Source organism: Taudactylus pleione, unplaced genomic scaffold, assembly GCF_031769625.1.
Source record: "Taudactylus pleione unplaced genomic scaffold, aTauple2 ptg000425l, whole genome shotgun sequence".
Classification (NCBI taxonomy): Eukaryota; Metazoa; Chordata; class Amphibia; order Anura; family Myobatrachidae; genus Taudactylus; species Taudactylus pleione.
This window is the reverse complement of record NW_028284827.1, coordinates 2,708,534-2,780,622: the sequence shown is the minus strand read 5'-3', so window position 1 is coordinate 2,780,622 and position 72,089 is coordinate 2,708,534.

The following is a 72,089-nucleotide window of genomic DNA, read 5'->3' as shown; positions in this document are numbered from 1 at the left end:
AGTTAAGGTACAGACCCATGATATGCCTGGTTTTATCTGTTATCTCAGCAACTCCTGTAGACATTTTACTCTGCTTTCGTTGGTTCTGCCCGACACTAGAACAGTCTGGTCTGCTCCTTAGCGCTTCCAATACCCAGTCTACAAGCAGATTATGTCAATAAATAAGGATTGGAGAAACTGAGATAAGAGATGAAGATATGTTCCTGTATTCAGACTGTCTCTCTAGTCATCTCTAATCATTACCCAATGGTACTGGAAACCCCTCAGGCCTCACACTCAGAAAAGCCAAGAGATCACTGGCATAGTTGCCGGGACTTTGCCACTGAGCAAGGAGATATCCGACTAGAAAGGAGCATGAGAACAGGAAGTAGTAAAAACTTACTTAGGTCTACATAGGTCATTAGGCAATGTCTCATCAGCTCTCTGTAGGTCTAGCCAAGGCTAGCCTATTGATAATAATTAAAATATACCTCTTATGAGTTAACATCTTCTTTGTTTCTCTCAGTTTCAGTATGTTGCTTGAGGTCCATTGTAATTTCAGTCCGGAATCCATTCTATTCTTCTTGTGTCACTTGGCTTCTTAGCAGTTTTATCTGTGGAAAAAACAGAAAGAGCTGATGAGACATTGCAAGTTAAGGTACAGACCCATGTTATGCCTGTTTTTATCTGTTATCTCAGCAACTCCTGTAGACATTTTACTCTGCTTTCGCTGGTTCTGCCCGACACTAGAACAGTCTGGTCTGCTCCTTAGCGCTTCCAATACCCAGTCTACAAGCAGATTATGTCAATAAATAAGGATTGGAGAAACTGAGATAAGAGATGAAGATATGTTTCTGTATTCAGACTGTCTCTCTAGTCATCTCTAATCATTACCCAATGGTACTGGAAACCCCTCAGGCCTCACACTCAGAAAAGCCAAGAGATCACTGGCATAGTTGCCGGGACTTTGCCACTGAGCAAGGAGATATCCGACTAGAAAGGAGCATGAGAACAGGAAGTAGTAAAAACTTACTTAGGTCTACATAGGTCATTAGGCAATGTCTCATCAGCTCTCTGTAGGTCTAGCCAAGGCTAGCCTATTGATAATAATTAAAATATACCTCTTATGAGTTAACATCTTATTTGTTTCTCTCAGTTTCAGTATGTTGCTTGAGGTCCATTGTAATTTCAGTCCGGAATCCATTCTATTCTTCTTGTGTCATTTGGCTTCTTAGCAGTTTTATCTGTGGAGAAAACAGAAAGAGCTGATGAGACATTGCAAGTTAAGGTACAGACCCATGTTATGCCTGTTTTTATCTGTTATCTCAGCAACTCCTGTAGACATTTTACTCTGCTTTCGCTGGTTCTGCCCGACACTAGAACAGTCTGGTCTGCTCCTTAGCGCTTCCAATACCCAGTCTACAAGCAGATTATGTCAATAAATAAGGATTGGAGAAACTGAGATAAGAGATGAAGATATGTTCCTGTATTCAGACTGTCTCTCTAGTCATCTCTAATCATTACCCAATGGTACTGGAAACCCCTCAGGCCTCACACTCAGAAAAGCCAAGAGATCACTGGCATAGTTGCCGGGACTTTGCCACTGAGCAAGGAGATATCCGACTAGAAAGGAGCATGAGAACAGGAAGTAGTAAAAACTTACTTAGGTCTACATAGGTCATTAGGCAATGTCTCATCAGCTCTCTGTAGGTCTAGCCAAGGCTAGCCTATTGATAATAATTAAAATATACCTCTTATGAGTTAACATCTTCTTTGTTTCTCTCAGTTTCAGTATGTTGCTTGAGGTCCATTGTAATTTCAGTCCGGAATCCATTCTATTCTTCTTGTGTCACTTGGCTTCTTAGCAGTTTTATCTGTGGAAAAAACAGAAAGAGCTGATGAGACATTGCAAGTTAAGGTACAGACCCATGTTATGCCTGTTTTTATCTGTTATCTCAGCAACTCCTGTAGACATTTTACTCTGCTTTCGCTGGTTCTGCCCGACACTAGAACAGTCTGGTCTGCTCCTTAGCGCTTCCAATACCCAGTCTACAAGCAGATTATGTCAATAAATAAGGATTGGAGAAACTGAGATAAGAGATGAAGATATGTTCCTGTATTCAGACTGTCTCTCTAGTCATCTCTAATCATTACCCAATGGTACTGGAAACCCCTCAGGCCTCACACTCAGAAAAGCCAAGAGATCACTGGCATAGTTGCCGGGACTTTGCCACTGAGCAAGGAGATATCCGACTAGAAAGGAGCATGAGAACAGGAAGTAGTAAAAACTTACTTAGGTCTACATAGGTCATTAGGCAATGTCTCATCAGCTCTCTGTAGGTCTAGCCAAGGCTAGCCTATTGATAATAATTAAAATATACCTCTTATGAGTTAACATCTTCTTTGTTTCTCTCAGTTTCAGTATGTTGCTTGAGGTCCATTGTAATTTCAGTCCGGAATCCATTCTATTCTTCTTGTGTCACTTGGCTTCTTAGCAGTTTTATCTGTGGAAAAAACAGAAAGAGCTGATGAGACATTGCAAGTTAAGGTACAGACCCATGTTATGCCTGGTTTTATCTGTTATCTCAGCAACTCCTGTAGACATTTTACTCTGCTTTCGCTGGTTCTGCCCGACACTAGAACAGTCTGGTCTGCTCCTTAGCGCTTCCAATACCCAGTCTACAAGCAGATTATGTCAATAAATAAGGATTGGAGAAACTGAGATAAGAGATGAAGATATGTTCCTGTATTCAGACTGTCTCTCTAGTCATCTCTAATCATTACCCAATGGTACTGGAAACCCCTCAGGCCTCACACTCAGAAAAGCCAAGAGATCACTGGCATAGTTGCCGGGACTTTGCCACTGAGCAAGGAGATATCCGACTAGAAAGGAGCATGAGAACAGGAAGTAGTAAAAACTTACTTAGGTCTACATAGGTCATTAGGCAATGTCTCATCAGCTCTCTGTAGGTCTAGCCAAGGCTAGCCTATTGATAATAATTAAAATATACCTCTTATGAGTTAACATCTTATTTGTTTCTCTCAGTTTCAATATGTTGCTTGAGGTCCATTGTAATTTCAGTCCGGAATCCATTCTATTCTTCTTGTGTCACTTGGCTTCTTAGCAGTTTTATCTGTGGAGAAAACAGAAAGAGCTGATGAGACATTGCAAGTTAAGGTACAGACCCATGTTATGCCTGGTTTTATCTGTTATCTCAGCAACTCCTGTAGACATTTTACTCTGCTTTCGCTGGTTCTGCCCGACACTAGAACAGTCTGGTCTGCTCCTTAGCGCTTCCAATACCCAGTCTACAAGCAGATTATGTCAATAAATAAGGATTGGAGAAACTGAGATAAGAGATGAAGATATGTTCCTGTATTCAGACTGTCTCTCTAGTCATCTCTAATCATTACCCAATGGTACTGGAAACCCCTCAGGCCTCACACTCAGAAAAGCCAAGAGATCACTGGCATAGTTGCCGGGACTTTGCCACTGAGCAAGGAGATATCCGACTAGAAAGGAGCATGAGAACAGGAAGTAGTAAAAACTTACTTAGGTCTACATAGGTCATTAGGCAATGTCTCATCAGCTCTCTGTAGGTCTAGCCAAGGCTAGCCTATTGATAATAATTAAAATATACCTCTTATGAGTTAACATCTTCTTTGTTTCTCTCAGTTTCAGTATGTTGCTTGAGGTCCATTGTAATTTCAGTCCGGAATCCATTCTATTCTTCTTGTGTCACTTGGCTTCTTAGCAGTTTTATCTGTGGAGAAAACAGAAAGAGCTGATGAGACATTGCAAGTTAAGGTACAGACCCATGTTATGCCTGTTTTTATCTGTTATCTCAGCAACTCCTGTAGACATTTTACTCTGCTTTCGCTGGTTCTGCCCGACACTAGAACAGTCTGGTCTGCTCCTTAGCGCTTCCAATACCCAGTCTACAAGCAGATTATGTCAATAAATAAGGATTGGAGAAACTGAGATAAGAGATGAAGATATGTTCCTGTATTCAGACTGTCTCTCTAGTCATCTCTAATCATTACCCAATGGTACTGGAAACCCCTCAGGCCTCACACTCAGAAAAGCCAAGAGATCACTGGCATAGTTGCCGGGACTTTGCCACTGAGCAAGGAGATATCCGACTAGAAAGGAGCATGAGAACAGGAAGTAGTAAAAACTTACTTAGGTCTACATAGGTCATTAGGCAATGTCTCATCAGCTCTCTGTAGGTCTAGCCAAGGCTAGCCTATTGATAATAATTAAAATATACCTCTTATGAGTTAACATCTTCTTTGTTTCTCTCAGTTTCAGTATGTTGCTTGAGGTCCATTGTAATTTCAGTCCAGGATCCATTCTATTCTTCTTGTGTCATTTGGCTTCTTAGCAGTTTTATCTGTGGAGAAAACAGAAAGAGCTGATGAGACATTGCAAGTTAAGGTACAGACCCATGTTATGCCTGTTTTTATCTGTTATCTCAGCAACTCCTGTAGACATTTTACTCTGCTTTCGCTGGTTCTGCCCGACACTAGAACAGTCTGGTCTGCTCCTTAGCGCTTCCAATACCCAGTCTACAAGCAGATTATGTCAATAAATAAGGATTGGAGAAACTGAGATAAGAGATGAAGATATGTTCCTGTATTCAGACTGTCTCTCTAGTCATCTCTAATCATTACCCAATGGTACTGGAAACCCCTCAGGCCTCACACTCAGAAAAGCCAAGAGATCACTGGCATAGTTGCCGGGACTTTGCCACTGAGCAAGGAGATATCCGACTAGAAAGGAGCATGAGAACAGGAAGTAGTAAAAACTTACTTAGGTCTACATAGGTCATTAGGCAATGTCTCATCAGCTCTCTGTAGGTCTAGCCAAGGCTAGCCTATTGATAATAATTAAAATATACCTCTTATGAGTTAACATCTTATTTGTTTCTCTCAGTTTCAGTATGTTGCTTGAGGTCCATTGTAATTTCAGTCCGGAATCCATTCTATTCTTCTTGTGTCACTTGGCTTCTTAGCAGTTTTATCTGTGGAGAAAACAGAAAGAGCTGATGAGACATTGCAAGTTAAGGTACAGACCCATGTTATGCCTGTTTTTATCTGTTATCTCAGCAACTCCTGTAGACATTTTACTCTGCTTTCGCTGGTTCTGCCCGACACTAGAACAGTCTGGTCTGCTCCTTAGCGCTTCCAATACCCAGTCTACAAGCAGATTATGTCAATAAATAAGGATTGGAGAAACTGAGATAAGAGATGAAGATATGTTCCTGTATTCAGACTGTCTCTCTAGTCATCTCTAATCATTACCCAATGGTACTGGAAACCCCTCAGGCCTCACACTCAGAAAAGCCAAGAGATCACTGGCATAGTTGCCGGGACTTTGCCACTGAGCAAGGAGATATCCGACTAGAAAGGAGCATGAGAACAGGAAGTAGTAAAAACTTACTTAGGTCTACATAGGTCATTAGGCAATGTCTCATCAGCTCTCTGTAGGTCTAGCCATGGCTAGCCTATTGATAATAATTAAAATATACCTCTTATGAGTTAACATCTTCTTTGTTTCTCTCAGTTTCAATATGTTGCTTGAGGTCCATTGTAATTTCAGTCCGGAATCAATTCTATTCTTCTTGTGTCACTTGGCTTCTTAGCAGTTTTATCTGTGGAGAAAACAGAAAGAGCTGATGAGACATTGCAAGTTAAGGTACAGACCCATGATATGCCTGGTTTTATCTGTTATCTCAGCAACTCCTGTAGACATTTTACTCTGCTTTCGTTGGTTCTGCCCGACACTAGAACAGTCTGGTCTGCTCCTTAGCGCTTCCAATACCCAGTCTACAAGCAGATTATGTCAATAAATAAGGATTGGAGAAACTGAGATAAGAGATGAAGATATGTTCCTGTATTCAGACTGTCTCTCTAGTCATCTCTAATCATTACCCAATGGTACTGGAAACCCCTCAGGCCTCACACTCAGAAAAGCCAAGAGATCACTGGCATAGTTGCCGGGACTTTGCCACTGAGCAAGGAGATATCCGACTAGAAAGGAGCATGAGAACAGGAAGTAGTAAAAACTTACTTAGGTCTACATAGGTCATTAGGCAATGTCTCATCAGCTCTCTGTAGGTCTAGCCAAGGCTAGCCTATTGATAATAATTAAAATATACCTCTTATGAGTTAACATCTTCTTTGTTTCTCTCAGTTTCAGTATGTTGCTTGAGGTCCATTGTAATTTCAGTCCGGAATCCATTCTATTCTTCTTGTGTCACTTGGCTTCTTAGCAGTTTTATCTGTGGAGAAAACAGAAAGAGCTGATGAGACATTGCAAGTTAAGGTACAGACCCATGATATGCCTGGTTTTATCTGTTATCTCAGCAACTCCTGTAGACATTTTACTCTGCTTTCGCTGGTTCTGCCCGACACTAGAACAGTCTGGTCTGCTCCTTAGCGCTTCCAATACCCAGTCTACAAGCAGATTATGTCAATAAATAAGGATTGGAGAAACTGAGATAAGAGATGAAGATATGTTCCTGTATTCAGACTGTCTCTCTAGTCATCTCTAATCATTACCCAATGGTACTGGAAACCCCTCAGGCCTCACACTCAGAAAAGCCAAGAGATCACTGGCATAGTTGCCGGGACTTTGCCACTGAGCAAGGAGATATCCGACTAGAAAGGAGCATGAGAACAGGAAGTAGTAAAAACTTACTTAGGTCTACATAGGTCATTAGGCAATGTCTCATCAGCTCTCTGTAGGTCTAGCCAAGGCTAGCCTATTGATAATAATTAAAATATACCTCTTATGAGTTAACATCTTCTTTGTTTCTCTCAGTTTCAGTATGTTGCTTGAGGTCCATTGTAATTTCAGTCCGGAATCCATTCTATTCTTCTTGTGTCATTTGGCTTCTTAGCAGTTTTATCTGTGGAGAAAACAGAAAGAGCTGATGAGACATTGCAAGTTAAGGTACAGACCCATGTTATGCCTGTTTTTATCTGTTATCTCAGCAACTCCTGTAGACATTTTACTCTGCTTTCGCTGGTTCTGCCCGACACTAGAACAGTCTGGTCTGCTCCTTAGCGCTTCCAATACCCAGTCTACAAGCAGATTATGTCAATAAATAAGGATTGGAGAAACTGAGATAAGAGATGAAGATATGTTCCTGTATTCAGACTGTCTCTCTAGTCATCTCTAATCATTACCCAATGGTACTGGAAACCCCTCAGGCCTCACACTCAGAAAAGCCAAGAGATCACTGGCATAGTTGCCGGGACTTTGCCACTGAGCAAGGAGATATCCGACTAGAAAGGAGCATGAGAACAGGAAGTAGTAAAAACTTACTTAGGTCTACATAGGTCATTAGGCAATGTCTCATCAGCTCTCTGTAGGTCTAGCCAAGGCTAGCCTATTGATAATAATTAAAATATACCTCTTATGAGTTAACATCTTCTTTGTTTCTCTCAGTTTCAGTATGTTGCTTGAGGTCCATTGTAATTTCAGTCCGGAATCCATTCTATTCTTCTTGTGTCACTTGGCTTCTTAGCAGTTTTATCTGTGGAAAAAACAGAAAGAGCTGATGAGACATTGCAAGTTAAGGTACAGACCCATGTTATGCCTGTTTTTATCTGTTATCTCAGCAACTCCTGTAGACATTTTACTCTGCTTTCGCTGGTTCTGCCCGACACTAGAACAGTCTGGTCTGCTCCTTAGCGCTTCCAATACCCAGTCTACAAGCAGATTATGTCAATAAATAAGGATTGGAGAAACTGAGATAAGAGATGAAGATATGTTCCTGTATTCAGACTGTCTCTCTAGTCATCTCTAATCATTACCCAATGGTACTGGAAACCCCTCAGGCCTCACACTCAGAAAAGCCAAGAGATCACTGGCATAGTTGCCGGGACTTTGCCACTGAGCAAGGAGATATCCGACTAGAAAGGAGCATGAGAACAGGAAGTAGTAAAAACTTACTTAGGTCTACATAGGTCATTAGGCAATGTCTCATCAGCTCTCTGTAGGTCTAGCCAAGGCTAGCCTATTGATAATAATTAAAATATACCTCTTATGAGTTAACATCTTCTTTGTTTCTCTCAGTTTCAGTATGTTGCTTGAGGTCCATTGTAATTTCAGTCCGGAATCCATTCTATTCTTCTTGTGTCATTTGGCTTCTTAGCAGTTTTATCTGTGGAGAAAACAGAAAGAGCTGATGAGACATTGCAAGTTAAGGTACAGACCCATGTTATGCCTGTTTTTATCTGTTATCTCAGCAACTCCTGTAGACATTTTACTCTGCTTTCGCTGGTTCTGCCCGACACTAGAACAGTCTGGTCTGCTCCTTAGCGCTTCCAATACCCAGTCTACAAGCAGATTATGTCAATAAATAAGGATTGGAGAAACTGAGATAAGAGATGAAGATATGTTCCTGTATTCAGACTGTCTCTCTAGTCATCTCTAATCATTACCCAATGGTACTGGAAACCCCTCAGGCCTCACACTCAGAAAAGCCAAGAGATCACTGGCATAGTTGCCGGGACTTTGCCACTGAGCAAGGAGATATCCGACTAGAAAGGAGCATGAGAACAGGAAGTAGTAAAAACTTACTTAGGTCTACATAGGTCATTAGGCAATGTCTCATCAGCTCTCTGTAGGTCTAGCCAAGGCTAGCCTATTGATATTAATTAAAATATACCTCTTATGAGTTAACATCTTATTTGTTTCTCTCAGTTTCAGTATGTTGCTTGAGGTCCATTGTAATTTCAGTCCGGAATCCATTCTATTCTTCTTGTGTCACTTGGCTTCTTAGCAGTTTTATCTGTGGAGAAAACAGAAAGAGCTGATGAGACATTGCAAGTTAAGGTACAGACCCATGTTATGCCTGTTTTTATCTGTTATCTCAGCAACTCCTGTAGACATTTTACTCTGCTTTCGCTGGTTCTGCCCGACACTAGAACAGTCTGGTCTGCTCCTTAGCGCTTCCAATACCCAGTCTACAAGCAGATTATGTCAATAAATAAGGATTGGAGAAACTGAGATAAGAGATGAAGATATGTTCCTGTATTCAGACTGTCTCTCTAGTCATCTCTAATCATTACCCAATGGTACTGGAAACCCCTCAGGCCTCACACTCAGAAAAGCCAAGAGATCACTGGCATAGTTGCCGGGACTTTGCCACTGAGCAAGGAGATATCCGACTAGAAAGGAGCATGAGAACAGGAAGTAGTAAAAACTTACTTAGGTCTACATAGGTCATTAGGCAATGTCTCATCAGCTCTCTGTAGGTCTAGCCATGGCTAGCCTATTGATAATAATTAAAATATACCTCTTATGAGTTAACATCTTCTTTGTTTCTCTCAGTTTCAATATGTTGCTTGAGGTCCATTGTAATTTCAGTCCGGAATCCATTCTATTCTTCTTGTGTCACTTGGCTTCTTAGCAGTTTTATCTGTGGAGAAAACAGAAAGAGCTGATGAGACATTGCAAGTTAAGGTACAGACCCATGATATGCCTGGTTTTATCTGTTATCTCAGCAACTCCTGTAGACATTTTACTCTGCTTTCGTTGGTTCTGCCCGACACTAGAACAGTCTGGTCTGCTCCTTAGCGCTTCCAATACCCAGTCTACAAGCAGATTATGTCAATAAATAAGGATTGGAGAAACTGAGATAAGAGATGAAGATATGTTCCTGTATTCAGACTGTCTCTCTAGTCATCTCTAATCATTACCCAATGGTACTGGAAACCCCTCAGGCCTCACACTCAGAAAAGCCAAGAGATCACTGGCATAGTTGCCGGGACTTTGCCACTGAGCAAGGAGATATCCGACTAGAAAGGAGCATGAGAACAGGAAGTAGTAAAAACTTACTTAGGTCTACATAGGTCATTAGGCAATGTCTCATCAGCTCTCTGTAGGTCTAGCCAAGGCTAGCCTATTGATAATAATTAAAATATACCTCTTATGAGTTAACATCTTCTTTGTTTCTCTCAGTTTCAGTATGTTGCTTGAGGTCCATTGTAATTTCAGTCCGGAATCCATTCTATTCTTCTTGTGTCATTTGGCTTCTTAGCAGTTTTATCTGTGGAGAAAACAGAAAGAGCTGATGAGACATTGCAAGTTAAGGTACAGACCCATGTTATGCCTGTTTTTATCTGTTATCTCAGCAACTCCTGTAGACATTTTACTCTGCTTTCGCTGGTTCTGCCCGACACTAGAACAGTCTGGTCTGCTCCTTAGCGCTTCCAATACCCAGTCTACAAGCAGATTATGTCAATAAATAAGGATTGGAGAAACTGAGATAAGAGATGAAGATATGTTCCTGTATTCAGACTGTCTCTCTAGTCATCTCTAATCATTACCCAATGGTACTGGAAACCCCTCAGGCCTCACACTCAGAAAAGCCAAGAGATCACTGGCATAGTTGCCGGGACTTTGCCACTGAGCAAGGAGATATCTGACTAGAAAGGAGCATGAGAACAGGAAGTAGTAAAAACTTACTTAGGTCTACATAGGTCATTAGGCAATGTCTCATCAGCTCTCTGTAGGTCTAGCCAAGGCTAGCCTATTGATAATAATTAAAATATACTCTTATGAGTTAACATCTTCTTTGTTTCTCTCAGTTTCAGTATGTTGCTTGAGGTCCATTGTAATTTCAGTCCGGAATCCATTCTATTCTTCTTGTGTCATTTGGCTTCTTAGCAGTTTTATCTGTGGAGAAAACAGAAAGAGCTGATGAGACATTGCAAGTTAAGGTACAGACCCATGTTATGCCTGTTTTTATCTGTTATCTCAGCAACTCCTGTAGACAATTTACTCTGCTTTCGCTGGTTCTGCCCGACACTAGAACAGTCTGGTCTGCTCCTTAGCGCTTCCAATACCCAGTCTACAAGCAGATTATGTCAATAAATAAGGATTGGAGAAACTGAGATAAGAGATGAAGATATGTTCCTGTATTCAGACTGTCTCTCTAGTCATCTCTAATCATTACCCAATGGTACTGGAAACCCCTCAGGCCTCACACTCAGAAAAGCCAAGAGATCACTGGCATAGTTGCCGGGACTTTGCCACTGAGCAAGGAGATATCCGACTAGAAAGGAGCATGAGAAGAGGAAGTAGTAAAAACTTACTTAGGTCTACATAGGTCATTAGGCAATGTCTCATCAGCTCTCTGTAGGTCTAGCCAAGGCTAGCCTATTGATAATAATTAAAATATACCTCTTATGAGTTAACATCTTATTTGTTTCTCTCAGTTTCAGTATGTTGCTTGAGGTCCATTGTAATTTCAGTCCGGAATCCATTCTATTCTTCTTGTGTCACTTGGCTTCTTAGCAGTTTTATCTGTGGAGAAAACAGAAAGAGCTGATGAGACATTGCAAGTTAAGGTACAGACCCATGATATGCCTGGTTTTATCTGTTATCTCAGCAACTCCTGTAGACATTTTACTCTGCTTTCGTTGGTTCTGCCCGACACTAGAACAGTCTGGTCTGCTCCTTAGCGCTTCCAATACCCAGTCTACAAGCAGATTATGTCAATAAATAAGGATTGGAGAAACTGAGATAAGAGATGAAGATATGTTCCTGTATTCAGACTGTCTCTCTAGTCATCTCTAATCATTACCCAATGGTACTGGAAACCCCTCAGGCCTCACACTCAGAAAAGCCAAGAGATCACTGGCATAGTTGCCGGGACTTTGCCACTGAGCAAGGAGATATCCGACTAGAAAGGAGCATGAGAACAGGAAGTAGTAAAAACTTACTTAGGTCTACATAGGTCATTAGGCAATGTCTCATCAGCTCTCTGTAGGTCTAGCCAAGGCTAGCCTATTGATAATAATTAAAATATACCTCTTATGAGTTAACATCTTCTTTGTTTCTCTCAGTTTCAGTATGTTGCTTGAGGTCCATTGTAATTTCAGTCCGGAATCCATTCTATTCTTCTTGTGTCACTTGGCTTCTTAGCAGTTTTATCTGTGGAGAAAACAGAAAGAGCTGATGAGACATTGCAAGTTAAGGTACAGACCCATGATATGCCTGGTTTTATCTGTTATCTCACCAACTCCTGTAGACATTTTACTCTGCTTTCGTTGGTTCTGCCCGACACTAGAACAGTCTGGTCTGCTCCTTAGCGCTTCCAATACCCAGTCTACAAGCAGATTATGTCAATAAATAAGGATTGGAGAAACTGAGATAAGAGATGAAGATATGTTCCTGTATTCAGACTGTCTCTCTAGTCATCTCTAATCATTACCCAATGGTACTGGAAACCCCTCAGGCCTCACACTCAGAAAAGCCAAGAGATCACTGGCATAGTTGCCGGGACTTTGCCACTGAGCAAGGAGATATCCGACTAGAAAGGAGCATGAGAACAGGAAGTAGTAAAAACTTACTTAGGTCTACATAGGTCATTAGGCAATGTCTCATCAGCTCTCTGTAGGTCTAGCCAAGGCTAGCCTATTGATAATAATTAAAATATACCTCTTATGAGTTAACATCTTCTTTGTTTCTCTCAGTTTCAGTATGTTGCTTGAGGTCCATTGTAATTTCAGTCCGGAATCCATTCTATTCTTCTTGTGTCATTTGGCTTCTTAGCAGTTTTATCTGTGGAGAAAACAGAAAGAGCTGATGAGACATTGCAAGTTAAGGTACAGACCCATGTTATGCCTGGTTTTATCTGTTATCTCAGCAACTCCTGTAGACATTTTACTCTGCTTTCGCTGGTTCTGCCCGACACTAGAACAGTCTGGTCTGCTCCTTAGCGCTTCCAATACCCAGTCTACAAGCAGATTATGTCAATAAATAAGGATTGGAGAAACTGAGATAAGAGATGAAGATATGTTCCTGTATTCAGACTGTCTCTCTAGTCATCTCTAATCATTACCCAATGGTACTGGAAACCCCTCAGGCCTCACACTCAGAAAAGCCAAGAGATCACTGGCATAGTTGCCGGGACTTTGCCACTGAGCAAGGAGATATCTGACTAGAAAGGAGCATGAGAACAGGAAGTAGTAAAAACTTACTTAGGTCTACATAGGTCATTAGGCAATGTCTCATCAGCTCTCTGTAGGTCTAGCCAAGGCTAGCCTATTGATAATAATTAAAATATACCTCTTATGAGTTAACATCTTCTTTGTTTCTCTCAGTTTCAGTATGTTGCTTGAGGTCCATTGTAATTTCAGTCCGGAATCCATTCTATTCTTCTTGAGTCATTTGGCTTCTTAGCAGTTTTATCTGTGGAGAAAACAGAAAGAGCTGATGAGACATTGCAAGCTAAGGTACAGACCCATGTTATTCCTGTTTTTATCTGTTATCTCAGCAACTCCTGTAGACAATTTACTCTGCTTTCGCTGGTTCTGCCCGACACTAGAACAGTCTGGTCTGCTCCTTAGCGCTTCCAATACCCAGTCTACAAGCAGATTATGTCAATAAATAAGGATTGGAGAAACTGAGATAAGAGATGAAGATATGTTCCTGTATTCAGACTGTCTCTCTAGTCATCTCTAATCATTACCCAATGGTACTGGAAACCCCTCAGGCCTCACACTCAGAAAAGCCAAGAGATCACTGGCATAGTTGCCGGGACTTTGCCACTGAGCAAGGAGATATCCGACTAGAAAGGAGCATGAGAACAGGAAGTAGTAAAAACTTACTTAGGTCTACATAGGTCATTAGGCAATGTCTCATCATCTCTCTGTAGGTCTAGCCAAGGCTAGCCTATTGATAATAATTAAAATATACCTCTTATGAATTAACATCTTCTTTGTTTCTCTCAGTTTCAATATGTTGCTTGAGGTCCATTGTAATTTCAGTCCGGAATCCATTCTATTCTTCTTGTGTCACTTGGCTTCTTAGCAGTTTTATCTGTGGAGAAAACAGAAAGAGCTGATGAGACATTGCAAGTTAAGGTACAGACCCATGTTATGCCTGTTTTTATCTGTTATCTCAGCAACTCCTGTAGACATTTTACTCTGCTTTCGCTGGTTCTGCCCGACACTAGAACAGTCTGGTCTGCTCCTTAGCGCTTCCAATACCCAGTCTACAAGCAGATTATGTCAATAAATAAGGATTGGAGAAACTGAGATAAGAGATGAAGATATGTTCCTGTATTCAGACTGTCTCTCTAGTCATCTCTAATCATTACCCAATGGTACTGGAAACCCCTCAGGCCTCACACTCAGAAAAGCCAAGAGATCACTGGCATAGTTGCCGGGACTTTGCCACTGAGCAAGGAGATATCCGACTAGAAAGGAGCATGAGAACAGGAAGTAGTAAAAACTTACTTAGGTCTACATAGGTCATTAGGCAATGTCTCATCAGCTCTCTGTAGGTCTAGCCAAGACTAGCCTATTGATAATAATTAAAATATACCTCTTATGAGTTAACATCTTCTTTGTTTATCTCAGTTTCAGTATGTTGCTTGAGGTCCATTGTAATTTCAGTCCGGAATCCATTCTATTCTTCTTGTGTCACTTGGCTTCTTAGCAGTTTTATCTGTGGAGAAAACAGAAAGAGCTGATGAGACATTGCAAGTTAAGGTACAGACCCATGTTATGCCTGTTTTTATCTGTTATCTCAGCAACTCCTGTAGACATTTTACTCTGCTTTCGCTGGTTCTGCCCGACACTAGAACAGTCTGGTCTGCTCCTTAGCGCTTCCAATACCCAGTCTACAAGCAGATTATGTCAATAAATAAGGATTGGAGAAACTGAGATAAGAGATGAAGATATGTTCCTGTATTCAGACTGTCTCTCTAGTCATCTCTAATCATTACCCAATGGTACTGGAAACCCCTCAGGCCTCACACTCAGAAAAGCCAAGAGATCACTGGCATAGTTGCCGGGACTTTGCCACTGAGCAAGGAGATATCCGACTAGAAAGGAGCATGAGAACAGGAAGTAGTAAAAACTTACTTAGGTCTACATAGGTCATTAGGCAATGTCTCATCAGCTCTCTGTAGGTCTAGCCAAGGCTAGCCTATTGATAATAATTAAAATATACCTCTTATGAGTTAACATCTTCTTTGTTTCTCTCAGTTTCAATATGTTGCTTGAGGTCCATTGTAATTTCAGTCCGGAATCCATTCTATTCTTCTTGTGTCACTTGGCTTCTTAGCAGTTTTATCTGTGGAGAAAACAGAAAGAGCTGATGAGACATTGCAAGTTAAGGTACAGACCCATGATATGCCTGGTTTTATCTGTTATCTCAGCAACTCCTGTAGACATTTTACTCTGCTTTCGCTGGTTCTGCCCGACACTAGAACAGTCTGGTCTGCTCCTTAGCGCTTCCAATACCCAGTCTACAAGCAGATTATGTCAATAAATAAGGATTGGAGAAACTGAGATAAGAGATGAAGATATGTTCCTGTATTCAGACTGTCTCTCTAGTCATCTCTAATCATTACCCAATGGTACTGGAAACCCCTCAGGCCTCACACTCAGAAAAGCCAAGAGATCACTGGCATAGTTGCCGGGACTTTGCCACTGAGCAAGGAGATATCCGACTAGAAAGGAGCATGAGAACAGGAAGTAGTAAAAACTTACTTAGGTCTACATAGGTCATTAGGCAATGTCTCATCAGCTCTCTGTAGGTCTAGCCAAGGCTAGCCTATTGATAATAATTAAAATATACCTCTTATGAGTTAACATCTTCTTTGTTTCTCTCAGTTTCAGTATGTTGCTTGAGGTCCATTGTAATTTCAGTCCGGAATCCATTCTATTCTTCTTGTGTCATTTGGCTTCTTAGCAGTTTTATCTGTGGAAAAAACAGAAAGAGCTGATGAGACATTGCAAGTTAAGGTACAGACCCATGTTATGCCTGTTTTTGTCTGTTATCTCAGCAACTCCTGTAGACATTTTAATCTGCTTTCGCTGGTTCTGCCCGACACTAGAACAGTCTGGTCTGCTCCTTAGCGCTTCCAATACCCAGTCTACAAGCAGATTATGTCAATAAATAAGGATTGGAGAAACTGAGATAAGAGATGAAGATATGTTCCTGTATTCAAACTGTCTCTCTAGTCATCTCTAATCATTACCCAATGATACTGGAAACCCCTCAGGCCTCACACTCAGAAAAGCCAAGAGATCACTGGCATAGTTGCCGGGACTTTGCCACTGAGCAAGGAGATATCCGACTAGAAAGGAGCATGAGAACAGGAAGTAGTAAAAACTTACTTAGGTCTACATAGGTCATTAGGCAATGTCTCATCAGCTCTCTGTAGGTCTAGCCAAGGCTAGCCTATTGATAATAATTAAAATATACCTCTTATGAGTTAACATCTTCTTTGTTTCTCTCAGTTTCAGTATGTTGCTTGAGGTCCATTGTAATTTCAGTCCGGAATCCATTCTATTCTTCTTGTGTCATTTGGCTTCTTAGCAGTTTTATCTGTGGAGAAAACAGAAAGAGCTGATGAGACATTGCAAGTTAAGGTACAGACCCATGTTATGCCTGGTTTTATCTGTTATCTCAGCAACTCCTGTAGACATTTTACTCTGCTTTCGCTGGTTCTGCCCGACACTAGAACAGTCTGGTCTGCTCCTTAGCGCTTCCAATACCCAGTCTACAAGCAGATTATGTCAATAAATAAGGATTGGAGAAACTGAGATAAGAGATGAAGATATGTTCCTGTATTCAGACTGTCTCTCTAGTCATCTCTAATCATTACCCAATGGTACTGGAAACCCCTCAGGCCTCACACTCAGAAAAGCCAAGAGATCACTGGCATAGTTGCCGGGACTTTGCCACTGAGCAAGGAGATATCCGACTAGAAAGGAGCATGAGAACAGGAAGTAGTAAAAACTTACTTAGGTCTACATAGGTCATTAGGCAATGTCTCATCAGCTCTCTGTAGGTCTAGCCAAGGCTAGCCTATTGATAATAATTAAAATATACCTCTTATGAGTTAACATTTTATTTGTTTCTCTCAGTTTCAGTATGTTGCTTGAGGTCCATTGTAATTTCAGTCCGGAATCCATTCTATTCTTCTTGTGTCACTTGGCTTCTTAGCAGTTTTATCTGTGGAGAAAACAGAAAGAGCTGATGAGACATTGCAAGTTAAGGTACAGACCCATGTTATGCCTGGTTTTATCTGTTATCTCAGCAACTCCTGTAGACATTTTACTCTGCTTTCGCTGGTTCTGCCCGACACTAGAACAGTCTGGTCTGCTCCTTAGCGCTTCCAATACCCAGTCTACAAGCAGATTATGTCAATAAATAAGGATTGGAGAAACTGAGATAAGAGATGAAGATATGTTCCTGTATTCAGACTGTCTCTCTAGTCATCTCTAATCATTACCCAATGGTACTGGAAACCCCTCAGGCCTCACACTCAGAAAAGCCAAGAGATCACTGGCATAGTTGCCGGGACTTTGCCACTGAGCAAGGAGATATCCGACTAGAAAGGAGCATGAGAACAGGAAGTAGTAAAAACTTACTTAGGTCTACATAGGTCATTAGGCAATGTCTCATCAGCTCTCTGTAGGTCTAGCCAAGGCTAGCCTATTGATAATAATTAAAATATACCTCTTATGAGTTAACATCTTCTTTGTTTCTCTCAGTTTCAGTATGTTGCTTGAGGTCCATTGTAATTTCAGTCCGGAATCCATTCTATTCTTCTTGTGTCACTTGGCTTCTTAGCAGTTTTATCTGTGGAGAAAACAGAAAGAGCTGATGAGACATTGCAAGTTAAGGTACAGACCCATGATATGCCTGGTTTTATCTGTTATCTCACCAACTCCTGTAGACATTTTACTCTGCTTTCGTTGGTTCTGCCCGACACTAGAACAGTCTGGTCTGCTCCTTAGCGCTTCCAATACCCAGTCTACAAGCAGATTATGTCAATAAATAAGGATTGTAGAAACTGAGATAAGAGATGAAGATATGTTCCTGTATTCAGACTGTCTCTCTAGTCATCTCTAATCATTACCCAATGGTACTGGAAACCCCTCAGGCCTCACACTCAGAAAAGCCAAGAGATCACTGGCATAGTTGCCGGGACTTTGCCACTGAGCAAGGAGATATCCGACTAGAAAGGAGCATGAGAACAGGAAGTAGTAAAAACTTACTTAGGTCTACATAGGTCATTAGGCAATGTCTCATCAGCTCTCTGTAGGTCTAGCCAAGGCTAGCCTATTGATAATAATTAAAATATACCTCTTATGAGTTAACATCTTCTTTGTTTCTCTCAGTTTCAGTATGTTGCTTGAGGTCCATTGTAATTTCAGTCCGGAATCCATTCTATTCTTCTTGTGTCATTTGGCTTCTTAGCAGTTTTATCTGTGGAGAAAACAGAAAGAGCTGATGAGACATTGCAAGTTAAGGTACAGACCCATGTTATGCCTGGTTTTATCTGTTATCTCAGCAACTCCTGTAGACATTTTACTCTGCTTTCGCTGGTTCTGCCCGACACTAGAACAGTCTGGTCTGCTCCTTAGCGCTTCCAATACCCAGTCTACAAGCAGATTATGTCAATAAATAAGGATTGGAGAAACTGAGATAAGAGATGAAGATATGTTCCTGTATTCAGACTGTCTCTCTAGTCATCTCTAATCATTACCCAATGGTACTGGAAACCCCTCAGGCCTCACACTCAGAAAAGCCAAGAGATCACTGGCATAGTTGCCGGGACTTTGCCACTGAGCAAGGAGATATCTGACTAGAAAGGAGCATGAGAACAGGAAGTAGTAAAAACTTACTTAGGTCTACATAGGTCATTAGGCAATGTCTCATCAGCTCTCTGTAGGTCTAGCCAAGGCTAGCCTATTGATAATAATTAAAATATACCTCTTATGAGTTAACATCTTCTTTGTTTCTCTCAGTTTCAGTATGTTGCTTGAGGTCCATTGTAATTTCAGTCCGGAATCCATTCTATTCTTCTTGAGTCATTTGGCTTCTTAGCAGTTTTATCTGTGGAGAAAACAGAAAGAGCTGATGAGACATTGCAAGCTAAGGTACAGACCCATGTTATTCCTGTTTTTATCTGTTATCTCAGCAACTCCTGTAGACAATTTACTCTGCTTTCGCTGGTTCTGCCCGACACTAGAACAGTCTGGTCTGCTCCTTAGCGCTTCCAATACCCAGTCTACAAGCAGATTATGTCAATAAATAAGGATTGGAGAAACTGAGATAAGAGATGAAGATATGTTCCTGTATTCAGACTGTCTCTCTAGTCATCTCTAATCATTACCCAATGGTACTGGAAACCCCTCAGGCCTCACACTCAGAAAAGCCAAGAGATCACTGGCATAGTTGCCGGGACTTTGCCACTGAGCAAGGAGATATCCGACTAGAAAGGAGCATGAGAACAGGAAGTAGTAAAAACTTACTTAGGTCTACATAGGTCATTAGGCAATGTCTCATCATCTCTCTGTAGGTCTAGCCAAGGCTAGCCTATTGATAATAATTAAAATATACCTCTTATGAATTAACATCTTCTTTGTTTCTCTCAGTTTCAATATGTTGCTTGAGGTCCATTGTAATTTCAGTCCGGAATCCATTCTATTCTTCTTGTGTCACTTGGCTTCTTAGCAGTTTTATCTGTGGAGAAAACAGAAAGAGCTGATGAGACATTGCAAGTTAAGGTACAGACCCATGTTATGCCTGTTTTTATCTGTTATCTCAGCAACTCCTGTAGACATTTTACTCTGCTTTCGCTGGTTCTGCCCGACACTAGAACAGTCTGGTCTGCTCCTTAGCGCTTCCAATACCCAGTCTACAAGCAGATTATGTCAATAAATAAGGATTGGAGAAACTGAGATAAGAGATGAAGATATGTTCCTGTATTCAGACTGTCTCTCTAGTCATCTCTAATCATTACCCAATGGTACTGGAAACCCCTCAGGCCTCACACTCAGAAAAGCCAAGAGATCACTGGCATAGTTGCCGGGACTTTGCCACTGAGCAAGGAGATATCCGACTAGAAAGGAGCATGAGAACAGGAAGTAGTAAAAACTTACTTAGGTCTACATAGGTCATTAGGCAATGTCTCATCAGCTCTCTGTAGGTCTAGCCAAGACTAGCCTATTGATAATAATTAAAATATACCTCTTATGAGTTAACATCTTCTTTGTTTATCTCAGTTTCAGTATGTTGCTTGAGGTCCATTGTAATTTCAGTCCGGAATCCATTCTATTCTTCTTGTGTCACTTGGCTTCTTAGCAGTTTTATCTGTGGAGAAAACAGAAAGAGCTGATGAGACATTGCAAGTTAAGGTACAGACCCATGTTATGCCTGTTTTTATCTGTTATCTCAGCAACTCCTGTAGACATTTTACTCTGCTTTCGCTGGTTCTGCCCGACACTAGAACAGTCTGGTCTGCTCCTTAGCGCTTCCAATACCCAGTCTACAAGCAGATTATGTCAATAAATAAGGATTGGAGAAACTGAGATAAGAGATGAAGATATGTTCCTGTATTCAGACTGTCTCTCTAGTCATCTCTAATCATTACCCAATGGTACTGGAAACCCCTCAGGCCTCACACTCAGAAAAGCCAAGAGATCACTGGCATAGTTGCCGGGACTTTGCCACTGAGCAAGGAGATATCCGACTAGAAAGGAGCATGAGAACAGGAAGTAGTAAAAACTTACTTAGGTCTACATAGGTCATTAGGCAATGTCTCATCAGCTCTCTGTAGGTCTAGCCAAGGCTAGCCTATTGATAATAATTAAAATATACCTCTTATGAGTTAACATCTTCTTTGTTTCTCTCAGTTTCAATATGTTGCTTGAGGTCCATTGTAATTTCAGTCCGGAATCCATTCTATTCTTCTTGTGTCACTTGGCTTCTTAGCAGTTTTATCTGTGGAGAAAACAGAAAGAGCTGATGAGACATTGCAAGTTAAGGTACAGACCCATGATATGCCTGGTTTTATCTGTTATCTCAGCAACTCCTGTAGACATTTTACTCTGCTTTCGCTGGTTCTGCCCGACACTAGAACAGTCTGGTCTGCTCCTTAGCGCTTCCAATACCCAGTCTACAAGCAGATTATGTCAATAAATAAGGATTGGAGAAACTGAGATAAGAGATGAAGATATGTTCCTGTATTCAGACTGTCTCTCTAGTCATCTCTAATCATTACCCAATGGTACTGGAAACCCCTCAGGCCTCACACTCAGAAAAGCCAAGAGATCACTGGCATAGTTGCCGGGACTTTGCCACTGAGCAAGGAGATATCCGACTAGAAAGGAGCATGAGAACAGGAAGTAGTAAAAACTTACTTAGGTCTACATAGGTCATTAGGCAATGTCTCATCAGCTCTCTGTAGGTCTAGCCAAGGCTAGCCTATTGATAATAATTAAAATATACCTCTTATGAGTTAACATCTTCTTTGTTTCTCTCAGTTTCAGTATGTTGCTTGAGGTCCATTGTAATTTCAGTCCGGAATCCATTCTATTCTTCTTGTGTCACTTGGCTTCTTAGCAGTTTTATCTGTGGAAAAAACAGAAAGAGCTGATGAGACATTGCAAGTTAAGGTACAGACCCATGTTATGCCTGTTTTTGTCTGTTATCTCAGCAACTCCTGTAGACATTTTAATCTGCTTTCGCTGGTTCTGCCCGACACTAGAACAGTCTGGTCTGCTCCTTAGCGCTTCCAATACCCAGTCTACAAGCAGATTATGTCAATAAATAAGGATTGGAGAAACTGAGATAAGAGATGAAGATATGTTCCTGTATTCAGACTGTCTCTCTAGTCATCTCTAATCATTACCCAATGATACTGGAAACCCCTCAGGCCTCACACTCAGAAAAGCCAAGAGATCACTGGCATAGTTGCCGGGACTTTGCCACTGAGCAAGGAGATATCCGACTAGAAAGGAGCATGAGAACAGGAAGTAGTAAAAACTTACTTAGGTCTACATAGGTCATTAGACAATGTCTCATCAGCTCTCTGTAGGTCTAGCCAAGGCTAGCCTATTGATAATAATTAAAATATACCTCTTATGAGTTAACATCTTCTTTGTTTCTCTCAGTTTCAGTATGTTGCTTGAGGTCCATTGTAATTTCAGTCCGGAATCCATTCTATTCTTCTTGTGTCATTTGGCTTCTTAGCAGTTTTATCTGTGGAGAAAACAGAAAGAGCTGATGAGACATTGCAAGTTAAGGTACAGACCCATGTTATGCCTGTTTTTATCTGTTATCTCAGCAACTCCTGTAGACAATTTACTCTGCTTTCGCTGGTTCTGCCCGACACTAGAACAGTCTGGTCTGCTCCTTAGCGCTTCCAATACCCAGTCTACAAGCAGATTATGTCAATAAATAAGGATTGGAGAAACTGAGATAAGAGATGAAGATATGTTCCTGTATTCAGACTGTCTCTCTAGTCATCTCTAATCATTACCCAATGGTACTGGAAACCCCTCAGGCCTCACACTCAGAAAAGCCAAGAGATCACTGGCATAGTTGCCGGGACTTTGCCACTGAGCAAGGAGATATCCGACTAGAAAGGAGCATGAGAACAGGAAGTAGTAAAAACTTACTTAGGTCTACATAGGTCATTAGGCAATGTCTCATCATCTCTCTGTAGGTCTAGCCAAGGCTAGCCTATTGATAATAATTAAAATATACCTCTTATGAATTAACATCTTCTTTGTTTCTCTCAGTTTCAATATGTTGCTTGAGGTCCATTGTAATTTCAGTCCGGAATCCATTCTATTCTTCTTGTGTCACTTGGCTTCTTAGCAGTTTTATCTGTGGAGAAAACAGAAAGAGCTGATGAGACATTGCAAGTTAAGGTACAGACCCATGTTATGCCTGTTTTTATCTGTTATCTCAGCAACTCCTGTAGACATTTTACTCTGCTTTCGCTGGTTCTGCCCGACACTAGAACAGTCTGGTCTGCTCCTTAGCGCTTCCAATACCCAGTCTACAAGCAGATTATGTCAATAAATAAGGATTGGAGAAACTGAGATAAGAGATGAAGATATGTTCCTGTATTCAGACTGTCTCTCTAGTCATCTCTAATCATTACCCAATGGTACTGGAAACCCCTCAGGCCTCACACTCAGAAAAGCCAAGAGATCACTGGCATAGTTGCCGGGACTTTGCCACTGAGCAAGGAGATATCCGACTAGAAAGGAGCATGAGAACAGGAAGTAGTAAAAACTTACTTAGGTCTACATAGGTCATTAGGCAATGTCTCATCAGCTCTCTGTAGGTCTAGCCAAGACTAGCCTATTGATAATAATTAAAATATACCTCTTATGAGTTAACATCTTCTTTGTTTATCTCAGTTTCAGTATGTTGCTTGAGGTCCATTGTAATTTCAGTCCGGAATCCATTCTATTCTTCTTGTGTCACTTGGCTTCTTAGCAGTTTTATCTGTGGAGAAAACAGAAAGAGCTGATGAGACATTGCAAGTTAAGGTACAGACCCATGTTATGCCTGTTTTTATCTGTTATCTCAGCAACTCCTGTAGACATTTTACTCTGCTTTCGCTGGTTCTGCCCGACACTAGAACAGTCTGGTCTGCTCCTTAGCGCTTCCAATACCCAGTCTACAAGCAGATTATGTCAATAAATAAGGATTGGAGAAACTGAGATAAGAGATGAAGATATGTTCCTGTATTCAGACTGTCTCTCTAGTCATCTCTAATCATTACCCAATGGTACTGGAAACCCCTCAGGCCTCACACTCAGAAAAGCCAAGAGATCACTGGCATAGTTGCCGGGACTTTGCCACTGAGCAAGGAGATATCCGACTAGAAAGGAGCATGAGAACAGGAAGTAGTAAAAACTTACTTAGGTCTACATAGGTCATTAGGCAATGTCTCATCAGCTCTCTGTAGGTCTAGCCAAGGCTAGCCTATTGATAATAATTAAAATATACCTCTTATGAGTTAACATCTTCTTTGTTTCTCTCAGTTTCAATATGTTGCTTGAGGTCCATTGTAATTTCAGTCCGGAATCCATTCTATTCTTCTTGTGTCACTTGGCTTCTTAGCAGTTTTATCTGTGGAGAAAACAGAAAGAGCTGATGAGACATTGCAAGTTAAGGTACAGACCCATGATATGCCTGGTTTTATCTGTTATCTCAGCAACTCCTGTAGACATTTTACTCTGCTTTCGCTGGTTCTGCCCGACACTAGAACAGTCTGGTCTGCTCCTTAGCGCTTCCAATACCCAGTCTACAAGCAGATTATGTCAATAAATAAGGATTGGAGAAACTGAGATAAGAGATGAAGATATGTTCCTGTATTCAGACTGTCTCTCTAGTCATCTCTAATCATTACCCAATGGTACTGGAAACCCCTCAGGCCTCACACTCAGAAAAGCCAAGAGATCACTGGCATAGTTGCCGGGACTTTGCCACTGAGCAAGGAGATATCCGACTAGAAAGGAGCATGAGAACAGGAAGTAGTAAAAACTTACTTAGGTCTACATAGGTCATTAGGCAATGTCTCATCAGCTCTCTGTAGGTCTAGCCAAGGCTAGCCTATTGATAATAATTAAAATATACCTCTTATGAGTTAACATCTTCTTTGTTTCTCTCAGTTTCAGTATGTTGCTTGAGGTCCATTGTAATTTCAGTCCGGAATCCATTCTATTCTTCTTGTGTCACTTGGCTTCTTAGCAGTTTTATCTGTGGAAAAAACAGAAAGAGCTGATGAGACATTGCAAGTTAAGGTACAGACCCATGTTATGCCTGTTTTTGTCTGTTATCTCAGCAACTCCTGTAGACATTTTAATCTGCTTTCGCTGGTTCTGCCCGACACTAGAACAGTCTGGTCTGCTCCTTAGCGCTTCCAATACCCAGTCTACAAGCAGATTATGTCAATAAATAAGGATTGGAGAAACTGAGATAAGAGATGAAGATATGTTCCTGTATTCAGACTGTCTCTCTAGTCATCTCTAATCATTACCCAATGATACTGGAAACCCCTCAGGCCTCACACTCAGAAAAGCCAAGAGATCACTGGCATAGTTGCCGGGACTTTGCCACTGAGCAAGGAGATATCCGACTAGAAAGGAGCATGAGAACAGGAAGTAGTAAAAACTTACTTAGGTCTACATAGGTCATTAGGCAATGTCTCATCAGCTCTCTGTAGGTCTAGCCAAGGCTAGCCTATTGATAATAATTAAAATATACCTCTTATGAGTTAACATCTTCTTTGTTTCTCTCAGTTTCAGTATGTTGCTTGAGGTCCATTGTAATTTCAGTCCGGAATCCATTCTATTCTTCTTGTGTCATTTGGCTTCTTAGCAGTTTTATCTGTGGAGAAAACAGAAAGAGCTGATGAGACATTGCAAGTTAAGGTACAGACCCATGTTATGCCTGTTTTTATCTGTTATCTCAGCAACTCCTGTAGACATTTTACTCTGCTTTCGCTGGTTCTGCCCGACACTAGAACAGTCTGGTCTGCTCCTTAGCGCTTCCAATACCCAGTCTACAAGCAGATTATGTCAATAAATAAGGATTGGAGAAACTGAGATAAGAGATGAAGATATGTTCCTGTATTCAGACTGTCTCTCTAGTCATCTCTAATCATTACCCAATGGTACTGGAAACCCCTCAGGCCTCACACTCAGAAAAGCCAAGAGATCACTGGCATAGTTGCCGGGACTTTGCCACTGAGCAAGGAGATATCCGACTAGAAAGGAGCATGAGAACAGGAAGTAGTAAAAACTTACTTAGGTCTACATAGGTCATTAGGCAATGTCTCATCAGCTCTCTGTAGGTCTAGCCAAGGCTAGCCTATTGATAATAATTAAAATATACCTCTTATGAGTTAACATCTTATTTGTTTCTCTCAGTTTCAGTATGTTGCTTGAGGTCCATTGTAATTTCAGTCCGGAATCCATTCTATTCTTCTTGTGTCACTTGGCTTCTTAGCAGTTTTATCTGTGGAGAAAACAGAAAGAGCTGATGAGACATTGCAAGTTAAGGTACAGACCCATGTTATGCCTGGTTTTATCTGTTATCTCAGCAACTCCTGTAGACATTTTACTCTGCTTTCGCTGGTTCTGCCCGACACTAGAACAGTCTGGTCTGCTCCTTAGCGCTTCCAATACCCAGTCTACAAGCAGATTATGTCAATAAATAAGGATTGGAGAAACTGAGATAAGAGATGAAGATATGTTCCTGTATTCAGACTGTCTCTCTAGTCATCTCTAATCATTACCCAATGGTACTGGAAACCCCTCAGGCCTCACACTCAGAAAAGCCAAGAGATCACTGGCATAGTTGCCGGGACTTTGCCACTGAGCAAGGAGATATCCGACTAGAAAGGAGCATGAGAACAGGAAGTAGTAAAAACTTACTTAGGTCTACATAGGTCATTAGGCAATGTCTCATCAGCTCTCTGTAGGTCTAGCCAAGGCTAGCCTATTGATAATAATTAAAATATACCTCTTATGAGTTAACATCTTCTTTGTTTCTCTCAGTTTCAGTATGTTGCTTGAGGTCCATTGTAATTTCAGTCCGGAATCCATTCTATTCTTCTTGTGTCATTTGGCTTCTTAGCAGTTTTATCTGTGGAGAAAACAGAAAGAGCTGATGAGACATTGCAAGTTAAGGTACAGACCCATGTTATGCCTGTTTTTATCTGTTATCTCAGCAACTCCTGTAGACATTTTACTCTGCTTTCGCTGGTTCTGCCCGACACTAGAACAGTCTGGTCTGCTCCTTAGCGCTTCCAATACCCAGTCTACAAGCAGATTATGTCAATAAATAAGGATTGGAGAAACTGAGATAAGAGATGAAGATATGTTCCTGTATTCAGACTGTCTCTCTAGTCATCTCTAATCATTACCCAATGGTACTGGAAACCCCTCAGGCCTCACACTCAGAAAAGCCAAGAGATCACTGGCATAGTTGCCGGGACTTTGCCACTGAGCAAGGAGATATCCGACTAGAAAGGAGCATGAGAACAGGAAGTAGTAAAAACTTACTTAGGTCTACATAGGTCATTAGGCAATGTCTCATCAGCTCTCTGTAGGTCTAGCCAAGGCTAGCCTATTGATAATAATTAAAATATACCTCTTATGAGTTAACATCTTCTTTGTTTCTCTCAGTTTCAATATGTTGCTTGAGGTCCATTGTAATTTCAGTCCGGAATCCATTCTATTCTTCTTGTGTCATTTGGCTTCTTAGCAGTTTTATCTGTGGAGAAAACAGAAAGAGCTGATGAGACATTGCAAGTTAAGGTACAGACCCATGTTATGCCTGTTTTTATCTGTTATCTCAGCAACTCCTGTAGACATTTTACTCTGCTTTCGCTGGTTCTGCCCGACACTAGAACAGTCTGGTCTGCTCCTTAGCGCTTCCAATACCCAGTCTACAAGCAGATTATGTCAATAAATAAGGATTGGAGAAACTGAGATAAGAGATGAAGATATGTTCCTGTATTCAGACTGTCTCTCTAGTCATCTCTAATCATTACCCAATGGTACTGGAAACCCCTCAGGCCTCACACTCAGAAAAGCCAAGAGATCACTGGCATAGTTGCCGGGACTTTGCCACTGAGCAAGGAGATATCTGACTAGAAAGGAGCATGAGAACAGGAAGTAGTAAAAACTTACTTAGGTCTACATAGGTCATTAGGCAATGTCTCATCAGCTCTCTGTAGGTCTAGCCAAGGCTAGCCTATTGATAATAATTAAAATATACCTCTTATGAGTTAACATCTTCTTTGTTTCTCTCAGTTTCAGTATGTTACTTGAGGTCCATTGTAATTTCAGTCCGGAATCCATTCTATTCTTCTTGTGTCACTTGGCTTCTTAGCAGTTTTATCTGTGGAAAAAACAGAAAGAGCTGATGAGACATTGCAAGTTAAGGTACAGACCCATGTTATGCCTGGTTTTATCTGTTATCTCAGCAACTCCTGTAGACATTTTACTCTGCTTTCGCTGGTTCTGCCCGACACTAGAACAGTCTGGTCTGCTCCTTAGCGCTTCCAATACCCAGTCTACAAGCAGATTATGTCAATAAATAAGGATTGGAGAAACTGAGATAAGAGATGAAGATATGTTCCTGTATTCAGACTGTCTCTCTAGTCATCTCTAATCATTACCCAATGGTACTGGAAACCCCTCAGGCCTCACACTCAGAAAAGCCAAGAGATCACTGGCATAGTTGCCGGGACTTTGCCACTGAGCAAGGAGATATCCGACTAGAAAGGAGCATGAGAACAGGAAGTAGTAAAAACTTACTTAGGTCTACATAGGTCATTAGGCAATGTCTCATCAGCTCTCTGTAGGTCTAGCCAAGGCTAGCCTATTGATAATAATTAAAATATACCTCTTATGAGTTAACATCTTCTTTGTTTCTCTCAGTTTCAGTATGTTGCTTGAGGTCCATTGTAATTTCAGTCCGGAATCCATTCTATTCTTCTTGTGTCACTTGGCTTCTTAGCAGTTTTATCTGTGGAGAAAACAGAAAGAGCTGATGAGACATTGCAAGTTAAGGTACAGACCCATGTTATGCCTGGTTTTATCTGTTATCTCAGCAACTCCTGTAGACATTTTACTCTGCTTTCGCTGGTTCTGCCCGACACTAGAACAGTCTGGTCTGCTCCTTAGCGCTTCCAATACCCAGTCTACAAGCAGATTATGTCAATAAATAAGGATTGGAGAAACTGAGATAAGAGATGAAGATATGTTCCTGTATTCAGACTGTCTCTCTAGTCATCTCTAATCATTACCCAATGGTACTGGAAACCCCTCAGGCCTCACACTCAGAAAAGCCAAGAGATCACTGGCATAGTTGCCGGGACTTTGCCACTGAGCAAGGAGATATCCGACTAGAAAGGAGCATGAGAACAGGAAGTAGTAAAAACTTACTTAGGTCTACATAGGTCATTAGGCAATGTCTCATCAGCTCTCTGTAGGTCTAGCCAAGGCTAGCCTATTGATAATAATTAAAATATACCTCTTATGAGTTAACATCTTCTTTGTTTCTCTCAGTTTCAGTATGTTGCTTGAGGTCCATTGTAATTTCAGTCCGGAATCCATTCTATTCTTCTTGTGTCACTTGGCTTCTTAGCAGTTTTATCTGTGGAGAAAACAGAAAGAGCTGATGAGACATTGCAAGTTAAGGTACAGACCCATGTTATGCCTGTTTTTATCTGTTATCTCAGCAACTCCTGTAGACATTTTACTCTGCTTTCGCTGGTTCTGCCCGACACTAGAACAGTCTGGTCTGCTCCTTAGCGCTTCCAATACCCAGTCTACAAGCAGATTATGTCAATAAATAAGGATTGGAGAAACTGAGATAAGAGATGAAGATATGTTCCTGTATTCAGACTGTCTCTCTAGTCATCTCTAATCATTACCCAATGGTACTGGAAACCCCTCAGGCCTCACACTCAGAAAAGCCAAGAGATCACTGGCATAGTTGCTGGGACTTTGCCACTGAGCAAGGAGATATCCGACTAGAAAGGAGCATGAGAACAGGAAGTAGTAAAAACTTACTTAGGTCTACATAGGTCATTAGGCAATGTCTCATCAGCTCTCTGTAGGTCTAGCCAAGGCTAGCCTATTGATAATAATTAAAATATACCTCTTATGAGTTAACATCTTCTTTGTTTCTCTCAGTTTCAATATGTTGCTTGAGGTCCATTGTAATTTCAGTCCGGAATCCATTCTATTCTTCTTGTGTCACTTGGCTTCTTAGCAGTTTTATCTGTGGAGAAAACAGAAAGAGCTGATGAGACATTGCAAGTTAAGGTACAGACCCATGTTATGCCTGGTTTTATCTGTTATCTCAGCAACTCCTGTAGACATTTTACTCTGCTTTCGCTGGTTCTGCCCGACACTAGAACAGTCTGGTCTGCTCCTTAGCGCTACCAATACCCAGTCTACAAGCAGATTATGTCAATAAATAAGGATTGGAGAAACTGAGATAAGAGATGAAGATATGTTCCTGTATTCAGACTGTCTCTCTAGTCATCTCTAATCATTACCCAATGGTACTGGAAACCCCTCAGGCCTCACACTCAGAAAAGCCAAGAGATCACTGGCATAGTTGCCGGGACTTTGCCACTGAGCAAGGAGATATCCGACTAGAAAGGAGCATGAGAACAGGAAGTAGTAAAAACTTACTTAGGTCTACATAGGTCATTAGGCAATGTCTCATCAGCTCTCTGTAGGTCTAGCCAAGGCTAGCCTATTGATAATAATTAAAATATACCTCTTATGAGTTAACATCTTCTTTGTTTCTCTCAGTTTCAATATGTTGCTTGAGGTCCATTCTAATTTCAGTCCGGAATCCATTCTATTCTTCTTGTGTCACTTGGCTTCTTAGCAGTTTTATCTGTGGAGAAAACAGAAAGAGCTGATGAGACATTGCAAGTTAAGGTACAGACCCATGATATGCCTGGTTTTATCTGTTATCTCAGCAACTCCTGTAGACATTTTACTCTGCTTTCGCTGGTTCTGCCCGACACTAGAACAGTCTGGTCTGCTCCTTAGCGCTTCCAATACCCAGTCTACAAGCAGATTATGTCAATAAATAAGGATTGGAGAAACTGAGATAAGAGATGAAGATATGTTCCTGTATTCAGACTGTCTCTCTAGTCATCTCTAATCATTACCCAATGGTACTGGAAACCCCTCAGGCCTCACACTCAGAAAAGCCAAGAGATCACTGGCATAGTTGCCGGGACTTTGCCACTGAGCAAGGAGATATCCGACTAGAAAGGAGCATGAGAACAGGAAGTAGTAAAAACTTACTTAGGTCTACATAGGTCATTAGGCAATGTCTCATCAGCTCTCTGTAGGTCTAGCCAAGGCTAGCCTATTGATAATAATTAAAATATACCTCTTATGAGTTAACATCTTCTTTGTTTCTCTCAGTTTCAGTATGTTGCTTGAGGTCCATTGTAATTTCAGTCCGGAATCCATTCTATTCTTCTTGTGTCATTTGGCTTCTTAGCAGTTTTATCTGTGGAGAAAACAGAAAGAGCTGATGAGACATTGCAAGTTAAGGTACAGACCCATGTTATGCCTGTTTTTATCTGTTATCTCAGCAACTCCTGTAGACATTTTACTCTGCTTTCGCTGGTTCTGCCCGACACTAGAACAGTCTGGTCTGCTCCTTAGCGCTTCCAATACCCAGTCTACAAGCAGATTATGTCAATAAATAAGGATTGGAGAAACTGAGATAAGAGATGAAGATATGTTCCTGTATTCAGACTGTCTCTCTAGTCATCTCTAATCATTACCCAATGGTACTGGAAACCCCTCAGGCCTCACACTCAGAAAAGCCAAGAGATCACTGGCATAGTTGCCGGGACTTTGCCACTGAGCAAGGAGATATCCGACTAGAAAGGAGCATGAGAACAGGAAGTAGTAAAAACTTACTTAGGTCTACATAGGTCATTAGGCAATGTCTCATCAGCTCTCTGTAGGTCTAGCCAAGGCTAGCCTATTGATAATAATTAAAATATACCTCTTATGAATTAACATCTTCTTTCTTTCTCTCAGTTTCAATATGTTGCTTGAGGTCCATTGTAATTTCAGTCCGGAATCCATTCTATTCTTCTTGTGTCACTTGGCTTCTTAGCAGTTTTATCTGTGGAGAAAACAGAAAGAGCTGATGAGACATTGCAAGTTAAGGTACAGACCCATGATATGCCTGGTTTTATCTGTTATCTCAGCAACTCCTGTAGACATTTTACTCTGCTTTCGCTGGTTCTGCCCGACACTAGAACAGTCTGGTCTGCTCCTTAGCGCTTCCAATACCCAGTCTACAAGCAGATTATGTCAATAAATAAGGATTGGAGAAACTGAGATAAGAGAAGAAGATATGTTCCTGTATTCAGACTGTCTCTCTAGTCATCTCTAATCATTACCCAATGGTACTGGAAACCCCTCAGGCCTCACACTCAGAAAAGCCAAGAGATCACTGGCATAGTTGCCGGGACTTTGCCACTGAGCAAGGAGATATCCGACTAGAAAGGAGCATGAGAACAGGAAGTAGTAAAAACTTACTTAGGTCTACATAGTTTAATTAGGCAATGTCTCATCAGCTCTCTGTAGGTCTAGCCAAGGCTAGCCTATTGATAATAATTAAAATATACCTCTTATGAGTTAACATCTTCTTTGTTTCTCTCAGTTTCAGTATGTTGCTTGAGGTCCATTGTAATTTCAGTCCGGAATCCATTCTATTCTTCTTGTGTCACTTGGCTTCTTAGCAGTTTTATCTGTGGAGAAAACAGAAAGAGCTGATGAGACATTGCAAGTTAAGGTACAGACCCATGTTATGCCTGTTTTTATCTGTTATCTCAGCAACTCCTGTAGACATTTTACTCTGCTTTCGCTGGTTCTGCCCGACACTAGAACAGTCTGGTCTGCTCCTTAGCGCTTCCAATACCCAGTCTACAAGCAGATTATGTCAATAAATAAGGATTGGAGAAACTGAGATAAGAGATGAAGATATGTTCCTGTATTCAGACTGTCTCTCTAGTCATCTCTAATCATTACCCAATGGTACTGGAAACCCCTCAGGCCTCACACTCAGAAAAGCCAAGAGATCACTGGCATAGTTGCCGGGACTTTGCCACTGAGCAAGGAGATATCCGACTAGAAAGGAGCATGAGAACAGGAAGTAGTAAAAACTTACTTAGGTCTACATAGGTCATTAGGCAATGTCTCATCAGCTCTCTGTAGTTCTAGCCAAGGCTAGCCTATGATAATAATTAAAATATACCTCTTATGAGTTAACATCTTCTTTGTTTCTCTCAGTTTCAATATGTTGCTTGAGGTCCATTGTAATTTCAGTCCGGAATCCATTCTATTCTTCTTGTGTCACTTGGCTTCTTAGCAGTTTTATCTGTGGAGAAAACAGAAAGAGCTGATGAGACATTGCAAGTTAAGGTACAGACCCATGTTATGCCTGTTTTTATCTGTTATCTCAGCAACTCCTGTAGACATTTTACTCTGCTTTCGCTGGTTCTGCCCGACACTAGAACAGTCTGGTCTGCTCCTTAGCGCTTCCAATACCCAGTCTACAAGCAGATTATGTCAATAAATAAGGATTGGAGAAACTGAGATAAGAGATGAAGATATGTTCCTGTATTCAGACTGTCTCTCTAGTCATCTCTAATCATTACCCAATGGTACTGGAAACCCCTCAGGCCTCACACTCAGAAAAGCCAAGAGATCACTGGCATAGTTGCCGGGACTTTGCCACTGAGCAAGGAGATATCCGACTAGAAAGGAGCATGAGAACAGGAAGTAGTAAAAACTTACTTAGGTCTACATAGGTCATTAGGCAATGTCTCATCAGCTCTCTGTAGGTCTAGCCAAGGCTAGCCTATTGATAATAATTAAAATATACCTCTTATGAATTAACATCTTCTTTCTTTCTCTCAGTTTCAATATGTTGCTTGAGGTCCATTGTAATTTCAGTCCGGAATCCATTCTATTCTTCTTGTGTCACTTGGCTTCTTAGCAGTTTTATCTGTGGAGAAAACAGAAAGAGCTGATGAGACATTGCAAGTTAAGGTACAGACCCATGATATGCCTGGTTTTATCTGTTATCTCAGCAACTCCTGTAGACATTTTACTCTGCTTTCGCTGGTTCTGCCCGACACTAGAACAGTCTGGTCTGCTCCTTAGCGCTTCCAATACCCAGTCTACAAGCAGATTATGTCAATAAATAAGGATTGGAGAAACTGAGATAAGAGAAGAAGATATGTTCCTGTATTCAGACTGTCTCTCTAGTCATCTCTAATCATTACCCAATGGTACTGGAAACCCCTCAGGCCTCACACTCAGAAAAGCCAAGAGATCACTGGCATAGTTGCCGGGACTTTGCCACTGAGCAAGGAGATATCCGACTAGAAAGGAGCATGAGAACAGGAAGTAGTAAAAACTTACTTAGGTCTACATAGTTTAATTAGGCAATGTCTCATCAGCTCTCTGTAGGTCTAGCCAAGGCTAGCCTATTGATAATAATTAAAATATACCTCTTATGAGTTAACATCTTCTTTGTTTCTCTCAGTTTCAGTATGTTGCTTGAGGTCCATTGTAATTTCAGTCCGGAATCCATTCTATTCTTCTTGTGTCACTTGGCTTCTTAGCAGTTTTATCTGTGGAGAAAACAGAAAGAGCTGATGAGACATTGCAAGTTAAGGTACAGACCCATGTTATGCCTGTTTTTATCTGTTATCTCAGCAACTCCTGTAGACATTTTACTCTGCTTTCGCTGGTTCTGCCCGACACTAGAACAGTCTGGTCTGCTCCTTAGCGCTTCCAATACCCAGTCTACAAGCAGATTATGTCAATAAATAAGGATTGGAGAAACTGAGATAAGAGATGAAGATATGTTCCTGTATTCAGACTGTCTCTCTAGTCATCTCTAATCATTACCCAATGGTACTGGAAACCCCTCAGGCCTCACACTCAGAAAAGCCAAGAGATCACTGGCATAGTTGCCGGGACTTTGCCACTGAGCAAGGAGATATCCGACTAGAAAGGAGCATGAGAACAGGAAGTAGTAAAAACTTACTTAGGTCTACATAGGTCATTAGGCAATGTCTCATCAGCTCTCTGTAGTTCTAGCCAAGGCTAGCCTATGATAATAATTAAAATATACCTCTTATGAGTTAACATCTTCTTTGTTTCTCTCAGTTTCAATATGTTGCTTGAGGTCCATTGTAATTTCAGTCCGGAATCCATTCTATTCTTCTTGTGTCACTTGGCTTCTTAGCAGTTTTATCTGTGGAGAAAACAGAAAGAGCTGATGAGACACTGCAAGTTAAGGTACAGACCCATGTTATGCCTGGTTTTATCTGTTATCTCAGCAACTCCTGTAGACATTTTACTCTGCTTTCGCTGGTTCTGCCCGACACTAGAACAGTCTGGTCTGCTCCTTAGCGCTTCCAATACCCAGTCTACAAGCAGATTATGTCAATAAATAAGGATTGGAGAAACTGAGATAAGAGATGAAGATATGTTCCTGTATTCAGACTGTCTCTCTAGTCATCTCTAATCATTACCCAATGGTACTGGAAACCCCTCAGGCCTCACACTCAGAAAAGCCAAGAGATCACTGGCATAGTTGCCGGGACTTTGCCACTGAGCAAGGAGATATCCGACTAGAAAGGAGCATGAGAACAGGAAGTAGTAAAAACTTACTTAGGTCTACATAGGTCATTAGGCAATGTCTCATCAGCTCTCTGTAGGTCTAGCCAAGGCTAGCCTATTGATAATAATTAAAATATACCTCTTATGAGTTAACATCTTCTTTGTTTCTCTCAGTTTCAGTATGTTGCTTGAGGTCCATTGTAATTTCAGTCCGGAATCCATTCTATTCTTCTTGTGTCATTTGGCTTCTTAGCAGTTTTATCTGTGGAGAAAACAGAAAGAGCTGATGAGACATTGCAAGTTAAGGTACAGACCCATGTTATGCCTGTTTTTATCTGTTATCTCAGCAACTCCTGTAGACATTTTACTCTGCTTTCGCTGGTTCTGCCCGACACTAGAACAGTCTGGTCTGCTCCTTAGCGCTTCCAATACCCAGTCTACAAGCAGATTATGTCAATAAATAAGGATTGGAGAAACTGAGATAAGAGATGAAGATATGTTCCTGTATTCAGACTGTCTCTCTAGTCATCTCTAATCATTACCCAATGGTACTGGAAACCCCTCAGGCCTCACACTCAGAAAAGCCAAGAGATCACTGGCATAGTTGCCGGGACTTTGCCACTGAGCAAGGAGATATCCGACTAGAAAGGAGCATGAGAACAGGAAGTAGTAAAAACTTACTTAGGTCTACATAGGTCATTAGGCAATGTCTCATCAGCTCTCTGTAGGTCTAGCCAAGGCTAGCCTATTGATAATAATTAAAATATACCTCTTATGAATTAACATCTTCTTTCTTTCTCTCAGTTTCAATATGTTGCTTGAGGTCCATTGTAATTTCAGTCCGGAATCCATTCTATTCTTCTTGTGTCACTTGGCTTCTTAGCAGTTTTATCTGTGGAGAAAACAGAAAGAGCTGATGAGACATTGCAAGTTAAGGTACAGACCCATGATATGCCTGGTTTTATCTGTTATCTCAGCAACTCCTGTAGACATTTTACTCTGCTTTCGCTGGTTCTGCCCGACACTAGAACAGTCTGGTCTGCTCCTTAGCGCTTCCAATACCCAGTCTACAAGCAGATTATGTCAATAAATAAGGATTGGAGAAACTGAGATAAGAGAAGAAGATATGTTCCTGTATTCAGACTGTCTCTCTAGTCATCTCTAATCATTACCCAATGGTACTGGAAACCCCTCAGGCCTCACACTCAGAAAAGCCAAGAGATCACTGGCATAGTTGCCGGGACTTTGCCACTGAGCAAGGAGATATCCGACTAGAAAGGAGCATGAGAACAGGAAGTAGTAAAAACTTACTTAGGTCTACATAGTTTAATTAGGCAATGTCTCATCAGCTCTCTGTAGGTCTAGCCAAGGCTAGCCTATTGATAATAATTAAAATATACCTCTTATGAGTTAACATCTTCTTTGTTTCTCTCAGTTTCAGTATGTTGCTTGAGGTCCATTGTAATTTCAGTCCGGAATCCATTCTATTCTTCTTGTGTCACTTGGCTTCTTAGCAGTTTTATCTGTGGAGAAAACAGAAAGAGCTGATGAGACATTGCAAGTTAAGGTACAGACCCATGTTATGCCTGTTTTTATCTGTTATCTCAGCAACTCCTGTAGACATTTTACTCTGCTTTCGCTGGTTCTGCCCGACACTAGAACAGTCTGGTCTGCTCCTTAGCGCTTCCAATACCCAGTCTACAAGCAGATTATGTCAATAAATAAGGATTGGAGAAACTGAGATAAGAGATGAAGATATGTTCCTGTATTCAGACTGTCTCTCTAGTCATCTCTAATCATTACCCAATGGTACTGGAAACCCCTCAGGCCTCACACTCAGAAAAGCCAAGAGATCACTGGCATAGTTGCCGGGACTTTGCCACTGAGCAAGGAGATATCCGACTAGAAAGGAGCATGAGAACAGGAAGTAGTAAAAACTTACTTAGGTCTACATAGGTCATTAGGCAATGTCTCATCAGCTCTCTGTAGTTCTAGCCAAGGCTAGCCTATGATAATAATTAAAATATACCTCTTATGAGTTAACATCTTCTTTGTTTCTCTCAGTTTCAATATGTTGCTTGAGGTCCATTGTAATTTCAGTCCGGAATCCATTCTATTCTTCTTGTGTCACTTGGCTTCTTAGCAGTTTTATCTGTGGAGAAAACAGAAAGAGCTGATGAGACATTGCAAGTTAAGGTACAGACCCATGTTATGCCTGTTTTTATCTGTTATCTCAGCAACTCCTGTAGACATTTTACTCTGCTTTCGCTGGTTCTGCCCGACACTAGAACAGTCTGGTCTGCTCCTTAGGGCTTCCAATACCCAGTCTACAAGCAGATTATGTCAATAAATAAGGATTGGAGAAACTGAGATAAGAGATGAAGATATGTTCCTGTATTCAGACTGTCTCTCTAGTCATCTCTAATCATTACCCAATGGTACTGGAAACCCCTCAGGCCTCACACTCAGAAAAGCCAAGAGATCACTGGCATAGTTGCCGGGACTTTGCCACTGAGCAAGGAGATATCCGACTAGAAAGGAGCATGAGAACAGGAAGTAGTAAAAACTTACTTAGGTCTACATAGGTCATTAGGCAATGTCTCATCAGCTCTCTGTAGGTCTAGCCAAGGCTAGCCTATTGATAATAATTAAAATATACCTCTTATGAATTAACATCTTCTTTCTTTCTCTCAGTTTCAATATGTTGCTTGAGGTCCATTGTAATTTCAGTCCGGAATCCATTCTATTCTTCTTGTGTCACTTGGCTTCTTAGCAGTTTTATCTGTGGAGAAAACAGAAAGAGCTGATGAGACATTGCAAGTTAAGGTACAGACCCATGATATGCCTGGTTTTATCTGTTATCTCAGCAACTCCTGTAGACATTTTACTCTGCTTTCGCTGGTTCTGCCCGACACTAGAACAGTCTGGTCTGCTCCTTAGCGCTTCCAATACCCAGTCTACAAGCAGATTATGTCAATAAATAAGGATTGGAGAAACTGAGATAAGAGAAGAAGATATGTTCCTGTATTCAGACTGTCTCTCTAGTCATCTCTAATCATTACCCAATGGTACTGGAAACCCCTCAGGCCTCACACTCAGAAAAGCCAAGAGATCACTGGCATAGTTGCCGGGACTTTGCCACTGAGCAAGGAGATATCCGACTAGAAAGGAGCATGAGAACAGGAAGTAGTAAAAACTTACTTAGGTCTACATAGTTTAATTAGGCAATGTCTCATCAGCTCTCTGTAGGTCTAGCCAAGGCTAGCCTATTGATAATAATTAAAATATACCTCTTATGAGTTAACATCTTCTTTGTTTCTCTCAGTTTCAGTATGTTGCTTGAGGTCCATTGTAATTTCAGTCCGGAATCCATTCTATTCTTCTTGTGTCACTTGGCTTCTTAGCAGTTTTATCTGTGGAGAAAACAGAAAGAGCTGATGAGACATTGCAAGTTAAGGTACAGACCCATGTTATGCCTGTTTTTATCTGTTATCTCAGCAACTCCTGTAGACATTTTACTCTGCTTTCGCTGGTTCTGCCCGACACTAGAACAGTCTGGTCTGCTCCTTAGCGCTTCCAATACCCAGTCTACAAGCAGATTATGTCAATAAATAAGGATTGGAGAAACTGAGATAAGAGATGAAGATATGTTCCTGTATTCAGACTGTCTCTCTAGTCATCTCTAATCATTACCCAATGGTACTGGAAACCCCTCAGGCCTCACACTCAGAAAAGCCAAGAGATCACTGGCATAGTTGCCGGGACTTTGCCACTGAGCAAGGAGATATCCGACTAGAAAGGAGCATGAGAACAGGAAGTAGTAAAAACTTACTTAGGTCTACATAGGTCATTAGGCAATGTCTCATCAGCTCTCTGTAGTTCTAGCCAAGGCTAGCCTATGATAATAATTAAAATATACCTCTTATGAGTTAACATCTTCTTTGTTTCTCTCAGTTTCAATATGTTGCTTGAGGTCCATTGTAATTTCAGTCCGGAATCCATTCTATTCTTCTTGTGTCACTTGGCTTCTTAGCAGTTTTATCTGTGGAGAAAACAGAAAGAGCTGATGAGACACTGCAAGTTAAGGTACAGACCCATGTTATGCCTGGTTTTATCTGTTATCTCAGCAACTCCTGTAGACATTTTACTCTGCTTTCGCTGGTTCTGCCCGACACTAGAACAGTCTGGTCTGCTCCTTAGCGCTTCCAATACCCAGTCTACAAGCAGATTATGTCAATAAATAAGGATTGGAGAAACTGAGATAAGAGATGAAGATATGTTCCTGTATTCAGACTGTCTCTCTAGTCATCTCTAATCATTACCCAATGGTACTGGAAACCCCTCAGGCCTCACACTCAGAAAAGCCAAGAGATCACTGGCATAGTTGCCGGGACTTTGCCACTGAGCAAGGAGATATCCGACTAGAAAGGAGCATGAGAACAGGAAGTAGTAAAAACTTACTTAGGTCTACATAGGTCATTAGGCAATGTCTCATCAGCTCTCTGTAGGTCTAGCCAAGGCTAGCCTATGATAATAATTAAAATATACCTCTTATGAGTTAACATCTTCTTTGTTTCTCTCAGTTTCAGTATGTTGCTTGAGGTCCATTGTAATTTCAGTCCGGAATCCATTCTATTCTTCTTGTGTCACTTGGCTTCTTAGCAGTTTTATCTGTGGAAAAAACAGAAAGAGCTGATGAGACATTGCAAGTTAAGGTACAGACCCATGTTATGCCTGTTTTTATCTGTTATCTCAGCAACTCCTGTAGACATTTTACTCTGCTTTCGCTGGTTCTGCCCGACACTAGAACAGTCTGGTCTGCTCCTTAGCGCTTCCAATACCCAGTCTACAAGCAGATTATGTCAATAAATAAGGATTGGAGAAACTGAGATAAGAGATGAAGATATGTTCCTGTATTCAGACTGTCTCTCTAGTCATCTCTAATCATTACCCAATGGTACTGGAAACCCCTCAGGCCTCACACTCAGAAAAGCCAAGAGATCACTGGCATAGTTGCCGGGACTTTGCCACTGAGCAAGGAGATATCCGACTAGAAAGGAGCATGAGAACAGGAAGTAGTAAAAACTTACTTAGGTCTACATAGGTCATTAGGCAATGTCTCATCAGCTCTCTGTAGGTCTAGCCAAGGCTAGCCTATGATAATAATTAAAATATACCTCTTATGAGTTAACATCTTCTTTGTTTCTCTCAGTTTCAGTATGTTGCTTGAGGTCCAATGTAATTTCAGTCCGGAATCCATTCTATTCTTCTTGTGTCACTTGGCTTCTTAGCAGTTTTATCTGTGGAGAAAACAAAAAGAGCTGATGAGACATTGCAAGTTAAGGTACAGACCCATGTTATGCCTGGTTTTATCTGTTATCTCAGCAACTCCTGTAGACATTTTACTCTGCTTTCGCTGGTTCTGCCCGACACTAGAACAGTCTGGTCTGCTCCTTAGCGCTTCCAATACCCAGTCTACAAGCAGATTATGTCAATAAATAAGGATTGGAGAAACTGAGATAAGAGATGAAGATATGTTCCTGTATTCAGACTGTCTCTCTAGTCATCTCTAATCATTACCCAATGGTACTGTAAACCCCTCAGGCCTCACACTCAGAAAAGCCAAGAGATCACTGGCATAGTTGCCGGGACTTTGCCACTGAGCAAGGAGATATCTGACTAGAAAGGAGCATGAGAACAGGAAGTAGTAAAAACTTACTTAGGTCTACATAGGTCATTAGGCAATGTCTCATCAGCTCTCTGTAGGTCTAGCCAAGGCTAGCCTATTGATAATAATTAAAATATACCTCTTATGAGTTAACATCTTCTTTGTTTCTCTCAGTTTCAGTATGTTGCTTGAGGTCCATTGTAATTTCAGTCCGGAATCCATTCTATTCTTCTTGTGTCATTTGGCTTCTTAGCAGTTTTATCTGTGGAGAAAACAGAAAGAGCTGATGAGACATTGCAAGTTAAGGTACAGACCCATGTTATTCCTGTTTTTATCTGTTATCTCAGCAACTCCTGTAGACATTTTACTCTGCTTTCGCTGGTTCTGCCCGACACCAGAACAGTCTGGTCTGCTCCTTAGCGCTTCCAATACCCAGTCTACAAGCAGATTATGTCAATAAATAAGGATTGGAGAAACTGAGATAAGAGATGAAGATATGTTCCTGTATTCAGACTGTCTCTCTAGTCATCTCTAATCATTACCCAATGGTACTGGAAACCCCTCAGGCCTCACACTCAGAAAAGCCAAGAGATCACTGGCATAGTTGCCGGGACTTTGCCACTGAGCAAGGAGATATCTGACTAGAAAGGAGCATGAGAACAGGAAGTAGTAAAAACTTACTTAGGTCTACATAGGTCATTAGGCAATGTCTCATCAGCTCTCTGTAGGTCTAGCCAAGGCTAGCCTATTGATAATAATTAAAATATACCTCTTATGAGTTAACATCTTCTTTGTTTCTCTCAGTTTCAGTATGTTGCTTGAGGTCCATTGTAATTTCAGTCCGGAATCCATTCTATTCTTCTTGTGTCATTTGGCTTCTTAGCAGTTTTATCTGTGGAGAAAACAGAAAGAGCTGATGAGACATTGCAAGTTAAGGTACAGACCCATGTTATTCCTGTTTTTATCTGTTATCTCAGCAACTCCTGTAGACAATTTACTCTGCTTTCGCTGGTTCTGCCCGACACTAGAACAATCTGGTCTGCTCCTTAGCGCTTCCAATACCCAGTCTACAAGTAGATTATGTCAATAAATAAGGATTGGAGAAACTGAGATAAGAGATGAAGATATGTTCCTGTATTCAGACTGTCTCTCTAGTCATCTCTAATCATTACCCAATGGTACTGGAAACACCTCAGGCCTCACACTCAGAAAAGCCAAGAGATCACTGGCATAGTTGCCGGGACTTTGCCACTGAGCAAGGAGATATCTGACTAGAAAGGAGCATGAGAACAGGAAGTAGTAAAAACTTACTTAGGTCTACATAGCTCATTAGGCAATGTCTCATCAGCTCTCTGTAGGTCTAGCCAAGGCTAGCCTATTGATAATAATTAAAATATACCTCTTATGAGTTAACATCTTCTTTGTTTCTCTCAGTTTCAGTATGTTGCTTGAGGTCCATTGTAATTTCAGTCCGGAATCCATTCTATTCTTCTTGTGTCACTTGGCTTCTTAGCAGTTTTATCTGTGTAGAAAATAGAAAGAGCTGATGAGACATTGCAAGTTAAGGTACAGACCCATGTTATGCCTGTTTTTATCTGTTATCTCAGCAACTCCTGTAGACATTTTACTCTGCTTTCGCTGGTTCTGCCCGACACTAGAACAGTCTGGTCTGCTCCTTAGCGCTTCCAATACCCAGTCTACAAGCAGATTATGTCAATAAATAAGGATTGGAGAAACTGAGATAAGAGATGAAGATATGTTCCTGTATTCAGACTGTCTCTCTAGTCATCTCTAATCATTACCCAATGGTACTGGAAACCCCTCAGGCCTCACACTCAGAAAAGCCAAGAGATCACTGGCATAGTTGCCGGGACTTTGCCACTGAGCAAGGAGATATCCGACTAGAAAGGAGCATGAGAACAGGAAGTATTAAAAACTTACTTAGGTCTACATAGGTCATTAGGCAATGTCTCATCAGCTCTCTGTAGGTCTAGCCAAGGCTAGCCTATTGATAATAATTAAAATATACCTCTTATGAGTTAACATCTAATTTGTTTCTCTCAGTTTCAGTATGTTGCTTGAGGTCCATTGTAATTTCAGTCCGGAATCCATTCTATTCTTCTTGTGTCACTTGGCTTCTTAGCAGTTTTATCTGTGGAGAAAACAGAAAGAGCTGATGAGACATTGCAAGTTAAGGTACAGACCCATGTTATGCCTGGTTTTATCTGTTATCTCAGCAACTCCTGTAGACATTTTACTCTGCTTTCGCTGGTTCTGCCCGACACTAGAACAGTCTGGTCTGCTCCTTAGCGCTTCCAATACCCAGTCTACAAGCAGATTATGTCAATAAATAAGGATTGGAGAAACTGAGATAAGAGATGGAGATATGTTCCTGTATTCAGACTGTCTCTCTAGTCATCTCTAATCATTACCCAATGGTACTGGAAACCCCTCAGGCCTCACACTCAGAAAAGCCAAGAGATCACTGGCATAGTTGCCGGGACTTTGCCACTGAGCAAGGAGATATCCGACTAGAAAGGAGCATGAGAACAGGAAGTAGTAAAAACTTACTTAGGTCTACATAGGTCATTAGGCAATGTCTCATCAGCTCTCTGTAGGTCTAGCCAAGGCTAGCCTATTGATAATAATTAAAATATACCTCTTATGAGTTAACATCTTCTTTGTTTCTCTCAGTTTCAATATGTTGCTTGAGGTCCATTGTAATTTCAGTCCGGAATCCATTCTATTCTTCTTGTGTCACTTGGCTTCTTAGCAGTTTTATCTGTGGAGAAAACAGAAAGAGCTGATGAGACATTGCAAGTTAAGGTACAGACCCATGTTATGCCTGGTTTTATCTGTTATCTCAGCAACTCCTGTAGACATTTTACTCTGCTTTCGCTGGTTCTGCCCGACACTAGAACAGTCTGGTCTGCTCCTTAGCGCTTCCAATACCCAGTCTACAAGCAGATTATGTCAATAAATAAGGATTGGAGAAACTGAGATAAGAGATGAAGATATGTTCCTGTATTCAGACTGTCTCTCTAGTCATCTCTAATCATTACCCAATGGTACTGGAAACCCCTCAGGCCTCACACTCAGAAAAGCCAAGAGATCACTGGCATAGTTGCCGGGACTTTGCCACTGAGCAAGGAGATATCTGACTAGAAAGGAGCATGAGAACAGGAAGTAGTAAAAACTTACTTAGGTCTACATAGGTCATTAGGCAATGTCTCATCAGCTCTCTGTAGGTCTAGCCAAGGCTAGCCTATTGATAATAATTAAAATATACCTCTTATGAGTTAACATCTTCTTTGTTTCTCTCAGTTTCAGTATGTTGCTTGAGGTCCATTGTAATTTCAGTCCGGAATCCATTCTATTCTTCTTGTGTCATTTGGCTTCTTAGCAGTTTTATCTGTGGAGAAAACAGAAAGAGCTGATGAGACATTGCAAGTTAAGGTACAGACCCATGTTATTCCTGTTTTTATCTGTTATCTCAGCAACTCCTGTAGACAATTTACTCTGCTTTCGCTGGTTCTGCCCAACACTAGAACAATCTGGTCTGCTCCTTAGCGCTTCCAATACCCAGTCTACAAGTAGATTATGTCAATAAATAAGGATTGGAGAAACTGAGATAAGAGATGAAGATATGTTCCTGTATTCAGACTGTCTCTCTAGTCATCTCTAATCATTACCCAATGGTACTGGAAACACCTCAGGCCTCACACTCAGAAAAGCCAAGAGATCACTGGCATAGTTGCCGGGACTTTGCCACTGAGCAAGGAGATATCTGACTAGAAAGGAGCATGAGAACAGGAAGTAGTAAAAACTTACTTAGGTCTACATAGCTCATTAGGCAATGTCTCATCAGCTCTCTGTAGGTCTAGCCAAGGCTAGCCTATTGATAATAATTAAAATATACCTCTTATGAGTTAACATCTTCTTTGTTTCTCTCAGTTTCAGTATGTTGCTTGAGGTCCATTGTAATTTCAGTCCGGAATCCATTCTATTCTTCTTGTGTCACTTGGCTTCTTAGCAGTTTTATCTGTGGAGAAAACAGAAAGAGCTGATGAGACATTGCAAGTTAAGGTACAGACCCATGTTATGCCTGTTTTTATCTGTTATCTCAGCAACTCCTGTAGACATTTTACTCTGCTTTCGCTGGTTCTGCCCGACACTAGAACAGTCTGGTCTGCTCCTTAGCGCTTCCAATACCCAGTCTACAAGCAGATTATGTCAATAAATAAGGATTGGAGAAACTGAGATAAGAGATGAAGATATGTTCCTGTATTCAGACTGTCTCTCTAGTCATCTCTAATCATTACCCAATGGTACTGGAAACCCCTCAGGCCTCACACTCAGAAAAGCCAAGAGATCACTGGCATAGTTGCCGGGACTTTGCCACTGAGCAAGGAGATATCCGACTAGAAAGGAGCATGAGAACAGGAAGTAGTAAAAACTTACTTAGGTCTACATAGGTCATTAGGCAATGTCTCATCAGCTCTCTGTAGGTCTAGCCAAGGCTAGCCTATTGATAATAATTAAAATATACCTCTTATGAGTTAACATCTAATTTGTTTCTCTCAGTTTCAGTATGTTGCTTGAGGTCCATTGTAATTTCAGTCTGGAATCCATTCTATTCTTCTTGTGTCACTTGGCTTCTTTGCAGTTTTATCTGTGGAGAAAACAGAAAGAGCTGATGAGACATTGCAAGTTAAGGTACAGACCCATGTTATGCCTGGTTTTATCTGTTATCTCAGCAACTCCTGTAGACATTTTACTCTGCTTTCGCTGGTTCTGCCCGACACTAGAACAGTCTGGTCTGCTCCTTAGCGCTTCCAATACCCAGTCTACAAGCAGATTATGTCAATAAATAAGGATTGGAGAAACTGAGATAAGAGATGGAGATATGTTCCTGTATTCAGACTGTCTCTCTAGTCATCTCTAATCATTACCCAATGGTACTGGAAACCCCTCAGGCCTCACACTCAGAAAAGCCAAGAGATCACTGGCATAGTTGCCGGGACTTTGCCACTGAGCAAGGAGATATCCGACTAGAAAGGAGCATGAGAACAGGAAGTAGTAAAAACTTACTTAGGTCTACATAGGTCATTAGGCAATGTCTCATCAGCTCTCTGTAGGTCTAGCCAAGGCTAGCCTATTGATAATAATTAAAATATACCTCTTATGAGTTAACATCTTCTTTGTTTCTCTCAGTTTCAATATGTTGCTTGAGGTCCATTGTAATTTCAGTCCGGAATCCATTCTATTCTTCTTGTGTCACTTGGCTTCTTAGCAGTTTTATCTGTGGAGAAAACAGAAAGAGCTGATGAGACATTGCAAGTTAAGGTACAGACCCATGTTATGCCTGGTTTTATCTGTTATCTCAGCAACTCCTGTAGACATTTTACTCTGCTTTCGCTGGTTCTGCCTGACACTAGAACAGTCTGGTCTGCTCCTTAGCGCTTCCAATACCCAGTCTACAAGCAGATTATGTCAATAAATAAGGATTGGAGAAACTGAGATAAGAGATGAAGATATGTTCCTGTATTCAGACTGTCTCTCTAGTCATCTCTAATCATTACCCAATGGTACTGGAAACCCCTCAAGCCTCACACTCAGAAAAGCCAAGAGATAACTGGCATAGTTGCCGGGACTTTGCCACTGAGCAAGGAGATATCTGACTAGAAAGGAGCATGAGAACAGGAAGTAGTAAAAACTTACTTAGGTCTACATAGGTCATTAGGCAATGTCTCATCAGCTCTCTGTAGGTCTAGCCAAGGCTAGCCTATTGATAATAATTAAAATATACCTCTTATGAGTTAACATCTTCTTTGTTTCTCTCAGTTTCAGTATGTTGCTTGAGGTCCATTGTAATTTCAGTCCGGAATCCATTCTATTCTTCTTGTGTCATTTGGCTTCTTAGCAGTTTTATCTGTGGAGAAAACAGAAAGAGCTGATGAAACATTGCAAGTTAAGGTACAGACCCATGTTATTCCTGTTTTTATCTGTTATCTCAGCAACTCCTGTAGACAATTTACTCTGCTTTCGCTGGTTCTGCCCAACACTAGAACAATCTGGTCTGCTCCTTAGCGCTTCCAATACCCAGTCTACAAGTAGATTATGTCAATAAATAAGGATTGGAGAAACTGAGATAAGAGATGAAGATATGTTCCTGTATTCAGACTGTCTCTCTAGTCATCTCTAATCATTACCCAATGGTACTGGAAACACCTCAGGCCTCACACTCAGAAAAGCCAAGAGATCACTGGCATAGTTGCCGGGACTTTGCCACTGAGCAAGGAGATATCTGACTAGAAAGGAGCATGAGAACAGGAAGTAGTAAAAACTTACTTAGGTCTACATAGCTCATTAGGCAATGTCTCATCAGCTCTCTGTAGGTCTAGCCAAGGCTAGCCTATTGATAATAATTAAAATATACCTCTTATGAGTTAACATCTTCTTTGTTTCTCTCAGTTTCAGTATGTTGCTTGAGGTCCATTGTAATTTCAGTCCGGAATCCATTCTATTCTTCTTGTGTCACTTGGCTTCTTAGCAGTTTTATCTGTGGAGAAAACAGAAAGAGCTGATGAGACATTGCAAGTTAAGGTACAGACCCATGTTATGCCTGTTTTTATCTGTTATCTCAGCAACTCCTGTAGACATTTTACTCTGCTTTCGCTGGTTCTGCCCGACACTAGAACAGTCTGGTCTGCTCCTTAGCGCTTCCAATACCCAGTCTACAAGCAGATTATGTCAATAAATAAGGATTGTAGAAACTGAGATAAGAGATGAAGATATGTTCCTGTATTCAGACTGTCTCTCTAGTCATCTCTAATCATTACCCAATGGTACTGGAAACCCCTCAGGCCTCACACTCAGAAAAGCCAAGAGATCACTGGCATAGTTGCCGGGACTTTGCCACTGAGCAAGGAGATATCCGACTAGAAAGGAGCATGAGAACAGGAAGTAGTAAAAACTTACTTAGGTCTACATAGGTCATTAGGCAATGTCTCATCAGCTCTCTGTAGGTCTAGCCAAGGCTAGCCTATTGATAATAATTAAAATATACCTCTTATGAGTTAACATCTAATTTGTTTCTCTCAGTTTCAGTATGTTGCTTGAGGTCCATTGTAATTTCAGTCTGGAATCCATTCTATTCTTCTTGTGTCACTTGGCTTCTTTGCAGTTTTATCTGTGGAGAAAACAGAGAGCTGATGAGACATTGCAAGTTAAGGTACAGACCCATGTTATGCCTGGTTTTATCTGTTATCTCAGCAACTCCTGTAGACATTTTACTCTGCTTTCGCTGGTTCTGCCCTACACTAGAACAGTCTGGTCTGCTCCTTAGCGCTTCCAATACCCAGTCTACAAGCAGATTATGTCAATAAATAAGGATTGGAGAAACTGATATAAGAGATGGAGATATGTTCCTGTATTCAGACTGTCTCTCTAGTCATCTCTAATCATTACCCAATGGTACTGGAAACCCCTCAGGCCTCACACTCAGAAAAGCCAAGAGATCACTGGCATAGTTGCCGGGACTTTGCCACTGAGCAAGGAGATATCCGACTAGAAAGGAGCATGAGAACAGGAAGTAGTAAAAACTTACTTAGGTCTACATAGGTCATTAGGCAATGTCTCATCAGCTCTCTGTAGGTCTAGCCAAGGCTAGCCTATTGATAATAATTAAAATATACCTCTTATGAGTTAACATCTTCTTTGTTTCTCTCAGTTTCAATATGTTGCTTGAGGTCCATTGTAATTTCAGTCCGGAATCCATTCTATTCTTCTTGTGTCACTTGGCTTCTTAGCAGTTTTATCTGTGGAGAAAACAGAAAGAGCTGATGAGACATTGCAAGTTAAGGTACAGACCCATGTTATGCCTGGTTTTATCTGTTATCTCAGCAACTCCTGTAGACATTTTACTCTGCTTTCGCTGGTTCTGCCCGACACTAGAACAGTCTGGTCTGCTCCTTAGCGCTTCCAATACCCAGTCTACAAGCAGATTATGTCAATAAATAAGGATTGGAGAAACTGATATAAGAGATGGAGATATGTTCCTGTATTCAGACTGTCTCTCTAGTCATCTCTAATCATTACCCAATGGTACTGGAAACCCCTCAGGCCTCACACTCAGAAAAGCCAAGAGATCACTGGCATAGTTGCCGGGACTTTGCCACTGAGCAAGGAGATATCCGACTAGAAAGGAGCATGAGAACAGGAAGTAGTAAAAACTTACTTAGGTCTACATAGGTCATTAGGCAATGTCTCATCAGCTCTCTGTAGGTCTAGCCAAGGCTAGCCTATTGATAATAATTAAAATATACCTCTTATGAGTTAACATCTTCTTTGTTTCTCTCAGTTTCAATATGTTGCTTGAGGTCCATTGTAATTTCAGTCCGGAATCCATTCTATTCTTCTTGTGTCACTTGGCTTCTTAGCAGTTTTATCTGTGGAGAAAACAGAAAGAGCTGATGAGACATTGCAAGTTAAGGTACAGACCCATGTTATGCCTGGTTTTATCTGTTATCTCAGCAACTCCTGTAGACATTTTACTCTGCTTTCGCTGGTTCTGCCCGACACTAGAACAGTCTGGTCTGCTCCTTAGCGCTTCCAATACCCAGTCTACAAGCAGATTATGTCAATAAATAAGGATTGGAGAAACTGAGATAAGAGATGAAGATATGTTCCTGTATTCAGACTGTCTCTCTAGTCATCTCTAATCATTACCCAATGGTACTGGAAACCCCTCAGGCCTCACACTCAGAAAAGCCAAGAGATCACTGGCATAGTTGCCGGGACTTTGCCACTGAGCAAGGAGATATCCGACTAGAAAGGAGCATGAGAACAGGAAGTAGTAAAAACTTACTTAGGTCTACATAGGTCATTAGGCAATGTCTCATCAGCTCTCTGTAGGTCTAGCCAAGGCTAGCCTATTGATAATAATTAAAATATACCTCTTATGAGTTAACATCTTCTTTGTTTCTCTCAGTTTCAGTATGTTGCTTGAGGTCCATTGTAATTTCAGTCCGGAATCCATTCTATTCTTCTTGTGTCACTTGGCTTCTTAGCAGTTTTATCTGTGGAGAAAACAGAAAGAGCTGATGAGACATTGCAAGTTAAGGTACAGACCCATGTTATGCCTGTTTTTATCTGTTATCTCAGCAACTCCTGTAGACATTTCACTCTGCTTTTGCTGGTTCTGCCCGACACTAGAACAGTCTGGTCTGCTCCTTAGTGTAGGATTGACAAAATAGTGCTAACATAACAGGATAAAAAGTGCATAAAATGACAATACAAACAAAGCCATACATAATCAGAATAGAATGCACTATAAACATCTTAGACAATTAATAAACATGTACGTTTCTACAGTCACTATTACCATAAAATCAGCACTAACTAATCATGTACCCTAGGGGATGGGAGCAGCAGACAAGTTAGTAACGGGCAGGAGGAGATAATGGCACCGTCTTACTTAGTGCTTCTAGTACCCTGTCTGTGAGCAGATGATGTCTGTGAGTATGGACTGCAAATGCTGAGAGTAGGTGCTGCCATGTCTTCCTGTCTTCAGTCTGCCCTTGCTGTTATCTTCTGATGTTTAATACCATGTTTTTACCCAAATTCCTGCTTGTGCCTCTTGTGACATCAAATCCCCTCTCATGATGTCATAGGCTGGTGCATGAGTCATGTAACAGGCTGGTCACTTGACTCATGCATTCTCATGGTGACATCACTGGATTTGCTGAAGAGTGTAGCAGTGACATCACTGGTGTGTTGGAGGGTGTACATAGTGACATCACAGCAGAGGATGAAAAGGAAAAAATTACTGAAGGGGCAAAATTACTGTTAATCCTTATTTAGACTGTAAGCTATTTGTCACTGAATTCTCAATCATGTGTTTTTCTGGTGAAAAAGGATACAGTGCAAACATAACAGGATACAAAGTGCATAAACAGATACAGTGCATATATAACAGGATACAAAGTGCATAAACAGTTACAGTGCAGGACACAAGGGGCATAAACAGATACAGTGCACACATAACAGGACACAAAGTGCATAAACAGATATAGTGCACACATAACAGGACACAAGGGGCATAAACAGATACAGTGCAAACATAACAGGATACAAAGTGCAAAACAGATACAGTGCACACATAACAGGATACAAAGTGCATAACAGATACAGTGCAAACATAACAGGATACAAAGTGCATAAACAGATACAGTGCAAACATTACAGGATACAAAGTGCATAAACAGATACAGTGCACACATAACAGGATACAAAGTGCATAAACAGATACAGTGCAAACATAACAGGATACAAAGTGCATAAACAGATACAGTGCAAACATAACAGGATACAAAGTGCATAAACAGATATAGTGCAAACATAACAGGACACAAAGTGCATAAACAGATACAGTGCAAACATAACAGGACACAAAGTGCATAAACAGATACAGTGCAAATATTACAGGATACAAAGTGCAAAACAGATACAGTGCAAACATAACAGGATACAAAGTGCAAAACAGATACAGTGCAAACATAACAGGATACAAATTGCATAAACTGATACAGTGCAAACATAACAGGATACAAATTGCATAAACTGATACAGTGCAAACATAACAGGATACAAAGTGCATAAACAGATACAGTGCAAACATAACAGGATACAAAGTGCATAAACAGATACAGTGCACACATAACAGGATACAAAGTGCAAAACAGATACAGTGTACACATAACAGGATACAAAGTGCAAAACAGATACAGTGCACACATAACAGGATACAAAGTGCAAAACAGATACAGTGTACACATAACAGGATACAAAGTGCAAAACAGATACAGTGCAAACATAACAGGACACAAAGTGCATAAACAGATACAGTGCAAACATAAGAGGATACAAAGTGCATAAACAGATACAGTGCAAACATTACAGGATACAAAGTGCATAAACAGATACAGCGCAAACATAACAGGATACAAAGTGCATAAACAGATACAGCGCAAACATAACAGGATACAAATTGCATAAACAGATACAGTGCAAACATAACAGGACACAAAGTGCCTAAACAGATACAGTGCAAACATAACAGGATACAAAGTGCATAAACAGATACAGCGCAAACATAACAGGATACAAATTGCATAAACAGATACAGTGCAAACATAACAGGACACAAAGTGCATAAACAGATACAGTGCACACATAACAGGATACAAAGTGCAAAACAGATACAGTGCAAACATAACAGGATACAAAGTGCATAAACAGATACAGTGCAAACATTACAGGATACAAAGTGCCTAAACAGATACAGTGCAAACATAACAGGATAATAACAGGATACAAAGTGCATAAACAGATACAGTGCAAACATAACAGGACACAAAGTGCATAAACAGATACAGTGCATACATAACAGGATACAAAGTGCATAAATAGTTACAGTGCAAACATAACAGGACACAAGGGGCATAAACAGATACAGTGCACACATAACAGGATACAAAGTGCATAAACAGTTACAGTGCAAACATAACAGGACACAAAGTGCATAAACAGATATAGTGCACACATAACAGGATACAAAGTGAATAAACAGATACAGTGAAAACATAGCAGGACACAAAGTGCATAAACAGATACAGTGCAAACATAACAGGACACAAAGTGCAAAACAGATACAGTGCACACATAACAGGATACAAAGTGCAAAACAGATACAGTGCAAACATAACAGGATACAAAGTGCATAAACAGATACAGTGCAAACATAAGAGGATACAAAGTGCATAAACAGATACAGTGCAAACATAACAGGATACAAAGTGCAAAACAGATACAGTGCACACATAACAGGATACAAAGTGCATAAACAGATACAGTGCAAACATAAGAGGATACAAAGTGCATAAACAGATACAGTGCAAACATAACAGGATACAAAGTGCAAAACAGATACAGTGCACACATAACAGGATACAAAGTGCATAACAGATACAGTGCAAACATAACAGGATACAAAGTGCATAAACAGATACAGTGCAAACATTACAGGATACAAAGTGCATAAACAGATACAGTGCACACATAACAGGATACAAAGTGCATAAACAGATACAGTGCAAACATAACAGGATACAAATTGCATAAACTGATACAGTGCAAACATAACAGGATACAAAGTGCATAAACAGATACAGTGCACACATAACAGGATACAAAGTGCATAAACAGATACAGTGCAAACATAACAGGATACAAATTGCATAAACTGATACAGTGCAAACATAACAGGACACAAAGTGCATAAACAGATACAGTGCACACATAACAGGATACAAAGTGCATAAACAGATACAGTGCAAACATAACAGGACACAAAGTGCATAAACAGATACAGTGCACACATAACAGGATACAAAGTGCATAAACAGTTACAGTGCAAACATAACAGGACACAAAGTGCATAAACAGATATAGTGCACACATAAGAGGATACAAAGTGCATAAACAGATACAGTGCAAACATTAACAGGACACAAAGTGCATAAACAGATACAGTGCACACATAACAGGACACAAAGTGCATAAACAGATACAGTGCAAACATAACAGGACACAAAGTGCATAAACAGATAAGTGCAAACATAATAGGACACAAAGTGCAAAACAGATACAGTGCACACATAACAGGATACAAAGTGCAAAACAGATACAGTGTACACATAACAGGATACAAAGTGCAAAACAGATACAGTGCAAACATAACAGGATACAAAGTGCATAAACAGATACAGTGCAAACATAAGAGGATACAAAGTGCATAAACAGATACAGTGCAAACATAACAGGATACAAAGTGCAAAACAGATACAGTGCAAACATAACAGGATACAAAGGGCATAAACTGATACAGTGCAAACATAACAGGACACAAAGTGCATAAACAGATACAGTGCACACATAACAGGATACAAAGTGCATAAACAGATACAGTGCAAACATAACAGGATACAAAGTGCATAAACTGATACAGTGCAAACATAACAGGATACAAAGTGCATAAACTGATACAGTGCAAACATAACAGGACACAAAGTGCATAAACTGATACAGTGCAAACATAACAGGATACAAAGTGCATAAACAGATACAGTGCAAACATAACATGATACAAAGTGCATAAACAGATACAGTGCAAACATAACAGGATACAAAGTGCATAACAGGGAATTTAGATTCTAAGTTCGACTGGAGCAGGGACTGATGTGATTGCCCAAATATTTGCTGCGGAATATGTGTGCGCTATATAAATAACTGGTAATAAATAATAATAATAAAATAATAGGATATAAATTGCATAAACAGATATAGGGGTCAATCCTAGTATGTGCGATGAGTGTGACTTGCAGTTGTAATGGTGTTAAAACACCGATAACGAACCGGCACCTCGCACCCTTCACGGCCCGCTCCGAGCCCGAATTCACTGAATTTTGCTCTGAACCCTACGGTGCTGCAAGCAAATTTCAGGGAATCCTGGCTGCCGTAAAGTGCCATCATTGCCACGATGACTCGCACCGGCGAGATCATCGCGGCTAATAGGATTGACCCAATAGTGCTAACATAACAGGATAAAAAGTGCATAAAATGACAATACAAACAAAGCCATACATAATCAGAATAGAATGCACTATAAACATCTTAGACAATTAATAAACATGTACATTTCTACAGTCACTATTACCATAAAATCAGCACTAACTAATCATGTTCCCTAGGGGATGGGAGCAGCAGACAAGTTAGTAACGGGCAGGAGGAGATAATGGCACCGTCTTACTTAGTGCTTCTAGTACCCTGTCTGTGAGCAGATGATGTCTGTGAGTATGGACTGCAAATGCTGAGAGTAGGTGCTGCCATGTCTTCCTGTCTTCAGTCTGCCCTTGCTGTTATCTTCTGATGTTTAATACCATGTTTTTACCCAAATTCCTGCTTGTGCCTCTTGTGACATCAAATCCCCCTCTCTTGTGATGTCATAGGCTGGTGCATGAGTCATGTGACAGTCTAGTCGCATGACTCATGCATTACATCATGGTGACATCACTGGTGTGTTGGAGGGTGTGATGTCATAGGCTGGTGCATGAGTCATGTGACAGGCTGGTGCATGAGTCATGCATTACATCATGGTGACATCATTGGTGTGTTGGAGGGTGTGATGTCATAGGCTGGTGCATGAGTCATGTGACAGTCTAGTCACATGACTCATGCATTACATCATGGTGACATCACTGGTGTGTTGGAGAGTGTGATGTCATAGGCTGGTGCATGAGTCATGTGACAGTCTAGTCACATGACTCATGCATTACATCATGGTCACATCACTGGTGTGTTGGAGGGTGTGATGTCATAGGCTGGTGCATGAGTCATGTGACAGGCTGGTGCATGAGTCATGCATTACATCATGGTGACATCATTGGTGTGTTGGAGGGTGTGATGTCATAGGCTGGTGCATGAGTCATGTGACAGGCTAGTCACATGACTCATGCATTACATCATGGTGACATCACTGGTGTGTTGGAGGGTGTGATGTCATAGGCTGGTGCATGAGTCATGTGACAGTCTAGTCACATGACTCATGCATTACATCATGGTGACATCACTGGTGTGTTGGAGGGTGTGATGTCATAGGCTGGTGCATGAGTCATGTGACAGTCTAATCACATGACTCATGCATTACATCATGGTGACATCATTGGTGTGTTGGAGGGTGTAATGTCATGAGTCATGTGACAGGCTAGTCACATGACTCATGCATTACATCATGGTGACATCACTGGGGTGTTGGAAGCTGTACACAGTGACATCCCAGGAGAGGATGAAGAGGAAAAAATGACTGTTAATCCTTATTTAGACTGTAAGCTCTTTGTCACAGGATCCTCAATCAAGTGTTTTCCTGGTGAACGTGTGACTCCCGTCTGGTAATGTTTGTTTCTTGCCATTGTGTAAGGTGCTGAATAATCTGGATGGCACTGTATAAACTACGACATATATTTTAAAGAATCTGCGAGGAATCTGCGGCTGTACAGAATTTTTCCTGTGAACGTGCCCATTACTTTAGTGCTATTTATCTAATTGTTACAGGGATGTCTTATAGAGTACATTACCGAGTGATACATTAGCTATTAATACTGTTCCTGTATATGTAATACCCTGCTATGTGAAATATTACACCTGACACTGTGCATCACTTCTGCACTGCATGTGCCTGTCATATCGGCAACCTCTGCAGCTGGTCAAGGGGGAAGGAGCAGGTCACATGCTCAGGGTCAGGTGGTAGGGAAGTGGCAGTTGGAAGCTAGTGGCAGTTAGTCCGGCCAGAGCGATGCTGTGAGGGAATCTGTGTCCCCAGCGCTCCTGTCAGGTCTGCAGAGATCAGGACTTTGATACAGGCAACTGACCTGAAGGATACTAGAGCGGCCGAGGAACGGAGGGCTGAGGCTGACCCAAAGTCTAAGGTGGGAGTGGCCAGAGAATAGATCACATGTAGCCACTCCTCCCCTCATTGTATCTGAGGCTTCATCCTATTCTGTGAGAGTTGAGGTGAATTGCCCCATCCATACAGTGCAGTGACCCAGCGACTGGCAGCGGGAGAGGGCTGTAGTTTACAGGCAAAGTTTTCACCTCAATATTAAAATTGGATAGTGACACAACTGTATCCCAATAAGTGACTTTGTTTCAGTAAGGAACTGCAGCAACGTATGAATCACAGCCAGTTATCAGCTTGTGACAATAACAAAAAGTAAATGATACTAAAGTATGTGCACAACTGCATCAGCTACATTATGTGCACCACCGCATCTGCTACAGTATGTGCACCATCACATCAGCTACAGTATGTGCACCACCGCATCTGCTACATTATGTGCACTACCGCATCAGCTATTTAGTTGCAGCTACTAGGACTATTGTGATAAATGGTGATATGGACTTTCAAGACAGCATATAAGCTTATAAGGATCTAAACAAAATGTATTGCTAGTATTGTTTTACATGTGCTATAAAGTGTTACTAATATAGGCCCTGATTCAGACCCACTCGCAAGCGGCTGTCCGCTCGCAAGTGGGTCGATGGTCTGCACTGAGCATGCTCACGACGGAGGGACCTCCTTCGCGCGCATGCGCCAGACGCGACGAGCGAAGGAAAGTCCTTCGCTCGTTGTGTCTGATCAAAGGGGGCGTGCTGTCGATGTTGATTGACAGCACGCCCCCTTTGGTGGGCGTGCCGGGGGCGTGCCTCCCTGACGGGGGCGTTCCCAAGGGAACGCCTCCCGTCAGAAGCCGGCTCCACTGACATCACTAGTGATGTCAGTGGGAGTGATTTTGGCTGATAGAGCCAAAATCACTCCGGGCCTTGCGGTTGAAAACCTCAACCGCAGGCTCCGGCTCGCAGTTTCGATGGTCGCGATGGTCACGACCATCGCGGCCATCAAACTGCACGTTCGTATAGGCTGTGGGTGGTGACCCACAGCTATACGAGCATCCAGGAGGATGCTCCATTTTTATGGAGGGCGGCCCTCATTCAGAGCGTGCGCTCTGCTCAGAGCGTACGGCTCTGAATGAGGGCCATAGTGAGTAAGTAAAGGTAAAAGGGAGCAGTTATAAATGTTAGCAGCCAAGGATATCAAAACCAATAGATAGTAGTATAGTTAATTAATTTATACATTGTACTGCAGAACTGTGGAGGTAGTTTGTATATTTGTTTAACTGAAATACAACATTTAAAAAGAATAGGTATCCCAGCATTGCAGTCCTGGACTGGAGTTAAATAAACTTTTCTTTTTGTTCATAACAATTGTCGGTCACTGAGCTTGGGGTAATGGTGGGGTTCTTGCCTCTCTGCCAGGGTGTGGTCTTAGCTAAGAGTTGCCACAGAAGGAAGAAGTGAGGAGGTGTCTCCACTACAGAGGTAACTCCAGCTTACACCCACTCCATTAATTATCCTCACCTTGGCGGGGTACCACATATAGACAGAACATGGCTGATCAGACAGTGTGGCTGCCCCCACTCACCAATCTATTTTCTGTGCGGATGTAACATTTATGTCCATCCTTCAGCCTAAACATTTGTAATAATATAACCCGACCATTCAGTAAGACACCCGCCTTGTGTATAGCAAGTGGCCAGTACTGACGTTCTCCTGGGCAGTTATCCCCGATAGGAGGAATGAACACTGTGGTTATATGACGTCATGATTGGGAGATCCCAGTGGAATGTTACGGAGATGAGGGGCGCAGCCAAGCGATTCGGGCCATTAATTCCTGACCACCCCCAGGAGAGAAATGACGCAAATCAGGGCATTCAAGTACTAGGGACGAGGCTTAATGTTGTGGCTCAATGGAAGACTCAGCGTCAAACCTCCGGACTGCGCACTTCACTAGGGAATACAGGGAACTGCGTCTAGTCTTCTGGGAGAACTGGCCAGAAATTCAGGGTTCTACTGGACATTCCAGGGCAGTACTGTAGGCAAGCATGTTATATGACACTACTACATATAGAGTATACCGTACTCTATAAACTATTGTATATACCAGAGCAGAGCTCCTTAGTGTCGCTGAAATTTTTGAAACTCGTGAACAGAATTGTTTTTAGCACAGAGCCGGCAGCGATTACTTATGGGGTCATGTGACTTTGGTGCAAAATTTAAGTCGCTCTAAGGCCCTCATTCAGAGCCACTCGCTAGCGGCAGTACGCTCGTTCCGAGCGATGTTCGCACATCTGCGCATGCGTACGGATCGTTATACGCATGCGCGAACCAGTCAGTGCGGCCGAAATTCATGTGCTCGCAATATAGCGAATGCCTGCTATTTTGAGTGACAGAATGAGGCGTATGTGGGTGGTAACAGGGGAAGGTGCTTGAAAACGGGGAGTGGAGATCAGAACGCAGGCGTGCTTAAAGGTCAAAACGGGCGTTTTATGGGTGTGCATAATTAATACAGCAGCGTCATTGACCACGTCACTGGGTTATTTTATAGCCAGAACTGCTCGCAAGATTGTGGTAGCAAAAACCAACCACAAGAATAGCGAGCAGTTCATACGCTGGTCGATGTACTCGATTAATCTAATAAATAGCGGACATGACGTATGGTGCGAGCGGCCAGGGGGCGTTTGTAACAAATAAACGAGCGTATGTTTTGCTCGCTCGTTCAGACTTAGAGGTGTGAACAGACTGCAATTTGCGAACGGATCATTTGAATAGCCACCCCTTGTTTTTGAACGAACGACCGCAAATAGCGAACGGCTCTGAATCAGGCCCCAAATCTATATTTTTATAAATACAGTAGAGATGTGTCCTCTTGCACCTTTGACGCTCGCGCGGAAAATCGCACCACGCATGGTGCGAGATGAGCAACCGCAGGCAGCCGTGGCTAATCGCATGTCGCAATGTGTGCGCACGTTTGTAGCGCGATCGGCAAAGATGCAAGAGGACCCATCTGTATCCTTCCAATGGATGCAATGCAAACACGGGACTGTGTAACACAAAACATCACACTAACCACACTCTTCTGCAAAGCAAATTACCACCACGGACAATTACTCCCATTCTTCTATCCGGAGATATTTATTAACTAGTAGCGGGGAGTCACAGTGATCTCTAGCTACTTTATGTTATGATTAATGCGTCAAGTTAAGTAATGCTCCTTAGATGGTCTATTGGGGTATATGCACCAAATACACTTGTAAATGATGGTGAAGTCTATAGACTTATCAGGCTGTATTTCAGCACCTACGGACACCTCAGTCTTTGCACATTGGGATGCACGGATGTATATACCAGGGAATGGCTTTGTAGCAGCAGTAGCATAAAGTCGCAAACACAACTGCGGCAAAAGACGCAAGGATGGGCGGGACTGCTCCTGACCCAGAATGAGCCCCTGTGTGTGGCAACACCTCAGCAGCGCTCTCTAGTGTTCAGGGTCTAAGTAAATGGCCGACAGGGGAGGCGCTGTTTCCTCCCTAGCCACAACCGCTCCTTCCACGGGCACTGGCGGAGTGCTAGGGCTCATTTCCCAGGTGAGTCACTAATAATGTAACGCTCTCACCGCAGTCTCGCTGTAGGGAGATTATTGTATCACACACAGGGATATTTTTCTGGAAACAGGTTCAGGAGCTGTGGGAGGAGCTACTGGGGGTGGAGCTAAAGACACAATTTTATATACTCGCCGCCCAGCGCTAAGAGACGCCCACTGACAGCATCTCACATCCGCCGCTCACGTCCAAAACCGGATACATGGAACGCTGATCAGGCGGCCATCAGCACATGCGCAGTTTACCAAATAATGACTCCACTGCGAAAATATCAGCATTGTGTAATTTCTGAATCAGGCCCCGTCTACGCAAAGCATTTCATCAACACTCCTATAACACTGCCATAAGATGTGACTGAATAGCCTCCTCCCAGTCACCGCCCAGCACATTCTCAATGTACGTCTCCGTGCGTGTACATCTGAAATTGCAGCAGCGATTCTGTATTAGCACATTCGGTACACGTGTGCGGTGCGACTTACACTGGGCTTGCACCGTCAGGCTGCCAGATAAAACGTCTGTGAGTCTGACACCCAGCAGATACCGTGGCCATACACGGTGAGATACGTCAGTGTATGACCACACAATGTCTGCGTTCCTCCCCCGGGGAGAAGACATTTCCCCGTCCCTCCCCTGTGAAGGGACCGTGGAAATGTCCGTGGGTCAGCTGCTGCAAGATTCACCGTCCGACGCGGTGATGTTGGAGGATTCGTCTAACCGATCGATAATTTGTGATCAGTCCCGCAAATACACAGTACAATTATCTGGGTGACCCACTAATAGCAGACGTATCCCCCAGATAATTGTATAATGTACGCCCAGCAATAGACACAGGCGCAGTAAAAAAAAAAATTAAAAAAAATTGCACAACCACGTCCGACATGGACACAGGGCCTGATTCAGAGCCGGACGCTCTTTAAGAGTGCTCGCTCTCAATCAGGGCGTTTTTTTTTTTTTTTTTGCGGCCTCCTGGCCACTCACTAAGCTGTGGGTGACCACCCACAGCTTTTGCGGGCGGCCAGGTGATGGTCGCGACCATCGGGGCTTGCGACGAGACCCTTGTGGTAGGGTCTCGTCAGTCGCAAGCCCCAGAGAGCAGGAAGCTCTCCATTGACATCACTGGTGATGTCAGTGGTGCCTCCCGCAAACGGCAGGCATTCCTTCGGGAACGCCTCCGTTTGTGTAGCCACCGCCCGCCTACAAAACGGGGTGAGCTGTCGATCAACATCGACAGCCGCTTTTGTAGTGAGTCCCGGAGCGAGAGAATTTCTCTCTCGCTCCGGGGCTTGTGCATGCGCGTGCGCAGTACCCCACCATCCACCCGCTTACGAGCGCATAGCGCTCGCGAGCGGGTCTGAATCAGGCCCACAGCGTGCAACTCTGAACCAATCCCTCAGCGTTTCAGAACCAATCCCTCAGTTGTACGGTGATTTAAGCTGCTGTATCCGTAAATGTACAGTATGTGCAACACTAGGAACGCCAACTGACAGGTAGCGAATTAGGCTGAGTTGCGCACGGCTTACCATTTCTGCTGCCTTTCATGAAGCCGGGATCTGCACTTTTCATAAATGTACTTTTTCATATTTCTATAGCTTTGAACTTCTCATTGAGCTCAGTCCTGATAAAACGTTCCAGCAGCTTTCTCTAGTCATCCACTTTCTTCACCGGAAAGGGACACACTGTAATATGTAGAGAGAAAATGGATTGAAACGGAAGTAAAACTGAAAAAAATATATTTATTATAAATAACCATGCTTTATATTTCCCACACACATTTCTGTGTAATGATTTCTATTTTACATTACCAACATAATTTAGCTACTATTAGCTATCCCCCATTACACAACTTTGTTTCAATTAGATCTATGTACAGTATAACAATTGTTTTGGCTCCTCTTAAGCCAAACCCTTTGGGCTAATTAATTTGAAAGAAAATTGGAAATAATTGGGGGGAGAAATCGGAAACATAAAAGAATTTAGAATAGAATAGAATTTTAAATACAAATTAGCAAATCCTATGAAACATCCCCCCCCCATCCTCCTGACAAGGCAAAATAGTTTTTTAGAGTTTTTTCTCCACACATCGCCTGCAAAACGTGGCTGCTGCCTGTAGGCCTGATGCTGAAGTCAGACGCAGGGGTGCAATGTGTTTACGTCAAGAAGAACCGCGCATGCACCCCAATTTTGTTGGTGCAGAGTAGCGGAGAGTAAGAGGCATTCTTGGGAGGTGACGAGGGCGCGGCTAAGTTATCGCACAGAGATTTCGCAGACATGTTGCTGAAATCGGTTACGTACAGAGACGCTGAGCCAATCACATTGCAGTAGGCCATACTCAGACGAAGAATCTGTGCCTACCATCAGGCTTGGACTGGGCTGCCGGGGAATTGGGTAATTCCACGGTGGGCCTCACTATGCTGGGGTCGCGAGACTTCTGTGAGGGGGTGGGGCTTAGCGGGCTACGAACAGCGGTTTACGCTGCCGGGTTAACAACAATAAAGCAGGAGTGCCACTGCTCCAGACTGTTGTGCCCTGCCAATTCAGCCCCTGGCAGTCCTATGTCTCACCCATGGCCAATTAAGCCCCGCCCACTCACAAACGACCAAGCTCCACCCACTCATGGGAGGCTGAAGCTCCTACCATTTACCTCCCCAACAGTCTTCCATCTGTAAATGAGCTGGCAGTTGGCTCTGAAATTATGAAAACAATATGGTCATGGGTCATACCGAGCAGAGAAATACCACATGCATATATATATATATATACAGTATATACAGTATATATACATCAGACCGAGCAGAGAAATACCACATGCATATATATATATATATACAGTATATACAGTATATATACATCAGACCGAGCAGAGAAATACCACATGCATATATATATATATATACAGTATATACAGTATATATACATCAGACCGAGCAGAGAAATACCACATGCATATATATATATATATATACAGTATATACAGTATATATACATCAGACCGAGCAGAGAAATACCACATGCATATATATATATATATATATACAGTATATACAGTATATATACATCAGACCGAGCAGAGAAATACCACATGCATATATATATATATATACAGTATATACAGTATATATACATCAGACCGAGCAGAGAAATACCACATGCATATATATATATATATATATACAGTATATACAGTATATATACATCAGACCGAGCAGAGAAATACCACATGCATATATATATATATATATACAGTATATACAGTATATATACATCAGACCGAGCAGAGAAATACCACATGCATATATATATATATATATATACAGTATATACAGTATATATACATCAGACCGAGCAGAGAAATACCACATGCATATATATATATATATACAGTATATACAGTATATATACATCAGACCGAGCAGAGAAATACCACATGCATATATATATATATATATATATATACAGTATATACAGTATATATACATCAGACCGAGCAGAGAAATACCACATGCATATATATATATATATATATACAGTATATACAGTATATATACATCAGACCGAGCAGAGAAATACCACATGCATATATATATATATATACAGTATATACAGTATATATACATCAGACCGAGCAGAGAAATACCACATGCATATATATATATATATATATACAGTATATACAGTATATATACATCAGACCGAGCAGAGAAATACCACATGCATATATATATATATATATACAGTATATACAGTATATATACATCAGACCGAGCAGAGAAATACCACATGCATATATATATATATATATATACAGTATATACAGTATATATACATCAGACCGAGCAGAGAAATACCACATGCATATATATATATATATACAGTATATACAGTATATATACATCAGACCGAGCAGAGAAATACCACATGCATATATATATATATATATATACAGTATATACAGTATATATACATCAGACCGAGCAGAGAAATACCACATGCATATATATATATATATATATACAGTATATACAGTATATATACATCAGACCGAGCAGAGAAATACCACATGCATATATATATATATATATATACAGTATATACAGTATATATACATCAGACCGAGCAGAGAAATACCACATGCATATATATATATATATATACAGTATATACAGTATATATACATCAGACCGAGCAGAGAAATACCACATGCATATATATATATATATATATATACAGTATATACAGTATATATACATCAGACCGAGCAGAGAAATACCACATGCATATATATATATATATATATATACAGTATATACAGTATATATACATCAGACCGAGCAGAGAAATACCACATGCATATATATATATATATATACAGTATATACAGTATATATACATCAGACCGAGCAGAGAAATACCACATGCATATATATATATATATATATATATACAGTATATACAGTATATATACATCAGACCGAGCAGAGAAATACCACATGCATATATATATATATATATACAGTATATACAGTATATATACATCAGACCGAGCAGAGAAATACCACATGCATATATATATATATATATATATATACAGTATATACAGTATATATACATCAGACCGAGCAGAGAAATACCACATGCATATATATATATATATATATACAGTATATACAGTATATATACATCAGACCGAGCAGAGAAATACCACATGCATATATATATATATATATACAGTATATACAGTATATATACATCAGACCGAGCAGAGAAATACCACATGCATATATATATATATATATATACAGTATATACAGTATATATACATCAGACCGAGCAGAGAAATACCACATGCATATATATATATATATATACAGTATATACAGTATATATACATCAGACCGAGCAGAGAAATACCACATGCATATATATATATATATACAGTATATACAGTATATATACATCAGACCGAGCAGAGAAATACCACATGCATATATATATATATATATATACAGTATATACAGTATATATACATCAGACCGAGCAGAGAAATACCACATGCATATATATATATATATATACAGTATATACAGTATATATACATCAGACCGAGCAGAGAAATACCACATGCATATATATATATATATACAGTATATACAGTATATATACATCAGACCGAGCAGAGAAATACCACATGCATATATATATATATATATACAGTATATACAGTATATATACATCAGACCGAGCAGAGAAATACCACATGCATATATATATATATATATATACAGTATATACAGTATATATACATCAGACCGAGCAGAGAAATACCACATGCATATATATATATATATATACAGTATATACAGTATATATACATCAGACCGAGCAGAGAAATACCACATGCATATATATATATATATATACAGTATATACAGTATATATACATCAGACCGAGCAGAGAAATACCACATGCATATATATATATATATATATACAGTATATACAGTATATATACATCAGACCGAGCAGAGAAATACCACATGCATATATATATATATATATATATATACAGTATATACAGTATATATACATCAGACCGAGCAGAGAAATACCACATGCATATATATATATACAGTATATACAGTATATACAGTATATATACATCAGACCGAGCAGAGAAATACCACATGCATATATATATATATATATATACAGTATATACAGTATATATACATCAGACCGAGCAGAGAAATACCACATGCATATATATATATATATATATACAGTATATACAGTATATATACATCAGACCGAGCAGAGAAATACCACATGCATATATATATATATATATATATACAGTATATACAGTATATATACATCAGACCGAGCAGAGAAATACCACATGCATATATATATATATATATACAGTATATACAGTATATATACATCAGACCGAGCAGAGAAATACCACATGCATATATATATATATATATATACAGTATATACAGTATATATACATCAGACCGAGCAGAGAAATACCACATGCATATATATATATATATATATACAGTATATACAGTATATATACATCAGACCGAGCAGAGAAATACCACATGCATATATATATATATATACAGTATATACAGTATATATACATCAGACCGAGCAGAGAAATACCACATGCATATATATATATATATATATATACAGTATATACAGTATATATACATCAGACCGAGCAGAGAAATACCACATGCATATATATATATATATATATACAGTATATACAGTATATATACATCAGACCGAGCAGAGAAATACCACATGCATATATATATATATATATACAGTATATACAGTATATATACATCAGACCGAGCAGAGAAATACCACATGCATATATATATATATATATATATATACAGTATATACAGTATATATACATCAGACCGAGCAGAGAAATACCACATGCATATATATATATATATATACAGTATATACAGTATATATACATCAGACCGAGCAGAGAAATACCACATGCATATATATATATATATACAGTATATACAGTATATATACATCAGACCGAGCAGAGAAATACCACATGCATATATATATATATATACAGTATATACAGTATATATACATCAGACCGAGCAGAGAAATACCACATGCATATATATATATATATATATACAGTATATACAGTATATATACATCAGACCGAGCAGAGAAATACCACATGCATATATATATATATATATATATATATACAGTATATATACATCAGACCGAGCAGAGAAATACCACATGCATATATATATATATATATACAGTATATACAGTATATATACATCAGACCGAGCAGAGAAATACCACATGCATATATATATATATATATACAGTATATACAGTATATATACATCAGACCGAGCAGAGAAATACCACATGCATATATATATATATATATACAGTATATACAGTATATATACATCAGACCGAGCAGAGAAATACCACATGCATATATATATATATATATATATATATATACAGTATATATACATCAGACCGAGCAGAGAAATACCACATGCATATATATATTATATATACAGTATATACAGTATATATACATCAGACCGAGCAGAGAAATACCACATGCATATATATATATATATATACAGTATATACAGTATATATACATCAGACCGAGCAGAGAAATACCACATGCATATATATATATATATATATATACAGTATATACAGTATATATACATCAGACCGAGCAGAGAAATACCACATGCATATATATATATATATATACAGTATATACAGTATATATACATCAGACCGAGCAGAGAAATACCACATGCATATATATATATATATATATATATACAGTATATACAGTATATATACATCAGACCGAGCAGAGAAATACCACATGCATATATATATATATATATATATACAGTATATACAGTATATATACATCAGACCGAGCAGAGAAATACCACATGCATATATATATATATATATATACAGTATATACAGTATATATACATCAGACCGAGCAGAGAAATACCACATGCATATATATATATATATATACAGTATATACAGTATATATACATCAGACCGAGCAGAGAAATACCACATGCATATATATATATATATACAGTATATACAGTATATATACATCAGACCGAGCAGAGAAATACCACATGCATATATATATATATATATATACAGTATATACAGTATATATACATCAGACCGAGCAGAGAAATACCACATGCATATATATATATATATATACAGTATATACAGTATATATACATCAGACCGAGCAGAGAAATACCACATGCATATATATATATATATATATACAGTATATACAGTATATATACATCAGACCGAGCAGAGAAATACCACATGCATATATATATATATATATATATACAGTATATACAGTATATATACATCAGACCGAGACGAGAAATACCACATGCATATATATATATATATATATATATATATATATATATACAGTATATACAGTATATATACATCAGACCGAGCAGAGAAATACCACATGCATATATATATATATATATATATATATACAGTATATATACATCAGACCGAGCAGAGAAATACCACATGCATATATATATATTTATACAGTATATACAGTATATATACATCAGACCGAGCAGGGAAATACCACATGCATATATATATATATACAGTATATATACATCATACCGAGCAGAGAAATACCACATGCATCCCCACATCTATATATATATTTATACAGTATATATACATCAGACCGAGCAGGGAAATACCACATGCATATATATATATTTATACAGTATATACAGTATATATACATCAGACCGAGCAGGGAAATACCACATGCATCCCCACATCTATATATATATTTATACAGTATATATACATCAGACCGAGCAGGGAAATACCACATGCATATATATATATTTATACAGTATATACAGTATATATACATCAGACCGAGCAGGGAAATACCACATGCATATATATATATATATATATATATATACAGTATATATACATCATACCGAGCAGAGAAATACCACATGCATCCCCACATCTATATATATATTTATACAGTATATATACATCAGACCGAGCAGGGAAATACCACATGCATATATATATATTTATACAGTATATACAGTATATATACATCAGACCGAGCAGGGAAATACCACATGCATATATATATATTTATACAGTATATACAGTATATATACATCAGACCGAGCAGGGAAATACCACATGCATCCCCACATCTATATATATATTTATACAGTATATATACATCAGACCGAGCAGGGAAATACCACATGCATCCACACATCTATATATATATTTATACAGTATATATACATCAGACCGAGCAGAGAAATACCACATGCATATATATATATTTATACAGTATATACAGTATATATACATCAGACCGAGCAGGGAAATACCACATGCATCCCCACATCTATATATATATTTATACAGTATATATACATCAGACCGAGCAGAGAAATACCACATGCATATATATATATTTATACAGTATATATACATCAGACCGGGCAGAGAAATACCACATGCATATATATATATTTATACAGTATATATACATCAGACCGAGCAGAGAAATACCACATGCATATATATATATTTATACAGTATATATACATCAGACCGAGCAGGGAAATACCACATGCATATATATATATTTATACAGTATATATACATCAGACCGAGCAGGGAAATACCACATGCATATATATATATTTATACAGTATATACAGTATATATACATCAGACCGAGCAGGGAAATACCACATGCATATATATATATTTATACAGTATATACAGTATATATACATCAGACCGAGCAGAGAAATACCACATGCATATATATATATTTATACAGTATATACAGTATATATACATCAGACCGAGCAGGGAAATACCACATGCATATATATATATTTATACAGTATATACAGTATATATACATCAGACCGAGCAGGGAAATACCACATGCATCCCCACATCTATATATATATTTATACAGTATATATACATCAGACCGAGCAGGGAAATACCACATGCATCCACACATCTATATATATATTTATACAGTATATATACATCAGACCGAGCAGAGAAATACCACATGCATATATATATATTTATACAGTATATACAGTATATATACATCAGACCGAGCAGGGAAATACCACATGCATCCCCACATCTATATATATATTTATACAGTATATATACATGAGACCGAGCAGAGAAATACCACATGCATATATATATATTTATACAGTATATACAGTATATATACATCAGACCGAGCAGAGAAATACCACATGCATATATATATATATATATATATATACAGTATATACAGTATATATACATCAGACCGAGCAGAGAAATACCACATGCATATATATATATGTATATACAGTATATATACATCAGACCGAGCAGAGAAATACCACATGCATATATATATATATATATATACAGTATATATACATCAGACCGAGCAGAGAAATACCACATGCATATATATATATTTATACAGTATATACAGTATATATACATCAGACCGAGCAGGGAAATACCACATGCATATATATATATATATATATATATATACAGTATATATACATCATACCGAGCAGAGAAATACCACATGCATCTCCACATCTATATATATATTTATACAGTATATATACATCAGACCGAGCAGGGAAATACCACATGCATATATATATATTTATACAGTATATACAGTATATATACATCAGACCGAGCAGGGAAATACCACATGCATCCCCACATCTATATATATATTTATACAGTATATATACATCAGACCGAGCAGGGAAATACCACATGCATATATATATATTTATACAGTATATACAGTATATATACATCAGACCGAGCAGGGAAATACCACATGCATCCCCACATCTATATATATATTTATACAGTATATATACATCAGACCGAGCAGGGAAATACCACATGCATCCACACATCTATATATATATTTATACAGTATATATACATCAGACCGAGCAGAGAAATACCACATGCATATATATATATTTATACAGTATATACAGTATATATACATCAGACCGAGCAGGGAAATTCCACATGCATCCCCACATCTATATATATATTTATACAGTATATATACATCAGACCGAGCAGAGAAATACCACATGCATATATATATATTTATACAGTATATATACATCAGACCGAGCAGAGAAATACCACATGCATATATATATATTTATACAGTATATATACATCAGACCGAGCAGAGAAGTACCACATGCATATATATATATTTATACAGTATATATACATCAGACCGAGCAGGGAAATACCACATGCATATATATATATTTATACAGTATATACAGTATATATACATCAGACCGAGCAGGGAAATACCACATGCATATATATATATTTATACAGTATATACAGTATATATACATCAGACCGAGCAGGGAAATACCACATGCATATATATATATTTATACAGTATATACAGTATATATACATCAGACCGAGCAGGGAAATACCACATGCATATATATATATTTATACAGTATATACAGTATATATACCTCAGACCGAGCAGGGAAATACCACATGCATATATATATATTTATACAGTATATACAGTATATATACATCAGACCGAGCAGAGAAATACCACATGCATCCCCACATCTATATATATATTTATACAGTATATATACATCAGACCGAGCAGAGAAATACCACATGCATATATATATATTTATACAGTATATATACATCAGACCGAGCAGGGAAATACCACATGCATATATATATATTTATACAGTATATACAGTATATATACATCAGACCGAGCAGGGAAATACCACATGCACATATATATATTTATACAGTATATATACATCAGACCGAGCAGGGAAATACCACATGCATCCCCACATCTATATATATATTTATACAGTATATATACATCAGACCGAGCAGGGAAATACCACATGCATCCCCACATCTATATATATATTTATACAGTATATATACATCAGACCGAGCAGAGAAATACCACATGCATATATATATATTTATACAGTATATACAGTATATATACATTAGACCGAGCAGGGAAATACCACATGCATCCCCACATCTATATATATATTTATACAGTATATATACATCAGACCGAGCAGGGAAATACCACATGCATATATATATATTTATACAGTATATACAGTATATATACATTAGACCGAGCAGGGAAATACCACATGTATCCCCACATCTCTATATATATTTATACAGTATATATACATCAGACCGAGCAGGGAAATACCGCATGCATATATATATATTTATACAGTATATACAGTATATATACATCAGACCGAGCAGGGAAATACCACATGCATATATATATATTTATACAGTATATACAGTATATATACATCAGACCGAGCAGGGAAATACCACATGCATCCCCACATCTATATATATATTTATACAGTATATATACATCAGACCGAGCAGAGAAATACCACATGCATATATATATATTTATACAGTATATATACATCAGACCGGGCAGAGAAATACCACATGCATATATATATATTTATACAGTATATATACATCAGACCGAGCAGAGAAATACCACATGCATATATATATATTTATACAGTATATATACATCAGACCGA